This window comes from Bidens hawaiensis, unplaced genomic scaffold (assembly GCF_021521415.1).
Source record: "Bidens hawaiensis isolate Kalapana, Puna unplaced genomic scaffold, B.hawaiensis_p1.1 tig00032397_1, whole genome shotgun sequence".
NCBI lineage: Eukaryota > Viridiplantae > Streptophyta > Magnoliopsida > Asterales > Asteraceae > Bidens > Bidens hawaiensis.
The window spans coordinates 13,882-85,970 of NW_027495513.1; the positions used below are offsets into that span (position 1 = coordinate 13,882).

Genomic DNA, 72,089 nt, shown 5'->3' on the forward strand with positions numbered 1-72,089 from the left:
CGTTTTTGCTGGTAAAAAAAACCGAACAACCTAGTCAACTGGTTGATTGTCATCGCACCATCTTGCCTTTATTAGCCACAAAAACACCGTAACATCCATTGGTTGCTCATTGTAGCATGTGGCTTCGCGGAGGCACCAATGGCAAGGCATCACCACCATGTTGGGACAAGCTAGTCATGAGTTTTTTTATTTTTTGTTACGTGGATTCAGACCCAAGACCAATCATAAGAGTCACAATACGTCGATAAACGCACACAAGGTATAAAATTGAGAGCTCGATGGGAATCCCTCGTTTAAATGTAAGGAAAATCAGCTATGCATGATTTGACTATATATATATGTCATGCTTAGTGACCTTAGTCAGCTTTAACACAATATAGCAAACTCCATCAAGTTAAAGTTTTATCTTAAGGACAAAGGACAACTCAATATACCACTTGATTGCAAAGCAAACATGTGTGGCTAGTCAGCTCAAGCTCTAACAAGTAACAACTAAGAAAATAAAAAAGTTAAAAATTAACACAATAAATATGCAAATTTTACTAATAACATGCAATTGTTCTTGTGGCTCAATGGCATGGAGTGATGGTTAACAATTGCGATCTTTGAGGTGTCGGGTTTAAAACATGACTCAATGGGTTTTTTTCACAATAGCGGGTTTCCTCCTTGATAATGTTCCTGGATGAGTCATACCTGAAGCGTCAAAATCAGTATGGACGGCTGACATTTCGTCTCAGAAAGGCTTACTCGGTTATTGGGATAGTTCCAAATGTTGTTAAAGAAAAAAACTAATAAGACCATGTGAAGTGGTAACTATGCATGGGGTGTTTTGGGTGTGTGCAGTCGTTCATTAAAAAAAAAATACGGACGTGCGTGGTGTCTCAGTCAACAATAAAGAGTTTTGTAGAAAGTGATGTAGCGGTAAAAAGCCTACAAAATATCTACAACCATTACCGTTTCTTCCTTTTCTCTCACAACCTATTGTTGTGTACACAACGAACCTTGCCCAAAACGGGTTCAAAACGAGCAGGGGGACGGTGTGCCGGAATTTTGGCCCGTTTTCCACCTATACAACGGGACCACTACGGATGGTGATCTAACATGCATTATTGTAGCTATCTTTTGCCTATAAACATTGTTTATAGCAATTATCACTTGTACAAATTTGTCATTATCGAGCATTTAAACCTAGCCACATGAGTATTTTATTATGACGTTAAAATGAGGACAGGGAATTAATGGGGTTTGGCAAACAAACCTTTTTATGGTAAACTCTCATCATGTTTACACCAATTAGACCCGTTTTACTTTAAATAGAGTGTTGGTTTCTATCTATTTCGCTTGTTAAAAGAATGTGTATAGTCACTGCCAAATTAAAATTGCCACGTTCACAAACTATTAGGCCATTTGATATGGTTTAACTAGTAAGGACTATTAAAACATCACTTTATTACCACGTAGACAGTGACGCTTTAACTAGCTTACCCGTTACATTGTGGATTAACTAACTTTATCTGGTTAGTTATAAAGAAACAAAAAGTAAAAGTTTTAATTGGTTATTAGTGGGTGGACCTACCATATATCCTATTGAAATATTAATTTTCACATTATCTAATGCAATTCAATGTTTATTTATTTTTGGCATATAAATGGATTATGGACCGGAGGTTGGATCAGTGGAGCTGGTTAAATTATGGGCTCTGGAGCTGGTTAAAGTGTAGGCTTTGGACATCATCTAAGGAGTCTTGGACTTAATGGGCTTGTGGACTTCAAGACTGTTGATGTTGTTGAAAGGCCGTTCAACTGTTCAAGTTGTTCCGGAAATATAATCTATATCTACACTATAGAATTTTTTTTCAAAATAGGAAATTAAAGAAGGGTGAAATGATTTTTAGGAGAGAGAAATGGTTGTAATGGTTTATAAGAGATCCGTCATTTGAAATGGCAGATCTCAGATTATATATAGGTCATGTCAGTTTGTGTCGGGTGAGGTGGACAACTATTGGGTGTTCCGTCATTTGAAATGGCGGATGTGGTACTTTTATTGTGTGTTCCGCCATTTCAAATGGCGGATGTCACTTTTCTGATCCGCCACTTTGACTGATGATTCACATTTCCCAAAGTAGCTTGCCCCTATGTGTAAAAAAGACATCTGCCATTTGAAATGGCAAGTGTCGTCTTGACATCCGCCATTTTAATGCCCCATTTTTCTTTTTATATTTATTAATATATGTTTTTCACTTTTATTTTATTTTTTAAAAAGACATTATTTATAAAAATAATATAATTAATCATTAAAAAACAATTTGTATTACTAAAAGGACTAATCTGTTTTTATTTTTATTTTTTTTACTTTTATTTTTTAATTATTAATAATGAATTAGTATTATTAAAAAACTAATAATTAGTATTATTAGTTAACATTAAAAAGCTAATAAATATAAATAAAAGTAATTAGAGAACTACTTCAAATGTTTGGTTTCTTTCTTTTTTTTTTTTTTGGAACGACCAACTAAGTAACGCCAGGTACTCTGTACGCGGCCCCCAATGGCTAAAGGTAGCCCGAGCCGGCCACGAGTCCGGACGGACGGAGCCCCTAGCAGTCCACCTATTGAGGGATTCCCCAGATAAAACCCAACCCTCACGCCCGTCAAACGGCACGACAGCAAGGAGCCAGTAAAACCGGGTGAGATCAGGAGTCGAACCCTGACAAGCCAGGTTCATCCCTCATATCTCCCATATAAATTGGTGATAGTGAGGTTTGAACCTCCTACCTCTCACTATTATTAAAATTAATTAGTATTATTAATTATTAAAATTAATTAGTATTATTAATTTCCTATTTTGAAAAAAAGATTCATGAGTTACATGTTTGGTTTATTAGATTATACGAACTTTTGATTTGAGTAAGTAGAGGACTATTTCAAATGTTCAATTGTTGTGTTGTAGATCGAACCGTACGAGCCATTGCTTTATGGTAGTAACTCAATTTATATTTATTAGTTTACTAATTTTAATTAATAATACTAATTATTAGTTTTTTAATAATACTAATTAGTTATTAACAATTAAAAATTAAAAGTAAAAACAGATTAGTCCTTTTAACATACAAATTATTTTTTAATAATTAATTATATTATTTTTATAAATAATGTCATTTTAAAAAATAAATAAAAGTGAAAAACATATATTAATAAATATAAAAAGAAAAATGGAGCATTGTGCTTGTCAATCAATGGTAAAATCTGTTAGTATATGTACTGTTCATACTTGCCATTTGAAATGGCGGATGTCAAGACGATACTTGCCATTTGAAATGGCGGATGTCTTTTTTACACATAGGGGCAGGCTACTTTGGGAAACGTGAATCGTCAGTCAAAGCGGCGGATCAGAAAAGTGACATCCGCCATTTGAAATGACGGAACACACAATAAAAGTACCACATCCGCCATTTCAAATAACGGAACACCCAATAGTTGTCCACCTCACCCGACACAAACTGACATGACCTATATATAATCTGAGATCCGCCATTTCAAATGACGGATCTCCTATAAACCATTACAACAATTTCTCTCTCCTAAAAATCATTTCACCCTTCTTTAATTTCCTATTTTGAAAAAAAAAATTTATACTATATAATAAACACAGGTTTTTAAATGCTACATGTCAATATGTCATCACATTAGAATGGTTCTTACAAAAGTTTCCCTCCCTCTTCTCTTTCATATTAAACTAGATTTTATCCCCCGTATTATGCGGGTTGTTTTACATTATTTATTTTTAAAATGTATATTTGGATTTTAATTTTATTTATTGTAAGAAAATTAGTAATTCATATACTTGAGGTTTGATGATAAACAAAAAAATGATATGCTATAATCCGGTTTAAACTATCCGGCTTTGGTGATACCCATTACCCGTTTATTTTCTTTATTATAAAATTATTTCTTAATTATAAATAATATCTTTTTTTAAATAAAATAGGATATTAATTTTTAGTATATCCCTACTTTATAGGATTTTCATATCAAATATTTTATAAGATTAATTTTTAATATAATGAGATGTTATAACCTGTTTAAAAGCTATCTGGGTTTGGTGAGACATTTACCCGTGAATTTGGGTCAAATGCGTGAAAAGCCTTCATTTACAAATAAAACAATCTGATGGCTTGAGAGAATGGTTGTTTTACATTTTTCGTTTTTTAATATTTATTTTTTGGTTTTTTATTTTCTTTATTGTAAGAAAGTTAATAATATATTTAGAGTTTGATGATGAAAGGGTTTTATAAATAAATGAAATGTTATAGCCCGTTTAATAGCTATCTGGATTTGGTGACCCATGACCCGCTTATGTTTTTTAATATAAAATTGTTTATTAATTATAAATAATATATTTTTCTTTTTAAATTAGATATTAAATTTTAGTATATCCCTATTTTATAGGATTTTCATACAAAATAATTGGTAAGATTAATTTTAATTTAATTAGATGTTATAACCCGTTTAAGAGCTATCTGGTTTTGGTAAAACCCATACCCATGAATTTGGATTAAATCAATGAAAGGCCTCCATTTAAAAATTAAGCAACCTGGTGGCTTTCATAAAAGAGGGGGGCGACCACATCGCGACATGTAGGATTTTAGGGCTTTGTTTATATATATTATAGATATATTTCTTTCTTATTAATAGTTTTATATTTCATTTTTTTTTCTTTTTAATATATCGTTTTTTCTTGTAAAGGGGGTGTTTGGGATTGTTTATTTTCACCAACTTATTAACCTTTTGAAAAGGAATAAGGTGTTTGAGATTGCTTTTAATGTGAGAGGAAAAAGTTAATAAGTTACGCTTTTGTAATTTATTAACTTAATGAAAAGTTATAAGGAGGTAAAATAAGGAATCCCAAACACCCTCTTAATAATTATATCCTGATTTAAAAAATTTAATACCAACATAAATATATTATTTTGTTTTACATAAATATATTGCATTAGTTATTAATGTTAAGTTTTTATAAGTAATCAATTTTCCCATTGATTTTGAATAATTATTTCAAAAATTAAGGTTTTGAATGTTCAAGAAATGATATTATTGGATGAAAAGCAAACTTAATTAAAAATTTCAATAAACTTTAACTTATTAAATGTATATAACTATTTCCTAAATTACAAGTTTCTTCATTAAAATCCTTAAAAGATAAAAATTTCACTATTTATGTATTCTTAGTGTTTATGTTAATTTAATTGAGTGGGTTTCTCTAACCGATTAAAGAATCAAACATGGTTCAGGTCAAAACAGTCTATGATTAGAATGAGTTTCGGTCCGCGTGTTGGTTTAAAAGAGTATCATTTACAACTATTTTTATTTATTTGTTTATTTAATTAGCCCATCATTTATGTTTCATTTTCTTAAAAATCCACAGAAAAATATAAACACTAGACTACGTGTTTTAGTTTTCAAATGAATAAGACAAATTCTTACATTAGGAATACAAATGTTAGACTTAAGCATAATGTTAATTAGATGATAAATTGACTTTGCATATCCTTTTATTTTTGAAGATTTCAAAAATATAGATTTCTTTAATGAACGAGTAATAGTCGCACCACTATTGGTGGATGATGTGCTAAAAGTAGTTACTAATTTATTAACTAAATAATCGCTACTCTAGACACTAAGTAATAATTCTAGACTCTTAACTTAACTAAAACTACTAACCGGCAAGTGAACCGGTCGACTCTAGTACAGCTAAGTAAGTCCGGATATCGAACCCACGAGACTCTTTAAATTACGTTGACTAGCTAAATTAGACTCAACTATAGACACGACTATTTATTTCTTATTATTTATTAAAAAGAGGGGTTTTACTAAAAAACTAATTTAAAACTAATATTAAATTATTCACTAAGACTTAAAGACGACTAAACTTAGGACTTGGATTTAATTCAGATGATGATGAGATAACTACCTAGGCTAGAATCCCAAAGTTTCAGTTATCACTTAATCGAAATATGTTTGTTATGGAACCGGGATCATAACATATTCATTTAAGAGAAAACTCGAACAGGACCCTTGACCCTTCTCAAGAAGACACCTGTGGATTTCTATTAAGCTCTTAAAAACACTAACTTTAATATTAAACTTCCTTACGGTTATCTAATTAATTATGAACTAGTACCTTTATACGAAATCCTACCTTACAGCGCGGAAATCAAAAGCAATCTAATAAATTCATTCGACATTAATAGACAAAGCTGAAAAATCAAACATAGACGGACTCCTTACGAAAAACTAAATCTAGCAATCTTAATCAACCAAGACCTATCAAATAACCTATCACCTTACAGCTTTTTAGGTTAGCAGCACACTTTTATTTATTTGATTAATAATATTGTTTCTATGATCTTATTATAGATCAATCGCAAACTAGTCAAGAATACACAGTAAATGACCTAACAGAATCCTATGACAGATCACTAAAGACTCTATGAAACAATAAAATTCACCAAATAAAACCAAGCACACATATGCATCAAATAAATAATATTAGATTCTTTACTGATTCATGAACCCATAACGAAAAGCAAGTCCCAAATAAAATAAAACGTCAATTAAAGGTTCATCATAAGCCTAGGCAGTCTAAGGGTTTAGCCAACAACCATATTCAAGAACAAAAGAAAATAAATAAGTTCAAACAATAAATTCATGACGAAAATAATATATTCAAACCGAATAATAGTATTGTTTGGATGAGTAGGTGTTGAACCCCAACGTTTTTTTGCTCAAACCAATACGGGCTTTCTTCTCCTCTCCTTCTGTCCTTATTCTGTCCGTAGGGTTCTTCTCCTCTCCAAATCAGCAACAAAGATTGAAGCTGCTGGCGTCTTCTTTTCTGTGCGTGACCCTTTCTTTTTATATTCCCACTTTGCGTTGACCTAGCCCACTAGCCCTCCGATTTAATAATTCTCTTTTGGGTGGCACGTTTGGTAATGCCCAGCCCATGATGTTGTATTTATCTTAGTTCAGCCCAGTCTTTTAATTGCCACAGCCTCCTATAATCATGTTGATGTATATTGAATTAATTCATTTAATATTCAAAAGATGATATATTGGTGCATACTAATAAATAAGCAGCCAACCAGATTTAATCATCGTAACATGAACATCATTCCATATAATTTTCAATGTATTCAAGAATTACTTTAGAGTTCGTACAATGTAACTATCAAACCAAACTTTGATTAATTTATTTTGTTAAACATGTTTTTTATCTTTTTAGCTTGCTATCTCTTAAAATCCTTAAAAAATCATATGTGAACCAATTAATAATAACATTCAATAAAAACTTGGCTCAAAAGTATCCAAAATAGTAGGGAATACTTATATAATAATATGTATATTTTAGACCACATCAGTGGACGGTGTTTAGCAGTAAATATAAATAAAAGCTAACGCCGATCACTGTTGGTTTGTTTTTAGACAACCCGTTTTAACTTATAGTTAGTTATGTGTTGCATTATCTAGAGTTATAAGCAAAAACAAAATGAAACTACTAATTCATGATATAGTGGGTAAAGTTACAATTACAATTATAAATATTGTATATGAAAAAACATTTAGAGATTTATGTATTTTCAACAACTTCTAACTTTCATATTGTGTAATATGTAATTAGTATATCATATATTATATCTTTATATTTGTTCAACATGTTTTTTGTATTTCATATTGTCTTATTATTTAAAAAAAATATTTATTTTAACCCGTGTTTCACACGGGTACCTAACCTAGTTATATAAATACATAGTACAAATATTATTTTTTCTGAAACACTCGTTATTCTTTCTTCACAAAAGCTGTAAAAGAATTTGTTAAGTCTAGGGTTTGTTCTTGTTCTCATTGTTCAATTTACAGTAGCCTGTTAGATCTAGAAGTGTTCTTTATACAAATCATCGAGTTGTTAGTTTGTGAAAGTGATTCATGTAATTGAATTCTTCCGCTATAATTGATTGATATTTTTGAGAAATAAAACTTTATGGTTGTCTGATAATCATGTTGACATACCCGTCATGCCCGTTACCATGTTGTTGCCTCCTCCATAGCTGACGTTAATATGTTTTCACATCACCATAACGCAAGGCGTTATACTTCCATAACGAGCATCCTTAAAAATCCGATACTTACCTGATCCCAATCGCTACTAGTTGTCTTGTATAAACAGATAATGATTACCCTCCTTTTCTGTTTAAATATTATTATACTAGTTTAGGTCCTGTGTTACACACGGTAGCTTATGCTAAATTTTATAAACTCGGTAACAAATATTATAATTGTTTTATGTTACCGTAATGTTTTTTGTTATGTCACTTTTGCTATAAGTTTCCAGGATTAACGCAATATCATATATATTCACGTCATGCGATTTATGACAACTCCAATCAAACGTAAATATATATGCATATCGGTCAAATCAAAACTTACAAAACCATTAATTCATGAAGGTGGCTTAAGACAACCATAAGAATATGTTTTTTATTCGTTTGCCATTGACCATAAATTAATGGTCGTGGTTAAATATAAAATATGATTCAAATGTGGTTTTTAAATTATGAAATAATCCATCATTTATATCATATTAATTAAATAACCTTGTATCTATGTCTATATCTATATTACATTATAATACATATAGGCACCTTTTCAACTTCTTCATTCTCAAGACACCGTAAAATTAAATGTACATTAATGCTCCGGCAAAGACCTAATGCATGGTACCAATCTTACTCCGGCGACATCAATTTCACTTCGGTTACGTAATGTAATAAGACGATCCAAGCAATCAATTCCATTCTTTAGACGTGTCAAGATGAATGAGAACCACCAGTGTCACTTTATAAGCCTACCTTCCGTTTCAATCCCTACACCTTTTAGATCGCAACCCCTGTTTCACCTCCCAATTGTCGTTCATTTGACCTCTAATCGCTTTCTTCTACAACCGCTATTATCCAAGTATTCAATTTCGCATCAAATTTACGTTCCAAATTACCAAATTGTATCAATTGTATACATGATTTCATGGTTCGTAATTTCAGCAATTAATTGTAATGTTTTTTTTTTTAATTTTTTAGCGACTTAATTTGGATTACGGTGGTAAATTACTAACTTGATAACTGAATTCATTCATTTGCTATGATTATGATGCGGGGCTTTAGCCTAGAGAGCGTAGGCGGGTAAAGGTTGACAAATTGTGGTAATGAGGCCATGGATGGAGAAACAAATGTAATATAAATATTAATTGCTTTCACTTTAAATGTATATGTAAGTTCATTTTTTTTTAAGTTTTTATTTTTTTTTTGTCAGGGTCATCACTACATGCCCGAGACTAAATTACTATGTCTTTATGAGGAACAAAGTGTTAACAAGTTAAGGACTTCTATAAACAAGATATCGGTTTATTTGCCACTTTTTGTTTCATTTGATTAGATTTATTCGATACATTTTTCCGCTTAAACCGATTATAATTTGGTTATTCAATTAAACTGGGCACAAAGATTTGTGGAACCAGCCACCGAACAGAACTGAATTCACAATATGGATACGATTATAAATATCAGATAACTGAATTTACGATTTGGTTCGTTTTTTTTTAAGTTCGATTTTCGCATTTTTCTGGGTTTTTTTTTGCACAACTCTACATTTAACTCGCGACCTCAGCTCGATAATTAATATATAACACAATATATTATTTTTACTTATTACCAATTTTATATACAATAATAATGTACCACAACGAACCAAGCCCCTAACGACCCCCGTTGCGACCCTGAATATCTATGATCTTATATAAATTTTAGTCAAACCCAAGTTCACCCGCCGTTAGGTGGACTCTATACCAGGACTTTTTAGTCATCTAATCTCTTGCCATTTTAAATAAAACTCAAATCGACGTACCACAAACCAAATTCCCATTGTATCCCCGTTGCAACACGCGACCGTCTTAAAAAGGTATCGATTTAACTCAAGGTCAAAACATGTTATAGCCAGTATAGATGGTTGAAATGGGTTGTTTTTTTTAAAAGTACCATAATAAACCGTTATATTTTCTTATAATTCTAAGCATTTGTTTATATATTTATCTTAGAAACCTTTCATAGTTTACTTTTTTTTAACTTTCACTTCTTTAGTAGTGGAATTGGCTGCAATTGCTGACATTTTGATGGTTAAAACAAGTTAAATAATCAATAGTGGTAAAAAGTTTCGGAATAACATAAATATCAAGGAATGCATTATTTGAATATTAATTAAATTAGTTCATATTTATAAATATTTAGATTTCTGTTGTTTTCATTAGAATTTATTTATAATATTTGTTAATAGTAATACTTAGTTAAGTGTATGTTGTTGTTATTGGTTAAAATTATTATTAATAGTATTTTGATTATTTACAACTTATGATATTTCTATTATTGTTTTCATTGTAAACAATAGTATTAGTATAATTAATATAACTATTTTAAATATTATTATTATTATTGTTATTTGATTAAGTATGTCACGCTTATGACACACTAATGCTATTAACTCGAAAACTTTAATTTAAATAAAACTATAAAATAAATAAATAAGAAAACTAACAGATTACTCTACAGTATATCGCAATATGATTGACATAAACGAATAACGTCTTGCAAATTGTCTTGTGTTGACCTTAAACACTTCTCACTCTCTTTGTCTCATTTTTCTTGTTTTTACTAAACCTCCACCAAGATCTCTTGCATTGACCTATAGCGAACTACGATACAGTCATGAATCGTACCGGTGTCATCGAATTTCTATAGCATCTCCACCCAAACTAGATCATACCGGCTGAATACGTGTTGTGTCCCCGCCGCAACGCGCAGACACACCTACTAGTAGTCATATATGGTCTATTGTCGTAGTTGAAATAATTAATCCTCCAAAATTAAGAGGCTCATTACTTTAATCAGTCTCCATGACTATTACCGAACATTACGAGCCTTATACACTAAAATATATAAGCCAAGTGACATGCCAAATAATTTTTTGAATATGCTATTGCTGTTGTTAATGTAAATTGATAAGTTTTGAACTAATAAGTAAATTATAATTTATAAATTTCCTTATATGTGATTATCTTGGAACTTGTGAGTGTCATATATGAGCATTGTTTTTCAAATTTTATTGTAGTTTCATTAATTATTTAAGAAAATCATCAACATACTTTTATCATTTTCATTCTCTTTGTTTTCTCATAAATGTTATCATATTTAACAAAAACTTATAAACCCAATAACACAAACACAAATTCCAGAAATCCTTTAATTAAATCATCAAACTCTTACATTCGAGGCAAAACATCGACTAAAACACAATTCAAAATTCAAGATTATTCAACTTATGATATGTGTTATGATTTTGTGTGATTGGGCCACGCCGAACTACTTTAGCACCAACACCTCAAATGTGAAAAGGCGTTGTCTCTTCTACTGCTATTTATTTCACGAACGTTGCCCCGCCTTTTGGCGACTGTATTTGTTCTTTTACAACACCACCACTTAGCCACCTTATCATTTCATTTTCAAAATTTTTAACAAAAAAATCCCTAAATATTTAGATTTTACCTTTGGTAGCATAGAGAACCGCTCGGGATGGTTTTTGAGCGGTACCAATGCATTCAGGGTGGTGTTCTCGACTGTCCCAAGGGCCAAGGCCAGGCTAAACCCACCCCGCACCTACTCACCTAGAGGTGCACAAATCGGTTTAAAACTCAAAACCGGTTTGGGTTAAAACCGGTTCGGTTTGGTCAATAAATGTCAAAACCGGTTTATGATCGGTTTCGGTTCGGGTTGAAACATGTTTCTTACCATGGTACGATCGGTTTCGGTTCAGGTTTTAACCGGTTTTTGCCGGTTTCGGTTCGGTTAACCAGTTTGGAACCAGTTTTGGTGGAGAAAGTAACAAACCGGTTCCAAACCTACGGTTTCAATCAGTTCCAAACCGGTTTCTACATAATCTGTTTCAAATCGGTTTGGTTTCGGTTTAGTTTTCGGGTCGGTTCGGTTAACCGGATAATTTGCCACCGCTGTACTCACCTACTCAAAAATGGTAAGCTTTGGGCTTGTTTGAACAAAGAACTCCACTAGAGTTTTCTTTAACTGTTATCTTTAATAATATTTAAATTATTTGAATACTAAACCGATCATTTATACACCAAAATATCCCCTTTTTGTTACACATCAAGTTGGTAGTTTGGCTGTTTGCTTTAGAAACAAAAGCTGCCAAATTTGAAATCAACTCGATACTGCTAAAAGCGAGCCCAATAACACTACCAAACACTCCCAATCACTCAAATCAAATTCAAACTATTCAAGTAACAGACACTCCACAATCCCATCAATTATTATTCCACTCCAATTCCAATTTCTCATCCTCTTCCTTTGCAATCAAAATTATACAAAAATGGGCGCCTGTGTTTCATCGCATCACAAATCCTCTGCAACGAAGGTACACGTGTCATCTGGATCCAATCGTAAGGCTGATGATCATGTTATGATTCATCTTTCGCCTGTTAAAGAGAAACTTGCGATCATCGGTGGTAATGTTCCTGTTAAGCCTCAGCTGCCTCCTCTCCAATCAACCGATAATAATATTATCGATTTTGGTATCGTTTTTGTTCGTAAACCTTAGATTGTTAGTGACGTGTTTATTGTGCTTTAAAGTTTTCAGTAAATGGATTTAGGGTTTATTTGTTTGATTTACGGTGTAGAAATGATATTGCTCTTTTGATCTGCCTGTAAACGAACCGAACGTTTAGTGAAGCGTTGGACTGGAAGTTCTTTTGTGTTCGCATAATTAATAAACGAACGAGCGTGAACATTTTTTTTGTTCATTTGGATAAACGAACGAACATGAACAATTTTTATTTTTTTTTCATAAATGAACGAAAATGAACACCAAGTTTTGTTCGTTCATGAACGTTTGTTTATGTCAGTTTATTTATGTTCGCTCGTTTATGTTCATTTAAATGTGTAATTTTAAAAAAACAAATAACTATGTGTGTTTGTTAGACATGTAAGTTTATGGCAATGAAGGATTTGAGCTAGGCCTCGTGAGGTTGTTAGTTTGGATCCCAAGCCCACCCGGGTTTTCGTCCCACTGTGTGTTACGTCAGAGAGTTTTGATGTTTGCTTCGTATTTGCAGGTAGTAAAGAGGAGACGTTTTTCGATTCCCAAGCATGGTTAGAATCCGACTGTGAATCTGATTTCATGAGTGTTAATGGAGGTATGATCAATTTCAATACTTTATTATATGTACTTTAATTTAATTTAATTTAATTTAATTTTAAGCATCTATTGTTGTTATTTGGTGTTTGAATTGAATTAATTAATGTATTTTCAGAATTTACACCATCCAGAGGCAATACACCGCTGCACCATAGCTTCCCCGCCAATAAAGAGCGGTGCACTCGCCTTTGATGGCCATAAGCTTTCTATGATCGTGTCTCAATCTTCTCCAAGTCTGATAAAGAAGTCAAAGAGACTTTCTGAACTTTTCAGTGAGAGTCGAAGAGATAACAGTAGTTGTGATGAGGGCAATGGTGAACACTTGGATAAAAAAAAGGCGGTGGTTCATTGTGATGTGTTAAAGCCGAAGAGGGAGAGGTGGGCGGAGACTGTGCGGGTTCATGGGTGCTTACTGAGGGTGCTTTCTCGCGGTAGATCTGTGACTCGTCAACAGATGGAAGTAAGAACGAAATAAGCCTGAGCAGTGACACTCACCGTGATGCTTGGTTATGAACCAGTTCTCGAACTTTAATCGAGAATGTATAGAAATGAATGTTGCATCGCGGATAATATCTAAGGATTATGTAAAAGCCAACTATGCTATGGTTATTTTCTAAAGTTTAAATATAATCATGCATATTTAAGTGGTAGCTATGTGTGTAGATTCGGCTAGAACCAAACTTGACTGTGAACTTAGAACACCGTCTCAAGCTAGAAGTTTGGTTACGATAACTCATTGTTCCAAGATGTTGAACTGAACTGAAAATTGTAATTTTTTGAAATATATGAAACATAAAACAGAACCTAACCAAGCATTGATGATCCTAATCCCGGGTTGCTTTAGCTTTTCTATTATGCTGCAATAAGAGGATTTAAAAGTGTGTTGAAAAAAATTATGTGATGTTGAACAGTTAGAATAGGATCCTTAGCAAATGACCAAAAGCTTAAAATATACTGTATAGAGCATATAACATGGTTAATTGAACGAACCCAGATTAACATTAAAGATCATTAACAAATTTATGTTCAAGCATTACAGTATGAACCATTTATGGGTATATAAGCACCATATAACATAATCTAAAACGAACCTAACATGGATGATCCGACACTTACGGTCTTGGTTTGGTTCCTTGGTTATGCGATTCTGGGTCACCTTTTAATTTTTGAAAGTGATTTGTGATGGTGAATGGGCTGAATATGATTTTTGGCAAATAACCAAATGTTACATTCATCACCAAATATTACAATATGGATGTGCTTTTATTGTATACAGTTGATACATTACTTTCATATTCATGTGAGAAAAGGAGAGCTTTAATAATAATGCTTTTATTGTATACAGTTAACACATGCCCACAATCTCCCAAATTAATCAGAAAGATATAAATTTTCTAACTATAAATGTAATAATAGTGCATCTTATAATTTGTTATAATTGATAGAGGATTTTTTTTTGTCATGATCAAGCGAGCAACATGCTAACATACAATAGATACAAATCAATAATTTAACACATATTTAGGAAATTTTACAAACTAAAAGTTTCAATAATGAGCGAAGAAATGTGATTGTTGTTTATATAGATTATATAGGCTATAGCTCAACGATTCAACACTTTCATCCTCTTATATTTTAAACATTCATATAGAGTTCTTCATATTTGTTTATAGCTCTAATTTCATCTAGTGTTCAAATTGTATGATTCATTACACCGATGAATCGTGTATTTGGTTTGGAAATATGTTCCTTCATCGATTATCATCACATCATACATGCATGCATACATCATAATATTTACTCACATACATTTATTACATAACAAACAACAAAAATAGCCACATACATCGGTTCCAAACTGGTTTACAATGTTGTTGAGATCAGACTGAACCGGCTGGTCGGTCCAATGACAGGTCCAATTATATGCCGTTCGCTCGGTTCCCAGAACCGGTTGGTCTGAACTGATTCACCGGTGTGATTGGAAAACCGGACCGGGTGAACTGGCTTTCTATAAAAAAAATATTTTTTGGAAAAAACTTTTTTTCAACATTTTTTAAGCAAAAGCCGTTCGGCTGGTTGAACCGGTGAACTGGTTGCCCGACCGATTCGCTATCCGATCCGGGTATGAAAACATTGTTGGTTTCTAGTTTCTACAAATCAATCCTAACTTGGCAAACCAGCTTCTATTAATAAAATCGGTTTTAAATTGGTTTGGTTTGGTTAATCGATTTTTTTCCCACCTCTGATTGCCATATTATTATATAATATAAACTAGAACTTTGGTGCCGCAAGTGGCCGTTGGGTCACTTGACGGCACCGTATTGTTCGATAAATTTTGTTTTTTAATTCGACTATCATAATAAATGTAATGGGAACCGACCAAACGTCAATTTTTTTTTAGTTCTGGTATCATAACAAACCTGAAAGAAACCGACCGAGTTTGCACAGACTGACGGCCTTATTTAAAGCCTATGACCAACAACACTACGGTTTTACCAATGCTCAAGTTTACCCACCGACCCCCCCTCAAAATAAATAAATAAATATTTAAAATTGCTCGTTGGTCAACCTCAATTTTTATATATATCATATTTTAGTTCCAGTATCATAATGTACGTAATCAAAACCGACTGAATTCATATCATGTTACCGCCTCAATGCTCGAGACCACAACGCTTGGGTTTTACCGCCTGGATTCAATAACCAAATAAAATCGTATTAAATATTTGTTTTCTTATATGTTAATTTGACAAATTATTTTTTTTGGGTTTTAACGCAGCCAATACTGATCGAATTCGTATCAACTCATCGTCGTAACGCTCGGTTTTACCAACACCCATGTTTCAACACTGGAGTTTTGTCAGCTGCCTGGCGCGATACGCCTGATAGAAAAAACTAGTTCTATTCCAATTTCCAAGTTCTATATCTACACCAACTCCAAGTTGCATTCTTCACGTGCCTAAAAGTATAATAATAATAATAATAATAATAATAATAATAATAATAATAATAATATTTGTTCTGTCTTTTAATCCCGGCGTTGGATTCACATGTGTTCATTGGGCAGATCACCGTTTATTGGCGATCAAAGACGGTAAACAACGCACAAAACCCTCACTCACTTCCCTTTTATTTACCTATATATATATTCTCCGTCAACTCTAATTAACGCCGTCTGCTCCAATTAAAAGATTTTCCGTCACCGATGCCGGAGCAAACAAACTCCATTGATTACGTCATGGAGGCTGCCTCCGGTCCTCATTTCTCCGGCTTGCATCTGGATACTCGACCTACGTCATCCTCTCCACTTGCTGACGCCATCAAACAGCCGTTCGTCATTGGTATGTGCATTATTATTTGCCTTCAATTAATTAGGCAAACGATTGTTGCAATTTAATGCGTATTGTTTAGGTGTTTCTGGTGGTACTGCTTCCGGTAAGACGACGGTTTGTGACATGATTATTCAACAGCTTCATGATCATCGTGTTGTTCTTGTCAATCAGGTCTGTTAACTGATACTTGTATATATTTTATTATTGACTAAATATTTTGGAACACCTATATCAAATTGCACTTATTTGATGAGAAATGTATTACACTTCTGTTATGCATGTCATGTTCCAATTAAGTTGTAATTGTATGCTAGAAAACATTAATAATATATGAAAGGTTAGGCGTTAGTGTGATTAATTAGGTGTACATATTTTGTGCAAATATTGTGTTAGCTATGCAGTTAATGTGGAAAAATATCAGATATCGGTCCAGGACGATATTTGAGATAACCGTTATCGCGGCGGTGGGATATTGGTAATTTTAATACCATGCAGAATTTTTATATATAGCAATTTAACAATAACAATTCACTAATTCAGTATACTCTCCTACCATTAACAAATTAACCTTTTGCAACTTACAAAACACCAACAACTGTAGCAAGTACGAACTGATTAAAACTTAAAACACAAACATTAAACACTAAAAATTGACAATTAAGATTTAGAAAACTGATATCGGGGAGAATCGGTGATAGGTCAAATATTGGTCTGTCGCCGATATTATCGGTACCGATATTTTGATCGATATTTTGACCGATATTCTGCTACAGACCCGATGGCGCTATAGCACCGATGTTGACTGCATAGTGTGTTAGGACTCCTGAAAAATATTTGGAAACTTGCATTGCATGTCTTGATGCCGACACATGTTAGTCTTGCTAGATGCAAGATATCTAGGGTTTAGGTATTTTGATGAAGTTTTGCATAGAGTTCTTTTGAAAGTTTTTATTTTCTGCCTGTTATGCAGGATTCATTTTATCATGGGTTGACTGCTGAAGAATCTGAATGCGTCCACGAGTATAATTTTGATCACCCTGGTAATGTTCTTATTAATACAGATTGCCATTTTTTATTTTGTCAGTTGTCATCAATAATGCTGCCTCATGTTGTAAAATAAAAATTTTTGTTGGTGCAGATGCTTTTGACACAGAGCAAATGCTAGAGTGCATTGATAAGCTCAGACAAGGAAACTCGGTTCATCTTCCGATATATGACTTCAAAAACCACAGGAGATGTTCTGAATCCTTTCGCAAGGTACTCGCTTCTAAACTTACCGTCTTGGTTGGAGTGCAGATGTTAAGTTGGCTGAATTACTTCATGCCTTCATCTGACATGAAACATATTTTATAGGTCACTCCTCACTGCTGACTATTATTTTATAAGTATTTGGTTAGTTTTTGTACCCTCTTGTGTTATTTTTTACTTTTTGGAGTGAATGAGGGCTGTGAAACACATCTTAGTTATATAGCTGGGCAATTTCTTTATTTTTGACTTCCAATGTAGAGAGATATTTCTTATTTTATAGAGGTTACCAGGGTTATATTTACTTCTTGTTGGAGAATGAGAAAACTGAAAGAAAATGAAGCCAAACTTCTTGACATCATGAAAAGTGATCCACTGCAAGGAGTTAATGGACCAATGTCCCGCACAAGGAAAAAGAGGATACAAGAGGCTGATACGTTTCCGATAGTTCAGGACGGTTATGGCAAATAACTGTTTGTATCCATATTAAATTAGAGTTTGCATTCATTTGGAGATGTCGATGTTTATGTTATTAAAAATTAGGGTTTGTTAACCTTGTAATCTGGAGACCACCCATCTCGAATCGGGTCACTATCCATTTCAATTTCAGTAATAAAGTTCTTAATTTCGGTTTCTATCATTTGAGGCTTTAACGAATTTCATCAAGTCTACCCATTTGAAGGCAGTCCATGAACACAATCCCAACTGGATAAATCACCTTGTGTTGCTGGGCTGAATTTTTGCTTATTGGGTTAAGTGGTGAATCAGGCCATTTGATTAAAATCTTAAAGTTTTTAATAAGTATGTGTCTAGACTTCTTTTTGTATATAGGCGGTTTTTGCAAGTGCTGTAAAAAAATTATAATACGCTTTGATACATTTTAGTACGTGCTTTCTTGGACGATTATATCTTTCCTTCGGGATGGAACTAATTCTTCTTGCAAGATTACTTATGGTGTTTGAATTTGTCATTTGTAATGTTGCAAGACTTGAATTAGATATGTCCCAAAGGAAAGGAATAATCATCCAAAAATGAGCGAATCAAAATGTTTTAGAATCTTAAATCTCATTTTTTTTTCAGTTCTTGTAAAACCCTCTAATATATAGAATTTTAGACTCATACAATCATACGTATAAACTTTACAACTTTTAGTCAAAATAAATACAAGCTGAAAGTCTTTCAATCAAGCTAGTTAAGGACTTTAGGATTTTCCATAGTAAAGTTTCTTTTGAATAATTTAAATATTTGTTTTATTCTTTGATTTTAAAATGGGCTTTGTAGACATAATCCTCCAGTTAATTTAACTCCAAAAATTCAGCCCAACATCATTTTATCTAACTGGGCTTCTTGTTGTAGACTTCTTTTATTTGTGTTCGCTTTCTCTTAAATCTTCTTGTTTTCTCTATTAAATATCCAGCATTTGCTGTAAATATTGTCACAAAACATGCAATATATTTCTTTATCTTGTTGCTTGTTAGATTCACATCGGTATTGTGTTTAATGTTCTCAATTGTTCTTTAAGAAATGCATTAAATGGTTTTAAATTCTTTTGAAGTTATTGACTTCTGAATCTTAGTATGCGTCTTCTTCTTATAAATGGTGTGGTGAGGTGGGCTGGGTAGGCGGAAGACAGAGGATTTGGGAGTGGTAATTCTGAATGCTACTGTATAGATGTGCAAGTGTCAATTTTACCAATTTACTAATTGAAGACTGCCTTTTTAACTTCTTTTTTGTGTGTTTGTTCAGGTTAATGCATCTGATGTAATTATTTTAGAGGGAATACTGGTATTTCATGATCAAAGAGTGCGTGACTTGATGAATATGAAGATATTTGTAGACACAGGTGTTTATTCTTTAGCTTTCTTTCTTTTATCCCTTATTGCTATCGATGTTTTAGCGCACATTATTCTTTAGTCTTTGTGTATAACTGAAGTCTTCCTGTATTTCATAAAAATGTTGCAGTAAGTATCTTTTGATCTCGTGTTTCTAGTTTATGAGTTTTTAGCCTGATTCAGGTATCATGTAGTCATGTAAAAGAATGATGCTTGTTTTGATCTATCTGTCCGTATTTCACCCCCTTGGAAAAAAATGATGCTTGTTTTGTTCCCATCTATCTGTCCGTATTTCACCCCCTTGGAAAAAAATGATGCTTGTTTTGTTCCCGTGTTTCTAGTTTCTGAGTCTTAACTCTTAAGCCTGATTCAAGTATCAAGTAGTCATGTAAAAATGATGCTTTTTTTTTTATCTCTGTCCATATTTCACCCCCTCATGTGGTCTTTATGAAAAAACTACCATCTTGTTGACCTAATTACTATACCAAATTATAATTAACATATACATTTTATCCTGATTAGTGAATTCATATCCATTGCCCTAACAAACATGTCTAACTTTTTTTGTTTGGTGAAAAAAAATTATACTAGATGCCGATGTTAGGCTTGCTCGTAGAATAAGGCGAGACACAGTTGAGAGGGGCAGGGATGTAAATTCTGTGCTTGAGCAGGTAAATTTCTCTACTTTCAACAATCCTCAAATGTGTTTGTTTGAAGTTTTCTTAAGGTTTATTGGTCATCTAGTTCTTATCAACACCCAACAAGAATATAATTTTTAAAAGCCAAAAGCCATAAATAATTAAATACTCAATTCATCTAAAGCTTTACAGTGTGTCTGTGGTATATAACTGCTAAGTTCACATGAACGGATAGCTTCCTTTTTTATTCTTTTTACTTAGAAGATACTCAATAGTCAATAGGACCATTGATAATAATATTCATCAAAATTATTTTCTGGGATATGATATTCTAGAAGTGGGTATTTGGAGGTTTAAAATAAGCATTGATAATAATATTCATCAAAATTATTTTCTGGGAAAAAAAAGCAATTTTTATTTTACTTTTAAATTCGATGCACATTTTCATTTTGGTAGGTTTTACTAAGTCCTACTTTTACTCATTTACTATTGGTTTATTAAGGGGAACATAGGCATGTCTTCAAGTCACTTCTATTAATACACAACATTTTTTCAGAAATCGATTGATGTCATGACATTCTACTGATTCTCACATTGGTTTTGTAAACAATATGAAGTTCTATGATGAATGACATTTGACTTCTTATCTGTGCAGTATGCAAAGTTTGTTAAACCTGCTTTTGATGATTTTGTTCTTCCTTCGAAAAAGTATGCTGATGTCATCATCCCACGTGGAGGCGATAATCATGTGGCAATAGACTTGATAGTGCAACACATACGCACAAAGCTTGGTCAGCATGATCTTTGCAAAATATACCCCAACATATATGTAATTCAGTCAACATTCCAGGTATTCTCTTTTGCCAGATTCTTATACTCATTAATGATGCATGCAGTACTTATGGGTAAACAACATTATTCTGATGATTTAAGTTTGTATAAATATGACATGTACGCTGACTAAGATCTTTGTTACAGATTCGAGGCATGCACACTTTAATTCGAGATAAAGATATATCAAAACATGATTTTGTATTTTATTCAGATCGGCTAATTCGATTGGTACATCACTTTCTACCCTTTATAAAATTCTTAGAAATTAATACTTGAATTCTGGAAATCTGAAATTTTTATATTTATTAATTAAATGTTAATAACTATGAATGATCCCAGGTTGTGGAGCATGGCCTTGGTCACTTACCATTTACGGAGATGCAGGTAGTCACTCCAACAGGTACGATTTACTTTTTTTTTCATGAAATTGCTGGAAATTACTGGATGCATGTTGTCATGCATTGCCTGTTAATGATATTATGTGTGAGTAACTGTTAGAAGTTCAGTAAAAGATAGATTCGTATGATAAGGAAAAAAGTAAATTTTCACTTGTAAAGCTTTTCAAATGTAAAAATTTGTGAGTGACAGGTTATTGTTGCAGGATCTGTATATAGTGGAGTTGACTTTTGCAAAAAACTGTGTGGCGTCTCAATTGTTCGAAGGTGAGTAATTTTCAAGCATCTAAGATGTGTTATCATGAGTGCTTCTCATATATAAATGTTCATGCTTTTTATTATCATAAAGGACATGCTTTATTATTTCATCTGATTGATCTTTGTGTACTTCATGGCAACTTGGGTGGGTTGAGCAGGTTGGGTAACAAGTCAAAACAGTGTCAGGTTGAAATGGGCAGGGTCAGGTGGATAGGTCAAACATTTTTTTGTCCATTTTTATAAATAGTTAAGTTATTACTCCAGAAACCCTGTTATTAAATTATCAAATAATATGGGGTTGGAAATCAAAACTTAGCATGTGGGATACAAGCTACATGAGTTCAAGTTATATGTGCAGTGAATATTGTAATAATGAACTATTCGTCACAGTATGATTATTATTTCTCAAATTTAAGTGATGCGTGTGTCTTGGTTGTTGGCTTGATTGTCTATGCAATTCAGTAACATATGAAATTTTTATATTTATAGTGGTGAAAGTATGGAGAATGCATTGCGTGCATGTTGTAAGGGCATAAAAATTGGGAAAATTCTTATCCACCGTGACGGTGACAATGGGAAACAGGTAAATTCCTCTCTTGTTTTATTGGTTGATAGATCCACCTTTTAATTTTGGTTTTACATTGCGCGTGATCATATTATATTAGTATTAACTTACAAACAAATATATATCTTCCATAATATGTGCAGCTTATCTATGAAAAGCTCCCAAGAGACATTTCAGAAAGGCACGTGCTTCTCCTTGACCCAGTTCTTGCTACAGGTTGGTAGATATATGTTCAATACATCATTGCAGTACTTACATGTCCCTAAATTATTGCAACAGTTGACCAAGAGGACAGTTTTATAATAATAATAAGCAGTTTGATGAGTGATTATCGTTTTGATCACAAACTGAATTACTGTTATCTGTGATTTGGCTTACAGGTAATTCAGCTAACCAGGCAATTGAGCTACTGATACAGAAAGGAGTGCCAGAATCACACATAATATTCCTCAACCTTATCTCGGTGAGTTTATACAATTTGGGTCGCTCATGGTCATAATACTACAAACCTATAAGTATATATTTTAAAGTTTTTCGCATAAGCATTTTTTGCATATGTGGCACCAAGCCATGCCGCATCAGCAGCTTAGAAGTAAAATCGGTTAAAATGAGGTTTGCTGCTAGTATCGTGTCCGTTATCTTTTATATTACATGGGCTTTGTCTTTTGTAATAATAGCCTTTTAACTTTTTTTTTATTAAGATAATTTTCTGAGGTTCTATCTTCTACGCATCAAACTACACTTTGACCATTTTCCCGTTTAGTGTGACCCGCTTTAGATAACTCATAACTGGAATTGACCTATCTACAAGTATACGGGTCAAAATTACCACCCGCATATGCATGACCAATCTTTATACTGATTACATTCATGTGATTTTGCTTAGGCCCCAGAAGGAATCCACTGTGTTTCAAAACGGTTTCCTTCAGTGAAGATAGTAACATCAGAGATTGATGTCGCTTTGAATGAAGAGTATCGCGTTATACCTGGTCTTGGGGAATTTGGTGACCGTTACTTTGGGACTGATGACTGATAACTTTCGATTATTAATGACAGTGTAACCTACTGCCATGAAGCTGTTTTTTTCAAAGACCATAACATCCTTCTAGCATCGCATGTGATGGAAAAAAAAATGTCATTTGTTACCATTTAAGATGTTTAAACTTGTGTGTTTTGGTGGCATTAAGTAAATATTGAAGCCACTGGATAATCATTTTGATTTAGTACTTTAGCTCCTACACAATCTTCTAGAACTAATGACAATGTTAAAAAAATATTCAATACGTTATCGGATAGAGTATTTCAATGTAAGTTTTTTGGGGTGTTTATGATATGGATGTTAATAATCTTTTTGCATGTTTTATAGTTTTATACTAAGTACATGCTACTTATTCTATTTCGAGCTTATGATCTGTCTAGTGTGAAAAGTGTTAAAATGAGTTTTGAGAAGATGTCTTGGAAGCAGCCCCGGAGTTGATTTTGCCTTTTGAGTTTCATGAAATCGCGAAGCCACCCATTAATTAATGGTAATAGAACTCTCTAATTATCACAAGGAATGGGTTAATTGGGAAGTGGGTTTTGGAGGACGAAGAGAAAGAGGGGAGATTTGTTGATGGTGATGAGAGGATATCATATTTAAATGTGAGGCTATTCATACATATCAATATCAAAATAACATTAAGTAAAGTAGGGATAGGGCATGCATCAGCTCATGTGCTGATTAAATGGCAAAATTTTTAAAAATAACTCGACCTAACCATATTAAGTTGTTGCAAAATTTCAATGAGCTATCAGTCCTATATAAATATAATTAAATTTAACTTTAAGAAAGTTCGGTTGTCTGCGCATATTATGCGCTCTTGTCAAGAGCACTTTTCTCTCACAAGCGTCCATTAATTGTGTGTTGGTCAAAATACTTCATTTCTTCACTTTTGTATAAAATCGACCAGCCATTTTAGACAAAATAAAAATAAAAATAAAATAAACAGATTGTTAGATGAGTTCTATTTTCAAGAAAGACACGTTAGACCCATTATTCAAATGTAGCAATTAAAATGGTTTGGTGAAATGATTTACATAACATTTGAACACTAGAAATAGCTATACACATTTACCAACAAAGACAAGAATGCAAAATTGTAAAAAGTGATATAGAACTCAAGACTGATCTAATCTAACATAACCCAGACAAGATGAACAAGATCTATAACAGATGTCGAGTGTAATGACGATTTAAGGCTTTGATGTGAGAGAATGCTGTGTTGATTTATTCAAGTCAAAAACAAGATATTATAGCATCTTCTCTCACTAGCTAGTTTTCATTTCAACCCTCTCACTAATAAATAGTTCACTTTTAGTCCCAGAAAACGCCTATTCGTTACACATTAACAAGCTCACGTTCAGTCCTTGACTCCTTGCTATCCAACCCAACATGAAATCCAACTTTCCGTTCTAATGGTCCAACATTTATTTTAGACAAATATCGTTTTTAACCTCATTTAGATACAAATACACTTTGAAGAAACGTGGATCTACTCACTGGTAGCAAATCTACTTTCCTCGGGTGTGATTAAACTATTTCACCGATGGTTCTTCTGGATCCGAGTTCTTCCACCTACAAAATGAACAGCGCCGTTACTTACCCCTCAGAAAGGGACAGAGGGGTCCTCTTTGGGGTAACCCTCCGGCGTGAGAATCAGTATCTTTTGGAGAAGATAATAATGTTGTATGTAAGTGAATCTCAAGAGTATTGCTGAATCGCTGAATACCCTTGATGATGTGACTGTGTGTCTTTCTGTAACTGACTGTGAGTGAGTATGATTCAATATGATTGAATGTGATATCACTGCTTGTAACTGTCAATGATTGATTGTGAATGAATGTGTCATCAAAGTGGAGTTGATGCTGTATTTATAGTGCTAGGGTTTCCATTGGTTGGGCTCAGCCTCGTTGGCCTCCTCCAACCGCACTGCGCCATGTGTCCTCTGGGACACCTGGCGCTTTCTCGTTGGTTGTAATCATGTGGTAGCACATGTGTCATGCTGAGTTGTCGACCTTTCATTTGGCAGCTGTCAACATCAGCATATTCTTACTCCATAAAAAGATGCCTTCTAGAAGATTGTCTGACGTGCACAATCAAGGTTGCCCTAACCCTGATTTGGATAAGGACGAGGTTGATTATGTGCACGTGTGATATGCGCCCATCCTGAGGATGCGCGAAGTCTTCTTTTTATTCTCACGCGCAGATATTTCATGCGCAGGTGTGATATGCACGAGCGTGTGATATGCGCCGCGCGCTGGTGCGCCACGCGCATATGTGACGCGCGAGCATATGTGATGTGCAAGAGCATGCGATATGCGCCGCGCGCATATGTGATGCGCGAGCATATGATGCCTGAGCATGTTTTGTATGCGCCATGCGCCTGGGTTTTGGCTTTGTGCCTTCATAATGTCTTTATCTTGCGGGTTGACCCGCCTTGATTGGTGTTGAGGCGGGTACATACCTCTTCAAGCCCCCCCAGTCTAATGTGTGTCTTATCTCGCGCGAGCGCGGTAAGATAGATATTAGACTCACTGAATTGTCCTTTTGTAGGGGGTTTTGTCGTTTTCTTGGTTGTTTCCATCGTCGCGCGAAGTTCTATCCATTTGGTTGAAAACGAAAGGTCCAAACACGTGGTTGGTTGGTGATGACGTGCGCCGTAAACGTGTCAGACTTTTCGTGTGCTCGAGGTGCTACAGTTGCCTTTCACGTCCCCTCACAGCTGTCTTGAACACGTGTCGCACTCGCATTGGTTTGTACCTGCGAGTGAGGGCGCGTGTCTGTTCCGTGGCAGGTCGGTTACATCTTTTTGTCCCCTCACACAGCTGTTAGGGACACGTGTCGCGCCTTCCTTGGGCTGCCCCTGCGAGTGGGGGCGCGTGGAATCCGATCAGCTGCCACTTTTCTCTCTCCTGGTCCTATAAAAGCAGGCCCTTAGGAAATTTTTATCTTCATCTTCATTGTTTCTAAAATTCAAATTTCTGCTTTCAAATTCTGATTTGAGTGTTTACATCGATTGGAATCCTCGATTATCGGCTATTATAGTTGTATGTCTGATAGTTCATACTCGTCTAGCCCTTCAATCACCTCCGTTGCCTCTCGAAGACGCCGTGTGAAATCTGTGGTGATGTCGACATTGAAGCAAAAAGGAAAGGGGAAGAAGGTTGTTGAAACCACATCGGAGGAAGTCGGGAGGACCAAGGCCACCAAAAGGTGGAATGAAATCCCCTGCAAATTGAAGCAGGCCGATCTCGACAACCTCATCGCCTCTCAGGGGTTTCCCACCCTGTTTGGCTGCATGTTGCCTAGGTCCGGGCAAACGGCGGCGGACCCGCCTGCCGGCTATATATCCCTATATAGCCACTTTTTCACCCACTGCAACCTTCGTCTCCCGATGACAAGGTTTGTGGGTGCACTGTTGAAGTTCTATGGGATTCACATATCCCAAGTCCATCCGTTTGGACTCGTGCGCGTGACTCACTTTGAGTTCATGTGCAAATCCCAGCGCGAGGAACCCACTCCTCGGCGCTTTCAATATTTTTATAAGGCCAAGATCCAAGACAATTGGATCTCTTTTATTCCTCGCAGTCAGAAGGTGAAGTGCTCCACTGTTTCATTCAAGAGCCTTCATGACTGGTCTGAGAGGTTTTTTTACATTAAGGCCGGTGTGATCCCCATCCGTATGACCATGCGCTCTATCACTTCTGCGCCTGCGGATGAGGATGTCCTCAAGAACCCAACTGGCGCATGGGTTAAAAAGCTGACCGCCGAACCATCCCCCGCGAAGAAAATTTGCGAGGAGGCGCTGGTTGGGGTCGGGATGAGCAGGCTCTGGGCCGACAGCGCGCTTGAGCCCGTTATCCAAGTCGACGGGTTGTGTAAGTGTTTTTGTTATTATTTTTTTTGTTTTTTGTTGTTGCGCGAACATCGTTCTTTTGCTGATATCATTTAACTTGTCTTTGCGCAGTCACCAAGGATTACATCCTTGCCGCTTATGATGAACATGTGGAGGGCGGCTCCGTCGAACTTGGCGTTGGGGAGGTTGGTTTCCCGGATCGCTTCGATGACATGTTCATCCCAGTGGATCTGGATTTTGACTTTGACGGTGACGCGCCTGGTAAGCCTTCGCAATCCTGCTCATTCCTTTAGAATACCCAAGTTTATTAACAGTTCTGTCGGTTGTTTTTGTAGATGCGCTTGAAAACTACGAGCTAGAGCTCGCGGAAGAGGAGGAGGAGGAAGAGGAGGTGCCTCTACTAAAGCGCAAAGCTAAGGGGAAATCTGGCGCAGGGGCCAGTAAGAAACAGAAGAAAGAGGACACCCCTGTCGCTCATCCCCATGCTCAAACGAAAAGACCTAAGGAAACCACAAAGGTTTCTTTAAGTTCTCTGCCTGTGAGAGTGGGCAGACCTCCTGTCCACTTGAGGTATGGTGCCGTCGCCTCCTCCGTTCGCGCTGCTGAAGAGAGAAGCCGCGCCGCGCCTGCAACAGGTATACTTTGCTTATCTTCATCTGACTGAGTTATTATTAAACCGTTGGTTATTTGAATGATTGCAGAGCCGGCGACGGTAACAGATCAGCCGCAGGCGCCACAAGGTGCTACGGCTGCGCCGGGGACTCCATCGAAGTCCCCTGTTCTACCCTCTGAAAAGGGTAGGATGAATTTTATGGCGATGTTCGACGCGCGAACAGAGTTGCGCCAAGGTAAGTGTTGCACATTTGTCTTCTGAATTTTTCCTTTTGGACTTAGTCATAAACCCTTCCTTGTTTATTTGTTCATAGGAGTTGTAGCTGGTACAACAGTTGCTGATGATACTCCTGGCGCAGCTGCCGGCGCCGCTGGTTCTGGTCCTGCTCCTGCTAGTGCTGAGTCTCCCCTTGTTGGGATAACCAAGGAGCAGGAAACGGTGTTGCGCGCCGAACTGGCGGCGTCGAGACCTCCTTCGCCTCCTCCTGCACGTAGCCCTCCCCGCGAGGCTGGTTTGGAGCCTTCCAGGTCGCAGCAGAAGAGGCCTGTTGAAGGAGACGAGGAGGACGAGGGGGTTCAAGGTGAAGACTCCTTAGGAGATCGCGCCAGCCCTGCGATGCCGCAAGTGTTCGCAGCGCAGACCTCTGGTGGGGCTGGCGCTGACTTTCCTGCTTCATCCCCGCAGGTATGTATTGATTTGTTGGTCCGCTGCGCGTATCTCCCTATAAGTATGTTTTATGACTTAGAACTTTTCTTACATTTTTGCAGGAAGGTGACCACGTTTACCGCCCGAGATGGAATATTAATGAAGAAAGTTCCTTTCAATCCATGGGCGTATGCGAGGACTTCTGGGCTCATGCCGTGCCTCCTACTGAAAGGAGGTATCAAGAGGAGCGCACTCGCGCGGACTTGCTGAACGACCATGTTTTCGCTGGGTCGGCTTTTTTCGCTGCTTCCCAAGAGCTTCGTCGTGATTATATTAAAGTACGCGACGCTCTTGTGGAAGCCCAGCGAGAGGCTAAGGTGGCCGCCTGGAACCTGTCTGATGCTCGCGCGCGAGCTGAGAAACTCCAGGCGGAGCTCAGTGAAAACCGAGCAAGTGCCAACACCGCATACATCAAGCGCGGGCATGAGCTCCAGGCTGCGCGGGAGAAGCAGCAGTTGGCGGAGGCCGAAGTTGCCAAGTACGCGCGCAGAGTGCGTGTCTTGGAACAGCAGGCCGAGGCGCGTGACCAAGCTATCATCAAGAGTATTACTGAGAAATCATCGTTGGAGAGCGAGGTTGCGCGCCTGAAAAGGGATTTGGCGGCCGCGCAGGCCGATAGAGATGAGGCCTTGGCCACGGCGGCGTCCAGCCAGGAAGCACTTGGTGCTGCGCAGGCGGAGAAAGAAAAAATTTTGGCAGCAGCAGCGTCTGACAAGGAGGAACTAAAAAAGGCTAAGGAAACTGTTGAGTTATTAAACTCTCAGGTTCCTGCCCTCGAGACGTCTGTTGCTGGCCTCGCGCAGGATCGCCAATGGCTGGTGTCACAGGGCATGGCTCGCTGCGCTTTGGCGATGAAATATTCCGCCGAGTTTCAAGCCCTTGTGATGGACTGCAATGCCGCCGCGCGTTTGGTGGGCCGAGCTGAAGGGTTTACGGATGGGTATGAATATGGCATGTTGAGGAAGAACCCATCCGAGTACCCTTACAAGTTCGATGCGGCCTGCGCGGACATGGCCGCGGTGGGGGAAAAGTATATGAATACTCCCATCCCCATCCTTATGCAGGTACCTTGATCTTAATGAGTTTTACTTTACTAACATTTCTAAGTGTTTGTACTCATTACTTTTCTAATGATTTACAGATAGCTGCGCTTGCTGACCAGCCCGACCTCGGCGCACTAAAGAAGTTGCTTGATGATTGCGAGAGGGCTGGTGGCGATGATGGTGGCGCGGGGGATGTTGCCCCTGCCAGCGGCTCTGGCGCGGCGAAAGAATCTGCTCGTGACACCGTTGTGATCGAAGACTCCAATGAGGAGGAAGAACTTGACTATGGTCAGTTCGGAGATGAAGAGCAGACCGCGCCAGATGCTGCGCGAGATGATGAGGATGATGAAGCGGCTGACGTCGACGTGGAGACTTGAGAAGCCCTTCATCAAATTTTGTATATTTATCTTTTATACTTGTAGTTTGTAACTCATCATACTTGTAAATTTCGATCCAATGAAATGAAACTTGTTATCTCCTTTTCGTATCTTGCGCATTTCCATTCATCTCTTCATGTTTGGTTGTATAGATATAAGATATGCTTGAACGTTAAAATAAGAACAAGGTTGTAAGGAAATTATTCACTTAACCTCTGTTCTATTTTGTTTGTGGCTCTCGCAGTATCTTGCTCATGCTGACATGCACGCTAATTTTTCGTTATTTCTTTTTCGCGCGTTGGTGTCACGCGGTATGGAAGTATGAGTTTAGCCATTACATGTCAGCTTGTGTTACTCAGATATCCACTATGGTTCCGCGCGCGGCGTCGACCTGAGACCTTAACATGATATGGCATGTACTTTGCCTTAGTTTTGTTTAAGGATTTTTATGATCAGGCTGCGCGGGGTGTAAGATGGATGTATGTGAGTGTTTTGAGCTAAGGCTCTTTGTTTTGGGCTAAGGCCCTGACGATTTTAGAGTTAAGACTCATTAACGTGTTTGAGCTAAGGCTCGTAATTTTGGGCTAAGGCCCTGACGTTTTAGAGTTAAGACTCTTTAACGCGTTTGAGCTAAGGCTCGCGCATGTATGTTTTACTTCGCTTTATTTTGTTTTGAAGTCAATATAATGTTGTCATATTGTTCCAATTTAATAAAGGAAGTGTGAAACATGTATGCAAAGGTAATAGAACCAATATTGAAAGATAGCGCGAATCAGCATTCATGATGGCTTAAAAGCCTTGATTACAAATTTGAACTTTTTACATGAAGCATTTTCTAAGTTGTGCCGCGTTCCACGCGCGCGGTATCTTTTTTCCGCTCAAATCTTTTAAAGCGTACGCGCCTTTCCCCAGATCTTCTGAAATTTGATAAGGTCCCTCCCAATTGGGGGACATTTTTCCTGGGGGTATTGCGCGACTAGCTTCATTGTTTCGAAGGACAAAATCATTTTTCTTGAAGTGGCACTCTTTAACGCGCTGATTATAATACTTTTCCAGCTTTTTCTTGTATCTGGCCTCAGTAATGATAGCCGCTTCTCTGCGCCCTTCAAGCAAGTTAAGGTCCAATCTTCTTTCGCGGTCGTTATCAGTTTTGCTCATCATGAGTACCCTATGGGATGGGCATCCAATTTCCGCTGGGATCATAGCCTCTGTCCCATAGGTTAGGCTGAACGGGGATTCGCCATTGCTAGTTTTGCTTAATGTCCTGTGCGCCCACAAGACATTAGGTAACTCTTCGAGCCAAGAATGGGATTCTCCCTCCAATCTTTTCTTCAGCCCATTTAGCAAACTTTGATTCGCGCGCTCCACTTGGCCATTCCCCTGAGGGTGGTAGACGGACGTGAAGATTTGGTTGATGTGCAATTCTTTGAGCCAGCTTGACATCTTCCTGTCAGTGAATTGTTTGCCATTGTCGCTCACAATTTCCATAGGAAGGCCAAAACGGCAAATGATGTGGCTCCAGATAAATTGCTTCATCGCCTCCGCTGTGATTTTTGCTAGTGGCTTGGCTTCAACCCATTTTGTGAAATAGTCTATCGCCACTACCAAAAATTTCACTCGCCCTTGCGTTTGCGGCAGGGGCCCCACAATATCAATGGCCCATTTGTGGAAAGGCCATGCGGAGGTGACTGGAATCAAGTTGTTCTTTGGACGCATGGTGTTTGGCGCGTGGCTCTGACATGCCTTGCATTTTTGGATTTCTTTTAGCGCATCCAAGTACATGCCTGGCCAATAGTAGCCTGAGCTCATCGCCTTGGCAACCACCATGCGCGGACCAGCGTGAATTCCACAGATTCCTTCATGAATCTCCCTAATCACATAGCTTGCTTCTTCCGCATCCAGGCATTTCATGAGCGGTCCAAGATAAGAGCGCCGATACACTGTACCATCAAGTAGTTCATAGTTCTGCGCCTTGTGTCTTATCTTTCTCGCCTGTGCGCGATCATCCGGTAACTTCCCCTCTTTCAGGAATTCCATTATTGGAGTTATCCAGGATGAAGGAGTTGTATGAATTACCAGGACCGATTGCGTTTGCACTGACGGGCTGCTCATTATTTCCACCCTGACATCTTTGCCAAAGTGATCAAAATTAGTTGATGCCATTTTACTCAACGCGTCTGCGGACTTGTTTTCGCTTCGCGAGATGTGTATGATTCTGAAGAAGTCAAACTGCTCAACGAGCTTTTTTGCCTGCTCTAGATACAGAGGCATTGTGTTCTCCTTGGCGTCATATAGGCCGTTGACCTGAGCAGCTACCAAGTAAGAATCAACATGCGCCTCTAGTCTTTTAACCCCAAACTTGCGCGCGATGCGCAGACCAGCCAGCAGGGCTTCATACTCAGCCTCATTGTTGGTACTCTTGAAGTCCAACCTGATAGCATAAGTATATTCATGATTATCAGGGTCCACCAGTTTGAGACCTGCGCCAGACCCTTCGCTGTTGGAGGCTCCATCAGTGAATAGCCTCCAAACATCTTCTTCATCATTTGGTCGCGGAGGGTCTACCTCGCGCTGAGCTTCTTCAATCTTTCCCTCTGGGATTTCCGTGATGAAATCCGCCAAAACTTGACCCTTTATTGCTGGACGGGGCTTATAAGTGATCGTGTGTTCACCTAATTCCAGCGCCCACTTTGTCAGCCTTCCGGAGAGCGCGGGACGTCGCAAGACTTGCTGGATGTTGTAACCAGTCAGTACTTCAATAGGATGACCATTGAAATATCTATGTAGCTTGCGCGACGCGTGTGTTAGTGACAAAACTAATTTTTCCATGATGGAATAGCGCGTCTCAGGGTCTGTGAGCACTCGACTCACATAGTATATTGGCGTTTGGATCCCCTTGCGATCCACCAATAATACTGCGCCAATGGCGCGATCTCCAGCTGACAAGTACAATGTAAGGGTTTCGCCAGGAAGTGGGGCTGTGAGCGCGGGCAGCTTTATGAGACATTCTTTTATCTCATTGAAAGCTTGCTCAGCCTCAGGCGTCCACTTGAATTGGCTCTTCTTCAAACAGTTCCTCAAGGTGTTAACGAATGGAGTAGATTTGCTGGCGTGGTTCGCTAGGAACCTGTTGATTGACACCAATCTACCATTCAGCTTCTGAACCTCTTTCATGGTGGATGGTGAAGGCATGTCAAGGATGGCTTCCACCTTCTCAGGATTCACCTTGAAACCCTCCTTAGTGACCATTACACCAAGAAATTTCCCCTCTTCCGCGCCAAAAGTACATTTGCTCGGGTTGAGCTTCATGTTAACTTCCGTTAGGCGCTGAAGAGTTTCCTCGATGTCGTTGAGCATTTGTCTCTCCTCCCTGCTCTTGATCACCAAATCATCGACGTAGACTTCTAGATTTCTTCCGATTTGTTCACTGAAAACCGAATCCATAAGTCTCTGATAGGTTGCGCCCGCATTCTTTAAACCAAAGGGCATTTTTGTGTAACAAAAAACACCCTTGTCGGTTCTGAAGGCCGTCTTGTCTTCATCCTGTGGTGCCATTTGAATCTGGTGATAGCCTTTGTAGGCATCCAGGAAACATTTGAGCTTGAAAGGCGCCACGGAGTCCACCTTTGCGTCGATGTTTGGTAGTGGGTAACAGTCTTTCGGACATGCTTTGTTGAGGTCCTTGAAGTCAATACACATCCTCCATGACCCGTTGCTTTTCTTTACCATCACAGGATTGGCTACCCACGTCTGGTATCGGATCGGGCGGATAATGTTTGCGCGCAACAAGTCCTCAACTTGCTCATTCATGGCCTTCGCCTTTTCATCCCCCATGATTCTCTTCTTCTGAGCAATTGGCTCCACCGACTTGAACGTGTTAAGAGAGTGTTGCGCCAAGTCTCGCGGGACCCCAGTCATATCGGAGTGTTGCCACGCGAAGACCGACATGTATTTTGTGAGCAACCTTTTCACTCTCAATCTCGTGTCGTCTGAAATGGTAGCGCCAATTGTGACCGTTTGGTCGGGGAATTTTGGGTTTAAAATCCACTTCTCTGGCGCATTGTCCGCCGTTGGAAGTTTCATTCTCCCTTCCCGCGGCGTGGTTGTCACTGCGCACAAATGATCGCGGTAAACAAATGCTACGCCTGTTGGTGTAGGGATCCCCAAAGCGCCGTGCGCTGGCGATGGTACAGCATTAAATTGGGCAATTGTTCCCCTACCCAGGATCATATTGTGGCATGACGTGGTGGGCAAGACCAAGAAGTTAACAGCTTCGGCTCGCTTGTGCTCATCATCCCCCATAGTTAGTTCAAATTGAATCTGGCCTAGGGGATGTATGATTTCATTTGAGACACCACAGATTGGTGCGTTCACAATTTCGAGCCGAGCTTGGTCTGCCGGGTCTAACTTTCTGAAACACTGCTCATACATAATGTCAGATTCGCTTCCAGTGTCCACCAGGACCTTTGACACTTCGTAATGAGCAATGTGTGTGGTAATAACGAGAGGACTGCTTATTGAAGGGCCTCCCCTGATTCTTGGGAAGATGACTTGCTGCTCGCGCCAATCTCCGTGAATTTGCGCGCTTCTCTTTCTTGACGTCTGCCCTTGTCGTCCCCCCTCAGCCACACAGATTCTTTTGTACTTCTTGCTGGCAGAGGCTCCCTCCGGTTGCTCATCTTCTATTCTTTGGTTTTTCACCAAGTGAGCCAGCCTGCCAGACTTTACATCCTTCTCGATCGCATCCTTTAAATGATGGCATGCGTCGGTGTTGTGGCCCGGGGACCTGTGAAATTCACAATATTTACCACTGTTTTGCGGCCCCTTGTAGTGTAGTTGCTTGGGAGGCTTGAATTGGACATTCTCAGTACTTAACACCTGTGAAGGTGTTTTAGTGAGAGGAGTCCATATTCTTGGCAGAGGTCTGCTAGGATCTCTGCCGCCCTCCCTCTTGTCACCCTCCCCGTGTTTACGAGCATCCTTTTGGGGCTGGGGTGAGCTTGGTTGCGCTTGTTTTTCCGCGGAAGAAAAACTTGTTGGCTGCAACCTGGACCATACAGAGTTCTGTTTGGCCCTCTTCTCTTTGCTGCGCGGTGATTCAGCCTGATGCGCTCTTTCTCTTGCCCTATCTTGGGCAATCTGTTTCTCATTTCTCGCGAAAACTCGCGATGCCTCCATTAACTTGGCCCACGTGGTGGGCATACCATCTTTGCTTACGAGAGCTCGTCGTAACTGATCACTGCGCGCGCCTTGTATAAAGGCCACGCGCAGGAGCTGCTCAGTTATGCCCCCGATTGCCAGGGACTCCTGATTGAAACGAGTGATGTAATCTTCAATCGTTTCATCATTCCTGCGGATGCAGTGCATGATGTCATCAGGATCGCGCGTGTGCCTGCGCTGCTGTACGAAGTGGGCCTGGAACTTTTCTAATAGTTCCTCGAACCCATCAATTTGCCCTGTCGGCAAGCTCTCGAACCATACTCGCGCTGCGCCCGTGAGGCAGCGGGCAAACATATGACACCACGTTGGCATCGTCCAGCTCTCTAGGTTTCCCGTGTTATAGAAACCTTGCAAAAAGTCATCTGGATCTGTCGTGCCATCATATTTCCCCAGACCACTTGGCATCTTGGTCTTATGCTGGATGGGAGCCTGCGCGATGCGCGCAGTAAACTTTGAGTGTTTTACCAGGATGGCTGGTCTGTAGGGTGTGGTTACGTCCACTTGCCCTCTGACCGGTGGGCTGTATGGCATGTGCAGATCCGGATCTGCTCTGGCTCCTGGCGCCATGTTCACAGGCGCGCGGAGCTGCGAGCCTCCTGCATGAGTATCCCTTGTCTTTCTCATGCTATGCACCTCTTCATCACTGAACTCTGTGTGTGCAGTGTGAACAGAATGCCCTTCTTCCGGCGCGCGCGGCCTTTTTGTGGGCTGCTTCTCCATCGCTTGCCTTTGTGTTTGGTCGGCTAGCTTCTTCTGTTTGATCATTTCAGTGTACTTTTCCATCAGACGCCGTTGCTCATTTATGAGCCATTCATTCGGATCGTCTGCTTCATCTTCTGGACCCATTGGTCCCTTCAGCTTCGCGCCGGCCATATTTTGTAACGTGCGATCGTCTGGAGGAGTTTCAGTCTGGCCGTGAGGGGTTGTGACGAAGGGACGGTTGCTGGTGGTACGCGTAGAATCACGCGGAACCCTCAGAACCTGCTGTCCGTCGTTAACACCCTCACGTTCAATATCCTCCAGAGCTTGATCAACGTTACGAACTCCAGAAACCATGGTGATTGAATTTTTTAGATCTGGATGAGATCTGATTGCCGTTTGTAACAGTGGATGGCGCCAATGAAGAAACGTGGATCTACTCACTGGTAGCAAATCTACTTTCCTCGGGTGTGATTAAACTATTTCACCGATGGTTCTTCTGGATCCGAGTTCTTCCACCTACAAAATGAACAGCGCCGTTACTTACCCCTCAGAAAGGGACAGAGGGGTCCTCTTTGGGGTAACCCTCCGGCGTGAGAATCAGTATCTTTTGGAGAAGATAATAATGTTGTATGTAAGTGAATCTCAAGAGTATTGCTGAATCGCTGAATACCCTTGATGATGTGACTGTGTGTCTTTCTGTAACTGACTGTGAGTGAGTATGATTCAATATGATTGAATGTGATATCACTGCTTGTAACTGTCAATGATTGATTGTGAATGAATGTGTCATCAAAGTGGAGTTGATGCTGTATTTATAGTGCTAGGGTTTCCATTGGTTGGGCTCAGCCTCGTTGGCCTCCTCCAACCGCACTGCGCCATGTGTCCTCTGGGACACCTGGCGCTTTCTCGTTGGTTGTAATCATGTGGTAGCACATGTGTCATGCTGAGTTGTCGACCTTTCATTTGGCAGCTGTCAACATCAGCATATTCTTACTCCATAAAAAGATGCCTTCTAGAAGATTGTCTGACGTGCACAATCAAGGTTGCCCTAACCCTGATTTGGATAAGGACGAGGTTGATTATGTGCACGTGTGATATGCGCCCATCCTGAGGATGCGCGAAGTCTTCTTTTTATTCTCACGCGCAGATATTTCATGCGCAGGTGTGATATGCACGAGCGTGTGATATGCGCCGCGCGCTGGTGCGCCACGCGCATATGTGACGCGCGAGCATATGTGATGTGCAAGAGCATGCGATATGCGCCGCGCGCATATGTGATGCGCGAGCATATGATGCCTGAGCATGTTTTGTATGCGCCATGCGCCTGGGTTTTGGCTTTGTGCCTTCATAATGTCTTTATCTTGCGGGTTGACCCGCCTTGATTGGTGTTGAGGCGGGTACATACCTCTTCACACTTAATTACTATAACAAAAGGTTATACGATAAATCATTGCAATACAAACATTTCCGAACCTTTTCTTTTTAGTTAACTACACTTTTTTTTCTTTTCTTTTAAGTTAATTAAATGAACCTTTTATTAGACTTTTAAAAAAAGCGATCTTTATACACCATCTTCATGGTGACTGACTGTAAAAGTCGTATAAGCCACATATGGCTACAACTATATAGCCCTATACGAGCTTAGGTCTTTAACAACTCAGGTGACGAAAAGTGGTGTGTAAAGATCATGCGCAAAAAAAAAAGAAAAGAAAAGTTAATATAATTGCATGTGATAGTGATACATCTATTTATCCGTTCATCCCGCGCCACCGGAAGGCATATTCCGGCCAAAAATGTCCGTCTTCGTTCTCTCGCCTCCGCCGTCTATCTCCGTCTCATTCTCAACCCACCGCTCAACCACCACCTGCTGTTCATCTCTCCAAACTTTACCTTTACCACAACCACAACCACAACCACAACCACAACCGTCATTATCCCAACCGTTACCGTCAAATTCGTTGCTTACAAACCCTAAAACTTCTCCTGTCTCATCCTCCTCCTCGGCATGCTCACTCAGTTGTCCTCACTTTGACTCGTAATTAAGTCAACTATTAGTTTAGTTTTTAAATTCAGTTCAATATTATTTCTGCATATTATACGTAGTGAATTGTGGTTGAATTTTACTTTACAGGTGTTCGGGGTGTACTCACGAGGATAATCTCCACCGTCCGGTTGTGTTACAGGAGGCTACTACCTTCTTTAAGAAGCTCGGTGTCTCTGATTTCACTTTCGATACGTGTAGAATGGTACATCTTATTCAAATAGTTACTTTTAAATTTTAGAAATCTATAAGAACTTTTGACACTGGATAGGGTTTGAATATGTGAATCCATGTAGAGTGGCTATTTCAAAGGATATTTTATATTTATTGCTTTTAAATTGTAATGATACAACAAAGATTTGCATTGCCCTTTGTAACACCCTAGGAGACTCCTACATTGACTGTAGACATGAGAGATTCTCAGTTCATAAGGAATGCCTTGCCGCTTAAATCACCAACACGTTTTTGGTGGGAGCAGGATGGGTGACCTCCTGGGAAGTCTCCACCCTCCACCGGAGCTAGGGGTGTTCTTCGGGTTCGTTTTTTGGGTTTCGGGTTTTTCGGGTCGGGCTATCCAGGTTTCAAAGTTTTAAATCTTGACCCAAAACCCAACCCAAATCTCTCACGGGTTTTTCGGGTTCGGGTAATTCAGGTTCGGGTTTTCTCGGGTTGGGTTAATCAGGTTTCTGAGTATCCTAGAAAACAAAACAAAAAAATTTTAAAAACTGCAATGCTAAAATTAAAACAACATATAATCAAACAATAAACCAACATAATGTGATAAAACAATTCAAAAGAAGAGTAAAACGAACTCGAACCATAATTGTTTTCAATCGGACGGATTTGGTTGTTCGATTACAGTTGCTATTAGTAATAGACGGAAAACATAATTTAGCGATAAACAATTGATCCATTAGTTGGAATGATAACAGTCGATTAGGGCCAGATTCTGATAACTGTAATGGCTAAGACTAAGCCTATTATACCTAAAACTATATTTAATTTCAAAACTAAAAGTTTATTCGGGTTTTTCGGGTTGACCTGAAACTTATAAATCAAACCCGAGAACCAACTGGAATTACTTCGGTTCGGGTTCGGGTTAGTCTTTTCTCGGGTTCGGGTTTTTCGGGACGGGTTATTTCGGGTTCGGGTATGGGTTTTCTTGGGTTGGGTTTCGGGTAAAAGTGACAGCCCTAACCAGAGCAACCAGAAAGAAATCCATAAATTCTTGGATGGGCATATTGGTGGTACGAGGGGCGGATGTTACATAAATACTCTTAGATCTATGTCTAAACAGAAGAATTAAAAGAATTTAGAGTTCAAATTTTAAATTAGCAATTTGTCTTCTTTCTAAGGACTAGGATTAGTTAATTTTTTGTTAACAGGGAGTATACTATAAATAAAGTTCATGTAGAAACTAACTTGTATTCAATTGCAGTGGGGATGGAGGTGCCGTGCGAAACTTGCCATACGCGGGTCATCAGCTGATCCTCTGATTGGGCTCTATGAAGAGGGCACACACAATGTGGTTGATATTCCAGATTGCAAAGGTCTGAATCTGCACATCCTGACTTATCAGTTTACTATTTGAATTCTTTATGAGCTAATTGTGAAGTTTTTCACTTTCTGTCTATGCAGCCCATCATCCAAACATAAATGCTGCAGTGGAGCTTCTAAGAAAAGGTATAAAGATTCTGAACATTGATCCTTATGATGAAGATGAACGGACTGGTTATTTGAGATATGTTCAGGTACAGCATTTTCTTAATCTAAAGGAAACTTAATTATTACTTGGGAGTTAGTGGCATGTCTCTATGCTAATTGGTTATATGCAGATGGCTGTCACTACATACAACACATCTCTTCCTGCTTCTGAAAGATATAGAAATGGTTAGTTATAAGTGCTGTTTGGTATTTTAATTTCTGTGTGAGGCTTATGTTGGACTATTTAAAAGTTAAAACTAGCTTGATTCTTAAATTGCAATGTTCTTTTTTTCAATTTACAGGTAGAGTACAAGTTTCTTTAGTTTGGAATTCACGGAGCGACATCGGCTAGTTCAGAAAAGTTAAACAACTTAGCTACAGTAAGGGTTTCAAACTTCTCTCCATAGAATATTGTGACGCTTTTCTATTCTTTGTGAACTAAAAATTCAAATAAAGTTAATGGTTTCCAGTTTGACAATAATTGATGTCCATTTGTTTTACAACTTGACCCTGCTATGCGTACTAAGTTTGATTAATGTTCTTTTTGTGCTTTGCCTTGTAGTTTTTGTGGAGAAATGGGGGGCCAAACAGTAAAGCTCATTTAATTCATTCTGTGTGGGCAAACTTTCAAACATCAACTAACAATGTGAGTGCCCTATGGAAATTTATTAATCATTCTCAAGGTCTATTTTGCAACCTTAAGTTTATTGATTTGGAATTGAGGGTAGTGAATTATCCCAACCCTTGCACGTTGAGGATCAACTAATTAAACTAACTTTTTTTTCTGTTGATGCAGGTAATTTTTGGAAATCGATGGAGACATGTATTAGGAGAAAGAGATTTCTGGGAGCATGTTGGAGGCATTGATGTTTATTTGCCTCCATCAAGCTTCGGTCAAGCAAATACAAGAGTAAAACCTTATCCAGCACAAATTTGTTAATTGTTTGTTCATTCAGTGTGTAATGTTACTTGTTATACTTCAGGCCTTTGACTCATTGCTTCAGAAACTACATAAATATGTCCCTATTGGTTCATCGGTTACTGACCTATATGCTGGAGCTGGAGTCATTGGATTATCACTAGCTTCCACAAGAAAATGCAGGAAAGAAATGTTTATACGTTGTTCTGATTAGTTTCAAGTGTTTATAAACTTATTTCATTAACTAAGCATACTTTTCTCAAATATTGATATTTTCAGATCAGTTAGATGCGTTGAGATTAATAAAGAATCTAAGCTTGCTTTTGAGAAGACAATTGACCGGTTACCAAGCTCCCTTGACAGCAGCATTAGCTGGCATCATGCTGACACTTCAATCGTGAGTACTAGCATCTTCAACTCTGCATTCTTATTATTTGTTTAGTTTATTTTAAAGTTTTATAGAAGCAACATTCTGATTTACATACATCTCTCAGGAACCACTTTCTTGGCTTGTGGGGTCAGATATTCTTGTGGTGGATCCTCCTAGAAAGGGGCTTGACCCGTCTTTGATTGGTGCTTTACGGGACATTAAATCAGCGGAACGCAAAGCCATGACACTTGAAAGGTAGAAACAGTTTTGAATTCAGTTGACTTTTTAGTCAAAGTTATGATATGAAGTGAAGAATCTGAAACTGTTGTGTGGTTTCAATTTTGTGACTGTAGCCCCACCTTCAAGGCGAAAGATGAAAAAAGACCTTGGATATTACGAGCAAGAGAAGATTCTATTCAGATTCCTGGTAGAACTACACAAGAAGAAAATCGGTCATTACCTCAAACACTTATATATATAAGCTGTGGATGGGAAAGCTTCAAAGAGGTACTTCTAGTTATCATTCTTTATTCTTTTCTGATAATAATTAGTGTCAGATATCTTTACAAAACTACATGTTTTAATTGTTTTTACTTTTTACAGAACTGCATGGCTTTACTGTCAAGTAAGGCCTGGCATTTGAGTAAAACCCATGGTTTCAATTTCTTCCCTGGTACCCAGAGGTACATCTCTTTGTACAATATGCTGATTAAATTTCAAAAATCTGGTTGTAGTTTTGTAAGTTTCACATATATAAATTGTTCAATGCAGCATTGAAATTTTGGCTGTATTTAAACGAGGACCTGGAGCAAGTGTCAAGAAAAAGAAATCCGGAAAGAAGAAGAAGACTAAACTCTCTCAAGGACAATCATAAGATATAAGCTTTTTTGTGTACCACTGGCTAAACAATGTAATCCTAAGTATAATAATGAAAAGTATTTAGTTAGACATTCCTTATAACCTAGTGTCTTGTCAGGTATGATAATTTGAGTCGCGCTTACAATCTTAAGTCTTTTTTGTAGTAGATTTGTGTTGTCTTTGCATGGCTTTTATCCCCATTTTTGTTGTACCTTTGCCTTAGATCACACTTTGTTTGCTTTAGCCTCACTTTTGTTGTACCTTTTGTGTTAGATCTAAGTGTCTTCGTGTATCGAGTTCTAAGAGGGTTTGCATTTTTCTTTGTTTATGGGTATCTGTTACTAATATATAGTTATTATACAACTGTATGTTTTCTATTAGTCATTACTTTTATTATTATAATTTTATGCCTGCTTATTGGTTTTGCTCCCCTAGCCGCTCTTTATATTACACGGTTGACTACACATTACATGCCAAAAGCAGTTTTTTTAGAGTTGGGGGTCCCAATGAAAGCAGCATCTTTATCTTTTAGGATAGAAGAAAGGTTTGTCATCGCCCCACCCTCCCCATACCTTATGAGTAGCTTTTGCTATAAGCGAGATCTTGCTAGGTACATGACAAGTATTCAATTGGACATGTGGCATGAGCTTACATACGCTTGTCATTGTGTCACTGTTCTCTTAATCATGTTTTTGGTCATTTTTACATATCAGCCTCCTCCATGTCTTGTATTGACAAATTTTGACCTATGTTTACATGGCCTGGGCCATTTAGTCGATCGCCAAGAGCTCATTCAGGCTTTCTATAATCAAGTGTCATCAAAACAAATAAGTTAGTAAGGATTGGTGGCATATTATCTACAACAAACAGGGGCACTTTCTAGTACCAGATAACAAGGGGCATATGTTAAGTATTTTCTCATAAACAGGGGTGATACACTAAATCAAACAATGCGTCCATGAGTATTAATTTCTAAACAACAAATATATGCCGAACATCATAACACAAGGGAAGGCTTGCAGGATCAAAAGCGTTCTTTCAGGCAAAACCCTGACTCAGTTTAGAGGGCTGTCTTCAGGCATTTCCCAGTTATCATTATCGTCGTCCCTCTTCTTGTTCACAGCTTCTGTCTTATCCTCATTAGGGTTCCTGAACGGGCCACGCCTGTAATATCCATTAAAACCCAACTTTCATTAGACTTCATGTTTCCCAAGAGAACAAAAATTATATAATCGTTACAACAGCTGTATTATGTATAGTATAAAGAACATGGTAGCACGGTGATAACAAGTTAACAATCAACCATCTATTCATATCTGTCTGTTTTTTCTTTTATTATAATACAAAGCATTTGATACTTATATTAAAGCTCTTCCTGTTTTGAAATCAATGTATTAACACAAATATGAGTGTCTAAATTATCAGCAGATTGGCTTGTTGCATGTCCCACATGTCTATAGATTTTGATCTTTACAGTTTATCAAATCAAACCTACGAATCCAATCTGACTATTCCAACACCTGAGGCCAAAATCTGCCTTGTTTTGGAGTTTTTGCCCTAGGTTGTAAACGAACCAAACAAACACAAACAGAGCATGTTTGTGTTCATTCGTTTAACTTTAACTAAACAAACAATCCAACACGAACAATTAAACAAACAGGGTTTTCTAGTTCATGTTCGTTGGTTAAGAAAATGAACTTGTTAATGCATGTTTGTTAACAGTATAAACGAAATGATTCACGAAAGTAACTGAACATACATAACTGAACATAGATGAACAAACAAAATTGAGCTAAAACTAGTTAAAGTAATGAGAAGAACAACGTATTGGCCTAAAAGCCTATTAATACTAGACTAAGCTGTAATAGGCCAAAAAAATTTAAATGAGTATATCAACGAATGAACTTAAACAAAGGCATATTAACAAAGATACACAAGCGCAAACAAATAAACACAAAAAAATTTAAATAACCGACCGTAAACAAACATTCACAAACATAAATAAACGAACAGGACATGTTTTCATGTTTGTTCGCTTAACTAAATGACAAAGTTCTTTGTTCATGCTCATTCGTTTATTAAACAAACAAACAAACAGAAACAAACTTCTCAGTTCACACCAAACGGTTCACACTCTGTTCACTGATCGTTCGGTTCGTTTACATACCTATAATTTATCCTAATCAAATAGGCTGCTGCATAGTGCATACTGTCATCTACTTCAACTAATTACCATTACACTAACATCTAATCGAAACTAAACACCACAATTACATCAAACCTAGAGCGATACAACCGAATTACCTTCGCCGATTACGCTTGGCAGCCTCGCGATGCTTGCGCTTCTTCTCTTCCTGTTTATTCTCAAAATACCTTCTCCGCTTACACTCCTGAATAACTCCAGCCTTCATAACCTCCCTCCTGAACCGTCCCAACAGCTTCTCCTCCGGTTCATTATCCTCCACAATCACCTGCACGTTATAAGCCGATCTGAAATACAAAGTGTTGGCGTACGCAAGCGACGGACACACCACGGACATCAAATCAGCAGAAGATGAATTGGAAGAAGAGGTGGCGATTGGAGTGAAGGCGTCTTTGTGTTTTGATGATGAGTCAGTGGAGACTGAGAGGTGTGACGGTGGTAGTTTGGACGGCGGCGGTGGTGGTGACTTGAACGGAGTGAATATGGATAAGAAGTTGGCTAAAGCTGAGGACGCCATTACAATTTACAGCACAATACAGGCTTCGGATGAATGTGTCTGGCTAGCTCTCTTATATCAAGATTAGGATGACAATACAGTTATCCAATTGGATAGATAAAACTGAGTTGACTCGGTTAGCTCCGAATTGAGTTGACTCGGGTTGCATTGTCTTATTATGGGCTGGAACAAAGTGGTCCGTGTTCGTTGTCAGCTTTGGGCTTATCTGGTAGAGTTAGCCCATTAGGCCATTTAATGCGTACAAGTCTACAAGATGAATCATGAATGAACCAAAAATGTGGATAAACATTCTCAAAACTATAGGTGCACAAACCGAGTATTTTGTAGGAACCGGAACCAGGTATGATCAGCAAAAAGTCAAAACCGGGTCAGGTAGGAACCAGTTCCGGTATTTGACAGGGATTTTCGAGTTTTTTTTGGGTTTTAAGTAGGGGCGGGTAGGGTTTTGACCGAGTAAAGATGGAACCGGTTCTGGCAGATCCGGGTCGGGTCAAGTTTCGAGTAGGGATGGCAACGATTGGTAACCCCATGCTCATACCTGTTTGTAAAATCATGTCCCATACTCGGCTCATTACTCGTCGAGTATCGAGCATACCCGAAGGTATCGAGTATACCCGTTGGGACTTTCAAGTACATTTTTTTTATCATTATAATTATTTTATAGCTTTTATTCATACAAAAATTATTACAAATTTAAATATAATACACTTCATATATATAATCGTGACAATTAAATAAATAATATCTTATATATATGTTTCACAACCTACGAAATACAAAGAATTTTTCGGGTATATGGTTCAGGTAAATGAGTATGTGTTTTCGGGTAATCGGGCCGGGTATCATCTAATCCCATACCCGGCCCGTACCTGCGAAAAAATTTAAATCCTAATCCCATACCCGGCTCATACCCATCGGGTTTGGGGTATACCCGCCGGGCCCAGACTTTTTTGCCATCCCTAGTTCCGAGGAGAAACCCAATACCAGGTTGTACCCGCGGGGTCGGGTACGGGTACGAACCGGTTCCGGGTCGGGTCTGAAACCAGGTATTTTGTGCACCTCTACTCACTCAAAACAAACGAATAGCAAAATATGTGATCTTGATTAATTTTAACATGAACACCCGAAAATGTCATTTTAATATTAGTGACTTATGATCAAAGTTTTGTTGTTAATCAATGAATTCATGTGTTATACATGTTAATTGAAGCCTTCATGCTTAAACCGAACCAGAATCTCAAGCTAAAAGTTTTCTAAAGTTGCATAATCGACCTACAACAAAAAGAAGCTAAATATGTATACTGCATATGATGAGTGGCATCCTCGAACTCCAGCTGATATAGCAACGATCAAGCCTTGACATGTGACAACTATTAGACTTCACAAATTAACAGCTACTACAATATATGAAGACGACATGAGTGATTATAGAAGATTAAATGATACAAGTAGTGACAGGAATCATATAATGAAATGATGATAAAATTCCGGAATCAAGGTGTGAAAATGCTTTTTAACTTATATAAAAATGATGTTGAACCGGATCATGAAAGGATTATAAGTTAAAAAACGAGTCGTAACTTAAAACAAATGAAATAATAGTTCTATAATATTTTACACATGTTCCTTACATAGGTCGAAGCATACTCCAAGTGCCTTGATTTATGTGTTTTGTATTTCTTTATGGACAATAAATTTGATTGGCTATATTTTAATTAGAGACAAAGAAACATTTTTAATATTGATAGGTATTAGTTAGCGATCAATCTTATCAGATAAATTATTAAATTATAAAACGATTCATTTTGGAGGGATGTGGACAAATACATTATACATGGCTCCTTTTGTTGTATGATTATAATATGGATTCAATATAAATATAACATTTTTCCTATTTTTAGGGACTGTTTGTTATTCTTTTAACAGTCATTAAGAGGCTACCTCTTAATAACTCATAACTTCTAACATAGTAATTGTAACACCCCGGCTTTAAGCGGAATACGCATGGGTGTAATGTACAGATCATTCATAAGCTCGTAACGCTATTAAAACGACATTAATTATAATTAATTCATTTCATATCATCAAAAGCGCACACATTGTTCATAAATAAAAGAAAAACAATAACACTTCATCGGGAAAATGAACAAGTTCTTTATTTCAATATCCAAAGGCATACTAATGATCTTCGTCCTTAGCACACCATCGATTCAACCTGTAACACGTTGAAAATAATATATTTTGTCAACAATTAAGTTGGTGAGTTTTCATAAGTTTTTGCATACATATATATATATATAAAGAAAACTCGCGATTCAACAATCGTCAGGCAATAAGTATTCAAGCGTAAAGTAAATGAAATCAAATAGTGTCGTCCTCCCGTTCATTTAGCCAAAGCCGTTGAATTCGGGGAAATGAGAACCTCCTTACGTAAACAACCGAAGTCGTAACGTTAGACGGCGCGGGTACGTCCCGTCGGACCCTCCCACTATATGTATGCGTTTGCGTTTGCGTAACTTCCACCATAAAAACAATAAACACATTGCAAGCAAGTTCACGTATAATCATAAACAATATGCACGAATAATATTAACATGTACGATATAAGTGAATCGGTTTGTAAACAATCACATAACAAACGAAAGAAAACTTGTGACGTGCTACCCTCAAAATATTATAAAACGTTAAAATGGGGTTATAAAGAACTCACTTGAAATGAGAAATACGATATTGAGAAGACGGTAAAGATTGGAGTAAGCTAATTGGTCCCGTGAGAATTCCCGACAAGTTGTTCTAATTATTAAAGCGTAATGAAATAATTACTTAAACGAACTAAATGAACAAGACACATAGAGAGGGGTTTGCAACGGATTTGGGGTCATTAATGTATTAGTTATATTTTATAGAATATTGATAATTATGAAATCAAATTTTATTAATTTTAATTATTAGAAAAAAATGAAAGGTTATATTTGTCCCGAAATTAGGAATTAACATCCGTAGCAAAAAGATGCGGACACTTAGTCTTCATTTGGTCTTCACGTTCCCAAGTGAATTCCGCACCACGCTTAGATTCCCAAGGAACATTGACCAAAGGGATTCGGCTACGCTTGGTTTCTTTATCTATTCGATCTATTATTTCCACCGGTTTCTCAACGAAGTGCATTGTCTTATCGATGTGCACTTCGTCGAGAGGGATATGAAGGTTCTCATCGGCTAAACACTTTCGAAGGTTTGAAACATGAAACACGGGATGAATGCCTTGAAGTTCTTGCGGAAGCTCGAGGCGATAAGCTACGTCTTCGATTCGTTCAAGAATCTTAAATGGACCAACAAAACAAGGTGCTAGTTTACCCTTCATACCGAAACAGACCACTCCTTTCCAAGGTGAAACTTTGAGAAGGACAAGGTCACCAACTTCGAATTCCAAGGGTCGTCGTCGCTTATCAGCGTAAGACTTTTGGCGACTTCTAGTAGCGAGCAGGTTATTACGGATTTGAGCAATTTTGTCGGTGGTCTCTTGTACCATTTCGGGTCCGGTGAGCTGGGATTCACCGATCTCGTTCCAACAAATAAGAGAACGACATTTGCGGCCGTAGATTGCTTCAGATGGAGCCATTTTGATGCTTGAGTGGTAACTATTGTTGTAAGAAAACTCAATCAACGGAAGATGAGTATCCCAATTACCACCAAAGTCAAGTACACAAGTTCTTAGCATATCCTCGAGGGTTTGAATGGTTCGTTCCGATTGACCATCCGTTTGAGGATGATAAGCGGTGTTAAGATCTAGGCGGGTTCCCAAAGCGGTTTGAAGCGATTTCCAAAAGTGAGACACAAAGCGACCATCACGATCAGAGATGATACTCAAAGGTATACCATGGCGACAAACAATCTCGTTGACATAGATTTAAGCAAGCTGATTGATTGGAAGTTTTTCTCGAATGGGAATGAAATGGGCTGATTTGGTTAACCGATCGACGATTACCCAAATGCTATCATGCTGCCCTTTTGTGGTTGGAAGTTTTGTGATGAAGTCCATCGTAATGTTCTCCCACTTCCAAACCGGAATCACAGGTTGCACAAGCAAACCAGAAGGCTTTTAATGCTCGGCTTTTACTTTAGCACATGTTAGACATTTCCCGGCGTAGATAGCGATATCCTTCTTCATGCCGGGCCACCAGAATGTAGTTCGAAGGTCAAAGTACATTTTATTTGCACCAGGTGGACAGAATATCGTGACTTGTGAGCTTCGTCCATGATAACTGTGCGAGGATTGTCACGATCCGGGACCCAAATACGATTAAGAAAGTAAAGCAAACCATCACGTTTGGTTTCAAGTTGGAGTTCAGCACCACACTACATCTCTTTGTACATATTGCCTTCGGTGACCGAGATGTGTTGGGCTTCAAAGATACGTAGCTGAAGATCGGTTGGAATAACAACGCTTTTAAGAAGAATGCTCTTAACATGGGTTTTGCGACTAAGGGCATCAGCCACTACGTTTGCTTTACCAGGATGGTAACGTATCTCGCAATCGTAGTCGCTAAGGAGTTCGGCCCATCGTCGTTGTCTCATATTTAAATCCTTTTGGTCAAAAATGTGTTGGAGGCACTTGTGGTCGGTGAATACCACACATTTCGTTCCGTACAAATAGTGTCTCCATATTTTCAACGCGAATACAACAGCACCAAGCTCAAGGTCGTGTGTCGTATAATTCTTCTCGTGAACCTTAAGTTGTCATGACGCATAAGCGATAACCTTGCCTCATTGCATGAAAACGCAACAGAGACCTTGATTTGAGGCATCACAATAGACAACAAAATCCTCGTTTCCTTCGGGAAGGGCTAGGATAGGAGCGTCGCAAAGCATACGCTTTAAGGTTTGGAAGGCTTCATCTTACTTAGCCCCCCACTCATAAGGTTTACCCTTATGAGTTAAGGCGGTGAGAGGGAAAGCAATTTTGGAAAAGTTCAAAATGAAACGGCGGTAATAACCGGCAAGACCAAGAAAGGATCGAACTTCCGTAGGTGAAGTCGGAGTCTTCCAGTTTTTAATAGCTTCGATTTTAACGGGATCGACATGAATGCCTTTTTCATTAACGACGTGACCAAGGAATTGGACTTCGTTTAACCAAAACTCGCACTTAGAAAACTTGGCAAAGAGTTGCTCTTTCTTCAATAATTCGAGGATATCTTCCAGATGCTTTTCATGCTCAACTTTAGATTTCTAGTAAATGAGAATATCGTCAATGAACACAATTACGAATTTATCAAGATAAGGCTTGCACACGCTGTTCATGAGGTCCATAAATACCGCAGGTGCATTGGTCAAGCCAAACGGCATAACCATAAACTCGTAATGACCGTAGCGAGTTCGAAAGGCGGTTTTTGGTATATCATCATCATGAACGCGCAATTGGTGATAACCCGAACGAAGATCGATTTTTGAAAAACAAGATGCGCCTTGAAGTTGATCGAAAAGGTCGTCAATTCTAGGCAAAGGGTAACGGTTCTTGATTGTGAGTTTTTTGAGTTCACGATAGTCGATACATATTCGAAAAGAACCATCCTTCTTTTTAACGAAAAGAACAGGTACGCCCCAAGGTGACGAACTTGGGCGAATGAAACCCTTGCTGGAGAGTTCTTGGAGTTGACTCGCCAATTCTTGCATTTCCGAAGGTGCGAGACAATAGGGAGCTTTGGCGACAGGATTCGCACCAGGCACAAGATCAATGCGAAACTCCACTTCACGAGTAGGAGGTAAACCAGAAACGTCGTCAGGGAAAACTTCGGGAAATTCACAAACCACTGGGATGTCTTTTATTGCCTTCTTTTCTGATTTCTTTTCCATAACGTTGGCAAGGAAAGCCACGTACTTTTTACGTAAGTATTTTTGGGCTTGGGTACACGACATAAGTTTGAGCCATTTGGAAGGCTTCTCACCGAAAATACGCAACATTCGATCGTCTTCAAGAGGAATCCGAATATACTTTTCAAAACACACGATTTCGTCACGGTGTTGAGCTAACCAATCCATGCCTACTATGATATTGAAACTCCCGAGTTACATAGGAATGAGGTCGATGGAGAAATCATAGTCATTGAGATTTAGGATGCAACCACGAATCACCGAATCAATAGAGATAGTTTTACCGTTTTCGACTTCAACCGTAAAGGAATTTTCGAGCTTAGAACGAGACGAAGAAAGCATAGGCTCAAAATCAAACGACACAAAACTCATATCGGCACCGGTATCAAATAAAATGGATGCATAGACGTTATTAATCAAGAACGTACCGTTCACCACATCGTTGTTATGCTGAGCTTGATTTGCATTGATCACAAATGCCCTCCCACGAGCATTGGGGACGGCTGGTGTAGCTTGAGAAGTTGAGGCTTGGTTAGCTTGAACCGGTTGAACAGCTTGATTTTCCATGATCTGTGGTATCGGGTGTTGATAAGCCTGGACCTGATAGGCTTGAGCAGAATACATAGGCTGAGCAACCACTTGGGCCTGATATGCGAGTCGAGGACACGCGTTGCTGAAATGACCAGGATCTCCACAATTAAAGCAGGCTCGAGGGGTGCGGTAAGCTTGAGAGATATGTTGAGCTTGGATTAAGACACGGTTTTGATTGAATGTGTGGGGAGTACGGGGTGGTTTGGTGAGGGTTGGTTGGGTACGCATGAATTCGAAACATGCGCCTAGCAGGTGTCCATAACGACCATAATGGGTGCATTGGCGGCAAGGGATGCCGGGTTGATGGTGTCGTTGGCAGATTTGGCAAAATGGGTGTGGACCATGGTAAGGCTTCTTTGGAGGGGGAATTTGAAAGTTTTGGGTTTGGGTTTGTGGGTATTGGGGTTGTGGTGGGTTTGGTTGGGTTAAGGCATAGTTTTGCTTTCACTTCTTGGAGTTGTTGTTGTTGTTGCGGTTTGGCTTGGGTGTGGCTTCGGTCTTGACCTCTTTGGAAGGTTCGGCCTCGGGTTTCTCAACAGCCTTCTTGCTGATTTTGAGGGTTCCTGCCTTGACATGGTTATCAGACAAGGATGCAACAAGAACAATAGCCTCGCGAAGAGTCTTAGGAGCACTACTTTGAACTAAATCTTGGATTTGCCTTGGCAGACCCCGAATATACTTGATAATCCCACGAGAGAGAGGAGTGACAAGGTGTGCCACCAGGATGCTAAGTTCGTTGAAGCGAGCGGTGTAGGTAGCATTATCACCACTCTCTTGTTTGAGGTTCCAAAATTCCACTTCTAGATTCATAAGTTCATTGGATGGACAGAATTCAGCAGTCATGATTTCCTTAAGGCCATGGCTACATCGGCACCACGGGTGAGTTTTTCTTGCACCCACCAATTTAGGGCTCTTTTCTCGAAGACACTTGAAGCAAAGCGTGTCTCCTTGTCATCGGGACATTCGATATGGAGGAAAGTACTCTCCATACTTTGGTACCATTGTAGTAGGGCAGTGGCACCTTCCGAGCCATCGAACTTATCAGGTTTCGCATCGGTGAAATTCTTATAGCGAAAAGAGTTGGAGTTTGAACCCGAAGCAGCTGCGTTTGTATTGGTGGCAATGGTTTGGTGCATTTGAGCCACCATCTGCGGGAGCACAGCAGCCATTTGTTTGGCGATCTGGGCTGTCATCTTGCCGCTGGAAGGACGACGGTTAAGGTGACGAGAGGCCATTCTGTGAACAAGCGTTATAAGAATCGTGAGTCTCGGAATTGTGTATGATGTAAGAGTTCTTGTTAATGTTTGTTAAATATGAAAACTTATAAAAAAAATAATAAAATAAGCGTTGTGTGGAACTTAGAGTTTACATGAACCACCATGGACTCTTATGTTCCAGCACAAAAATCAAAATTTGAAATTAAATCAAACCAAAAGCTGGGTATTCGTGTATCACCACAACTTGACAGACTTTCGGTTAAAACACATTGTAAAACATGGAGGGTCGGAGTCATACGTCGTATAAACCACCACGACTTGTGTGACATCCTAAAGAGTGCAACCATATCCTTATCACAAAGAGGACATAATCACGTTTGTAAACATAAAGCTGTGATTCGTATGGCGTTTGTGTGGTATGCTTTGGCTTAGGGTTTCACGCCATTCCCGAACTCTCCAGGTAAGCAACCAGGTCCCGAGGTTGATTGGGATGTATGCGCATTGCTTATCCTTAGGTTTCATGAACCTTGGTGTTAAGAGTTCGGAAAACAAGCACGTCCCCCCTACAGTTACTACATACCCGCCACGTAAAACCGTCTTTATGCAGAAAAATATCGAAAAACCGAAATAAAATTGATTGAAAAAAACATTTTGAAAATATTTGTTTTAGACCTATCCCTTGGAGTTTGTGAGTGAACATGTGTACAAGAGACGCTATGAAATGTTATAAATTCGAGCGTATGAATGAAACTTTAATATAAGTAGGGGCACATAGCACTGTCACACCCCGACTAGCACAATGCGGAAGCGTAAAACGGGAATGTAACAGACACCTCTAGTATCAACACATTGTTTATAAAGAAACATTACAAACTAATTTACAATATATTACGTTTCTTTGTTCTATCATTGTTTTACAGTCTAGGTGGTACAAACAAAACTAATTCGTTAACTAAACGTTCTTACTACTAACACCCTTGCTTCTATTCACATAGCATCGACCACAAACTTCAGGCAAGTAACAGATCACCAAATTACTCCGATTTAGGTACACCTGAAAAGCAGTTTAAAACGGGTCAACTACTAGAGTTGGTGAGTTTCACGAGTTTCAAGAAAACAGTAATGAGTATTCACAAGTTAACACTTGTAATCATGAAATAAGTATGTATGTATGAATGTAAATGATGTAATTATGCTAAGCTACAGTGAAGCCTTGACTGTATGTGCTGCGTGCATCCATTTCCCACGCTCAATCTACCACTGTGGCTCCCCTTCCGCCCACAACATGCCCCGGTAACTATGTCTAACACTACATAGCCTGTTTGTATAAATATGGTCATGTGCAAACGGCGCTATGTGACACGGCAACCAGGCCGACTCCGTTTGGGTTTGTCAAGCCAATAGTACTATTCACAAGCCACCGGCTCGAAGTTAATCACTGTGATCGTGGGGACTTTCGTGTGTTAGCACTTAGATAATTCACATCAGTACATGTTTAAGGTATGTATATGTAATCAAACATGCTTTTCACCCCAAAAGTTCGTAAAACAGTTTAAAAGTGGGGTCATGAGACTCACGGTTTAGTAGATATTCAGTACTGTATCAACTCGTGGTTTGTTCAGTCCGCTATCAGTAGTTCCTATAATCAATATTATTATAATATTAATATTTTAATATTATTATCATCTCAATACTAAACTGGGCTGTATAACTAATCTGGGTGTAGCTGGAACGCCCAGAAAGTGGCAATAGGCTTAGGTTGTGATGTTGTTCAATGTCTAATACTTAAAACCGAACTTGGCTCAGACTCCCGTTTTCCCAGCTGGGCCAAGTTGCTCGTTTACGAGTTCAGAAAGCAGTTATGGGAAAATAAGCTTGGGTAATGTATTGGTTAATAACATGATTAAGTTATAAAGAAAGATCACATATTGGGGTCCCGGATTAGCCACGGGGCCCGTTTCCAAACATTCAGTTTGATTTGAGAAGAAACGCGCACAATCCACCTGGATTGTCCAGGTTTCTCATAGAAAAGTTAATTTTCACTTAATTAGTCCAAACATATGATTTTTGATCACTCTTGGTGTTTTGATTTTCCTGCAGGTTCATTAGTCGCGAACTTGCCGGTTGTTATAAAAACTGAATTTGTTTAATATTCATATTAGCATATTTAATTAACTGTTAATCATTAAATTATAAAAATTTAACCACTTATCAATTAAATTATGTAGATTTTTATAAAAATATTTTTGGAATTTATTTACTGATTTATTAATTTATAAAAATTCATTTTATCAGCTATATTTCGCCTGAAAATCGTCCGTTTACCCCAAAAAATTTCCAAAAATTCCACAAAAATTCCTGAATACTCAAATCATGTCTCAAAACAACCTGTTTCAATTCCAGAATGTAAAAAGCTCGTGCAATATTCTTTTCGGCCCAAATTCAGCTGTAAAAATTCACACGAACGCATATAAACAAAACACCTTTAAAATTCTTCAAATGATCCCAAAATTCATATGTGATCAAAATACATCAAATATGAGTTCTCATAAAAATTTCAAAATTTTTGAAGTATTTTAGCTATTTTTCCCAATTTAACGGCCCGATTCGGTAATAAATTCGCCAAATATTCTCGGATGGCCGAAAAATTACCAAATTTGAACAGGGACCTAATTACATGATCACTGATGTCCCTACAAAGTTTCAAGTCCTAAAAACTTGCACATCATAACCGTAATCTAAACAGCCTGCATACGCGTATTTCGGCATTACCTTTGCGGTTTTGGTGTGTTTCCGCCTTCCTAATCAACTTTTCCAACTCTTGAGCTCTTACTTATGCTAAATACAAGTCCTATAACACACACCAAACAATAGTTCATAAAAATCACAGCCCTTGAATTAGGGTTTCGGCTAGGGCACAAAAACGAACTATTTAACCGTAAAAATGCCTTTTCAACCCCTTAATCCGTGTTTTTGGCCAAAAAATTTATGTTTCTGGTTTGAAACTGTTATTAACATCAAAGTATATTTTTGGATGATTTTTGAGAGTTTTACACCGTTAACTATGATTTTTACTAGCCAAGACATGTTTTTATGCTATTAAACGAGTATAAACGAATCAAAATCGAGTTTTTATGAAATCATACCTAGGGTTTCTTTGAAGTTCTGTGCTGAAGAAGGAAATAATCCAGAGTTTCTGTTGTAAAATATCTCATATCTTATTTATATAAAAAAATATATATATAAACATGGGGGGCTTTTTCCATATTGGCGGCCGGCCCAACATTTGGGCTCTTAATGGGCTAATTTGGCCCATTTAAATAAGTATTCCAGCCCAAAAACAAAAATCCCATATCAAATTTAGTTCGGGTTCGGTTTTTTGTGCGAAAAACTTATCGGGTGCGTTAAATAGTGCGAAATCACTCGTTTTTCGGCTAGTTTTGTGTAAAATCATAAAAACATAGTAAACGTTTGTAAAAATCAAAAATATTTTCACGGATTGCTTAAAACATTTCAAACAAGTGTTTGGTAAGTCTTTTTCGGCTTAACGGATGATACAATGCTTGGTTTGTGACTATCTTTCGCGTTTAAATCTATAGCGGGTAGTTAAACGAGCATGTTTTCGTTTAACTTGTTTGCTATCGAACTAAGGCCATATAAATAATGTTTTGGCTCATATTAAACGTATATCACTTATAGATGGCCCCCCGGGATATCTGGGTCATAACCAGACCCGTACGGTTAATCGTTCGTTTGTTATGCAAAACGTGCGTATTTGCTTAAACGGTAAATACGAGCTGAGGTGTACCTCGTTTTGGCTCAAATATCACAAGCACATAGAGAATTTATGCAGTTTTGGGCCCTAAAATAAACTATAACTATACCAGGCCGATACGTCTAGAAACCTATCTTATAGTTACGGTTCTGATACCAAATCTGTAACACCCCGGCTTTAAGCGGAATACGCCTGGGTGAAACGTACATATCATTCATAAGCTCGTAACGCTATTAAAGCGACATTAATTATAATTAATTCATTTCATATCATCAAAAGCGCACACATTGTTCATAAATAAACGAAAAACAATAACACTTCATTGGGAAAATAAACAAGTTCTTTATTTCAATATCCTAAGGCATACTAATGATCTTCGTCCTTAGCACACCATCGATTCAACCTGTAACACGTTGAAAATAATATATTTTGTCAACAATTAATTTGGTGAGTTTCATAAGTTTTTGCGTATATATATATATATAGAAAACTAGCGATTCGACAATCGTCATGCAATAAGTATTCAAGCGTAAAGTAAATGAAATCAAATAGTGCCGTCCTCCCGTTCATTTAGTCGAAGCCGTTGAATTCGGGGAAATGAGAACCACCATACGTAAACAACCGAAGTCGTAACGTTAGACGGCGCGGGTACGTCCCGTCGGACAGTCCCACTATGTGTATGCGTTTGCGTTTACGTTTACGTAACGTCCACCATAAAAACAATAAACACATTGCAAGCAAGTTCACGTATAATCATAAACAATATGCACGAATAATATTAACATGTACGATATAAGTGAATCGGTTTGTAAACAATCACATAACAAACTAAAGAAAACTTGTGACGTGCTACCCCCAAAATATTATAAAATGTTAAAATGGGGTTATGAAGAACTCACTTGAAATGAGAAATACGATATTGAGAAGACGGTAAAGATTGGAGTAAGCTAATTGGTCCCGCGAGAATTCCCGACAAGTTGTCCTAATTATTAAAGCGTAATGAAATAATTACTTAAACGAACTAAATGAACAAGACACATAGAGAGGGGTTTGCAACGGATTTGGGGTCGTTAATGTATTAGTTATATTTTATAGAATATTGATAATTATGAAATCAAATTTTATTAATTTTAATTATTAGAAAAAAATGAAAGGTTATATTTGTTTATTAAAGACAAACATTTAAAATATAATTACCGACTTATCTAGAAATCATTTTATTTGATAGTTTAACGAGACTCTATTTAGAAAGATAAGTAACACCTTTATTATTATTGTTGTTGTTGTTGTTGTTGTTGTTATTATTTAAGGTATAAAAATGTATATGAAATATGATTATATATATTTACATGTGTTTGAAATTTATTTTAGAATTTTTGTGGAGGTTCGATTCGTTTAACGAGTGTTAAAAAAATACGGATTTAATATAAGTATAATTTTTATTTTAATAAAAACAAACAATTAATAATACAAAAAAATAAATAAATAAACCAAAAACGGACCAGGGGAGGGTCGAACCTGCGCCCCTAGCCGGGTCAAGTGTTTAACAGATATGCACTGGCCATATGAGCCAGCTTCAAATTCGTTAATATGCCCAGAAAATAATTCATATAACCCGTTATGTAAACCAAACCCCCAACCTTATGAACCCTAGAAATTTCAATTGGATCTTACACCCTCTGTTAATCAAAATTGACAGAGGGGTTTTGTAGAGAATGAAATCGAGACCCATATGCATATTACAATTACCTAGAATGATTAAGAATTGTATGCGAATGACGAGTTAGGGTTTCGGTTCAAATATGAAATCAAACATGGTCCAAAACTGTTGCAACGATGCAATTAAGATAGGGCTTTGTTTCGAGATGATGAGGCGATTGTGTGGTGTTCGTCAATTGAATTTTAGACTTGTATTTATAGGATAACAAAGTTGAAACAGGTTCGCGACCTTAGTTCACGCGAAATTGATTGATTTACTTAATTATATGGTCGTTACTCGTTAATTAAGGCTTGCGGTGATCACGGTTTTATTTACTTAGCATGTTATTTGGCTTAGTTGAAGCAAAACCGACCGGGGGGGGGGGGGGGGGGGGGCTGCGAGATCGACGGAGGAGATGGGGAGAAGAAGAAGGAATATTATTATTTACACATAGTCCCCTAACATTATGTTGTAGGGCAAATATGGTATGGGTTATAGTGTAGGGTTAAAAGTGGCATTACTCGATTCTTTAATGCTTTAATAATATAATACGGACGAAATGAAAGACATAATAAATACGTTGACGTCTTCAATAATTATGGTGATTCGATTACAAGCGAGTAATAAAACAAATACATTTATTGAAACGAAAATGACGAATGTCACAGTAATTATCTTTTTCAATTGGGAGAGATGGCTGAGTGGACGAAAGCGGCGGAATGCTAATCCGTTGTACGAGTTATTCGTACCGAGGGTTCGAATCCTTCTCTTTACCTTTTAATAACTCATAACCTCTTAACCATTGAGACTTAAAGTTATCTCTTAACCATTAAGATATTATGAGCCATTAAGAGGTAGACTCTTAATAACTGTTAAAAATCTACCAAATAGCCCCCAAAAGTAAAAACAAATTAAATAAAATTAATAATATAAAAAATATGATTTATTTTTTGAACCATATAAACGCTATTTAGGGGTGGTTTGGCAGTTTCTTAATGAGGGTTAGGTTATAATAGGAAGTATAGTTTTTGTAGGAAGGATAAGAAGTAATATTGGCCATTGATTTTGAACAGGAGGGTTGAAATTAGTTTAGGGGGAAATCAAGTGTGGATATAAGGGGAAGGGTATAAAAGGAATAACACATTTGTTGTCTTTCTCTCTTCACATGCAAGACACATGCCAAATTCCCTCACCATTTTAAAACGTCCATAAATTTTTTTTACTACGTTTTTATTGAAAAACAAATTCACCATAATAACGAGTGTCTTTTTATCTTTAATATGAGTACTATATTGTAATATAAAAATTAAAAAAAAATTAGTGGGTTTTTTACAAATTGTGTGTTACAAAATTGTATTATACAATAGTATTTTTCATTGTGTCATACAATTGTGTTTTTTATTGTGTTTTTATCATTGTGTTTTTTTTTTCATAGTGTTTTTTCTATTATGTTTTTTACATTGTGTTTTTCATAGTGTTTCCATTGTGTTTTTTCGGACTTTTCCGGCGAGGTGGTGGCGGTGGGTGACGGGTGTGGTGGCGGTGGAGTGGTGGTGGATGTAGGAGATGAATGAAGATGTAAGTGGGTTTTATGTAAGTGGGTTTTTGAAATTAAGTTAAGCGGGTTTTGAGATTAAAGTAAGTGGGTTTTGATATAAAAGTGTTAAGACAAAAATACCTTCCTTCCTAGCCTTCTTAGGAAAATCAAACTTTTTATTTGAATATAACCCTTCTTAATGATTCTATAAAGAAGCTACATCTAAAACGATGAGCATCAATGTGTATTTGGTTTTAAACATGTTGAATGGAGCCTCTGAATCAATCAATTCTCTTAATGGCTCAGAACGTCTCGATTTTGAGCTGAAGCCAAACCTTCTAAAACAAAGACATGAATTCGGTCATCTCCAACGTTTGTAAACGTGCCATAATCACTTTTTGAAAGTGAAGAAACACTAAGTGACCCGGTGCAGATTATAGATAATCTGGGGGTTAAGTAATGTTTCCCACGGGAATGAGGTCCAACAGAGACGGTTGTTCTTCAGGGGACCTGCAAAACAAACACCGTAAGCTCGTCACTGAGAAGGGGGGGGGTTCCTCCTTGTGACCACCCTCCGGCGTGAGAATCAGACTAGATTGCTCTGAATATAAGTGTATATTAAGAGATTGCTAGATAACAGGATAGCAGATGATCTTACCATTCCAAGATGTTGGAGTATTTATAGCCGAATGTAGGTTTCCTAGAAGGTACAGCCGGCTGAATAGTATTCCTGTTCTACCAACAGTGGACTATGCACAGGCCATACTGGTTGGTGGGTAGGTTACGGCCAACAGTAACAAAGTCGGCTGCACTATTCCACCAACTGTAGATTATGCACGTCCCACCTACTGTGGATTGTACGCAGGCCATGCTGGTTGGTGAATAGGTTACGGCCAACAGTAACACTATTCCACCAACTGTAGGCTGCGCATGCCCCACAGTAAGGGTTGGTGAGTAGGCAGCGGCTAATAGTGACAAACAGTACTAGAGGGTGCTCCTCCTCGCACTGTTGTCGGTGAGCTGTCACCCTGTGATTGGCTCCTGGGCTGTTCTGGTCAGATCGCCTGTCCTATCCATACCTTGGTAGGTATAGTACAAAAGATCTTTCAGAATCATACGGACTGGCTCATTTAGGCGGGATTGTTCCCGCCTTGCTCATTCCTTCATGTGACTACTGAAGTAGCTAGTGTCTTGTGCGTGTAGCCCTGCTGTCTGCGGGTAGCCTTCCCTGATGGCTTGTATCCGCAACTGCGGGAACAGGCGGGGTACTTCACCATTGGGAGGCTTTCCCTGCGTGTACAGCTTGCGTACTGCGCGTAAGGTTCTCTGAGCATGGTGGGTCCTGCGGGAGCAGATGGCCTTTGCGCAGACGTCCCTGTTCAAGGTGAGTCTTGCGGGACCAACTGGGCTCTGCTGGGACCTACCTCTTCAAGTACCCCCAGTCCAATGTTCTTCTCATGAATGTTTAATAAAGTGAGGTGAACATTTGGACTTTAAGCAAGGGGTTTTGAAAAGGGGTTTTTAGTTTTAAGGTTCTCCGTGGGGATTCTTCCCGCGGGTTTCCTAATGTCACTTGCAAAAATTCCCGATTTTTTTGCTTGATCTTTGGGTATGATGCGGGTAGGTATGTAACCTTCTCGCAAGTCAGGAGCGTTGAGTCTCACTTGTATATATTCTCCATGGGGTTCTGGTGGTTTTCAACATAGTGATCAATTATGTTAAGACCACCAATTCCATCACGGAGTTTCAAACAATATAATTCTCGACGTTCCCGTTATGCGGGGATGTTATTCCTCTATCCGCAAGCATTGCTCAGAAGATCCCTCTTGGTTTCAATTCTCTGCGGGGCGCTAGGTATGTGAAGGGTTTTGCCTTACACTACACGCGCTCGTCTTACGGTTACTTTACTTCCAAGGTACTGGGGTCCATTCCCTGCGGGTGCTAGGTATGTGAAGGCTTTTGCCTTAACACTGTACCCGCACCTGTCTTATAGTTACTTGGTTGCCCATGTATTCTTGGCTTCAATTCCCTGCGGGTGCTAGGTATGTGAAGGGTTTTGCCTTAACACTGTACCCGCACCCGGCTTATGGTTACTTGTTTGCCAAGTTATTCTTGGCTTCAATTCCCTGCGGGTGCTAGGTATGCGAAGGGTTTTGCCTTAACGCTGTACCCGCACCCGGCTCATGGTTACTTGTTTGCCAAGGTAAGGGGTATTTTCCCGCTTACTTTTTTGAATCTTTTTGAATTTTTTGAAATTCGAAGGGTTGGTGGAAAGATAAGAACAGTCCAAACCTCTGAAACGTCGTGCGACGGTTTCTTCTGACTGTGTCAGGACGTGCAGGAAGTTATGGTGACGTGACAGTACATGGTCATTCCAGACGCTTTTTCAGGCGCGTGGGCGCGATTTTTCGGGCGCGTGGCCGCAAAATTACTGGCACGCGTCCTTTTGACAGCTGTTGCCAGCTTGCTTTTTGCCACGCGTCATAGTTTCATTGCACCTTCGATTTCTCTCTCCTCCGCATTAAATTCACCGCATTAATTGCGATTAGTATATAAAGGGGGTGGAGGATCCTTTCCAATTCACACTTTCACATTTTCTCTTCATCTTTACAGCGATTTCCGGTGAATACTCCTCTATTCAGTCGAGCATTCCCTTGAAATCGTTTTCTTCTTCCTTCTGCAAGATGTCTTCAAATGATTTCGAGTCTACCACCGATGATAGGAGTACTGCTGGCGAGTGCCAGTGTGCTCTGCCCGGCGATCAGTACCGGTATGTTGTTAGGAAGTTCATGCTCGATTCTCTCGAGCCTGAGTTTCCTGAACCCCATCAGACCGTGTACGATGCCCCCAGAGGCAAGATCGGGGTTTATGCAGCATTCTTTGTCTATGGGAATCTTAGGTTCCCATTGACAAAGTTTGTTTACCGTGTCCTTGAGAGGCACGGTGTTCATCTGACCGAGTTGCACCCCATGGCGATCGCCAAGATTCGCCACTTCGAGTGGGTGTGCCGGATTTTAGGCATCGAGCCCCATGTGGACCGCCTGATGACCTTCTACACTTGGAGGTGCATCCAGGGGTGGTACACCCTAACAACCCGTATTAAGGGTTTAAAGATTTGCGCGACCGAGCGCAGTCTCCGATCGTGGAAGCGGGAGTTCTTCTACATATCCGCCCGTGCCGTCCCCCTTGCCATGAAGTTTAAAAATGGCCAAGCAATTCCGAGCCATCACGCCACCAACTACCAGGAGGCGGAATGGTTCTCGAAGATATCCCTGGTCCAATCTCCGGTTTACCGGTTTGCGGAGTCCGGGATGGTGATGTTGGGGATGAGCCGGGTGTGGAAGGAGGCGTCTCAGGTTCCCATCCTTCTCGAATACGGTTTGAACTCTATTCCTTATGGTATGTCTTGTCTTTTTTGCTGATACGAGTTTGTCTTCTAACTGTTTCTTTTCTTTCAGAGGGGAACGATTTGGAGTCGCTCCTGTACCCGCGGGAAGCTGACGGTCCCGCGCGGATGGGTACTCGTGCTCTAGACGAGGGCGAGTTGCCCATCCTGGAACAAACGGCGGATCGGTTTGTGGAGGTCTATCCGCTGGGCCACGAGATCCTGAGCCACCGGCGGCCAGGTAAGGCGATATTCTATCCTCAATCCCTCAATGCTGTACCCGCTGCCGGAATTCCTGACATCCCTTCTTCTGAGGAATCCGCGGATGGTCCTTCGCTATGCGGAAGAGGAAAGCTGCCGGCGGAAAGGGGAAGGAGAAGGTGGCCTCCACAGCCGATTCGGTGCTTCTATCTGACACCGAGTCAGATAGTGAAGAGGTGGCGGGGAACCCCGGTGGTGAGAAGACCACTGCTCAGGAGGCTACGACTGTTACCTCCGGAGAACCAACGACGACAACGGTGACCGGCATCAAAAGACCGGCTCCATCGGGCTCGTCCCCGCCCGTCCGTACGTTCAGGCTCAAGAAAACCCGTAAGTACAACTTCAGCTTTTATCTTCATAGCTTAATATTTCTAACACTTTTCTTCTTTACGCAGGCGTGGATGTTGACGCATTCCAGGGTGGAGCGCAGAAGAGTACCTCCCCGCCGATGACGGTAGGCTTGGTCAGCCTACCTGAGGTGTCGACCCAGGCGCCTGCGCCTGCTTCCGCTGGTCCAGTTGCTCATTCCTTTGAGCCGACTGTTCCAGCCGAGATGCCCGCCGAGATGACGTCACCGCCGGCCGTGAGTGCGATTTTTACAGCATCCTTCACGGAGCCGGCGGTTACTGTTGCTGCTGACTCCACGGCGGATACCATGCCTCCACCATCTACTGCGGCGGAAACCGTGCCGCTTCCGCCATCGGCCTCGACGGCCGAACCTTCAGGTACGCGCAGTGCTTCTCGCCAATCTTTGTCACCTTCCCATCTGCCCGACCTTTTGGATGGATTTCCCTTAGGTTCAGGTGATGGGTTCGGTGGCTATCGGCCCGTGATCGACCCTACAGGTGCGTAGGGCTCTTTTGGCCTTTATACATTTTTTTTTTTATATATCATCTTTTCCTAACTGCTTTGTTTCTTTTGCAGTGTCGGATTCCAATGAAGTGTATGTTCCAAGATGGAACATTTGCCGAGGAACAACCCTTCGCACACCTGTGGAGTGCGTGGACTGGGCTCGCCACGCTGCTCCCCATGGTGCGTTGGGGGAAGCCATGGTTAGCTACCAGGAGGGTAGGCTAACCAACGAGCTTCGGGTTCTCCTGGCCCGGATGCAGCCACGCGTCGAGCTGCTTTTTCGTGAAAACGACAAGTTGAAAGCAGCTCGCGTTAAAGAAGTATCTCAGGCGCGTGCTCTCCGGGAGGAGAACCAAAAACTAACCGCAGTGGCTGCGGAGAAGGATAAGGCCTTCAAGGCCCTCGAGGTTGAGGTTCAAGCGCGACTCGAGGCCCGCTCCAAGGCTGCCCAAGCTGTTAACGAACAGCTTCGGCTAGCTAAGGAGACTGCGAGGAACGCGACCGAGAGGGCCACCAAGGCTGAAGCTGTTGCTGAGCCTCTCCGCCTGGAGAATGAAGAACTTAAAGCCAAGTTAGAGGCTCTTCAACAGGCTCATGATGCCTTGGCTATGGAGGATGCGAAGAAGCTTCAAGAGATCCTGGACCAGAGGGGCGTGCTTGACCATACCGAGCGGAAGCTTAAGGGCGTCGAAGAGGCTGCCGCAAAGGAAGTGCTACTTGCCAACCTTAACAAAAGCGAAGCCGAACGCGCCTGCACCCAAGCTCAAGCCGCCCTTAAAGAAGCTCTGGTTGCCAAGGAATGGCTTCTTCGAGAAGCGTTGTCTCAGGTATGTTTAGCTTTACGTCTTCACGCTTTCCTTTGTACATAGAAAAGGTGTTTGACACTTGTATTTTCTTTGTAGGTTGTGCATCGGGTCTTTTCAGAGACGTCTTATGATGATGCTATGAGCGCAGCCCTCAACGCTTCTCATGAGGATGGGGAAAAGGCCGGCTTCCTGCTTGGTCTAGGGTTCGTTGAGAAAGGCATCCCGCCTTCCAACTTCCCTTTGTTTGATGTGGACACTGAAACTGCTTACGACCAAGCAGTGAATCAGTATGCCGCCTTCCCGCATCCGGTGGTGGAGAAGGTGAACGAAGTCGCTGCTGCTGATGATGGGCTTGCTGTCCTTAGAGCTTTCCTTGAACCGCCACACTCTGCTGATGGTGCGGGTTCAAGTGGAAGTGGTCCTGAAGCATGATCCAGAAGATCCCTTTCCACCACTAGCGTAGATATTTGCTTTTGTATTTCTTCTATATGCGGGTATACACCCAGCAATGTTTGTAGTATTCGAGTTTCGATGAAATAAAGAATGTGTTTGTCCTTTTCCTTGTTTATTTTACGCATGTTTACACTTAGCAATTTCTTTAGTATTTAGATAAGTTAACTTTTTGACGTGGTGAATTATAAGTTTATTTTGCTTCCTCTTTCATGATTGTGCGGGTAGGACCGTCACTTGCACTTAGTAGGATGGCTAAACTTATATTTAACCTGCGTGGAAGTTTACCTCATCTTTTCCTTTGAAATTTTCTACGTGTTCAGAATAAGTTAACCTTTGAACGTGGTAGATGATAGGTTGAAGTTTTGCTTCCTTGTTCGTGATTGTGCGGGTAAGACCGTCACTTGCACTTACAAGGATGGCTAAACTTTACTTACATCTGACCTGCGTGTAGGTGTTCCTTAGAACTTTTTAACATTTTTAGCGTTGTGTTTATGCGGGTTTTGCCGCCTTCCACACGCAACTACTTACTTCTTCACACATTGATGCGGTGAATACCGGCACATGGGAAGTTCGTAAGTTAAAGGTAAGGCTATCAACACATTGTGAAAGGAGAATCATTTCCATTAGAAGTGGCTCTTAGGCCTTTTCTTTACAAGTTTGGAATTGATCTACATATAACATTTGCGTAATTGAGCTCCATTCCATGTTCTTGGGATGGGAGTGCCATCGAGCCTTTCGAGCCGGTATGCGCCCTTTCCCATGACTTCTTTGATAATGTATGGCCCTTCCCAGACCGGGGCCAGCTTTCCTGGGCGTTCTTGGTTCGAAGCCTCGTTGTTACGCAGTATGTAGTCTCCTACATTGAAGTTGCAGAGTTTTACCCGCGTGTTGTAGTACTTCTGCATTTGTCGCTTGTAGTTCTCTTCACGCACTGCGGTTAAGTCTCTGCGTTCCTCGGTTAGCATAAGGTCTAACCGTCTTTCCGCATCATTGTCTTCTGGCTGAATCAAGACCCTTGGTGAGGGTAAACCAATTTCGACCGGGACCATGGCTTCAGTGCCATAAGTGAGACTGAACGGGGTTTCTCCCGTACTGGCCTTCTTCAGCGTTCTGTTTGCCCAAAGGACGTGCGGAAGCTCGTCCACCCAGCCGGATCTGTGTTCCAAGAGTCTTTTCTTTATGCCTTCGACGACGCTCTTATTTGCTCTTTCCACCTCACCATTACCTTGCGGGTGTGCCACTGAGGTAAAGGTGTGGGTGATTTGAAGTTCTTTCAGCCACTGTTGTAGCTTCTTGTCAGCAAAGTTGGTGCCATTATCGCTCACCAAATTCTGTGGAAGTCCAAAACGACAAATAATAAATTCCCAAATAAATTTTTTGATATGTTTCGCGGTTGTTTGGGCTAAGGGTTTTGCTTCTATCCACTTGGTGAAGTAGTCGATGGCTACCACTAGGAACTGAACATTTCCTGCTGCTGTGGGAAATGGGCCTGTCACATCGATGGCCCACTTCTGAAAAGGCCATGAAGAGGTGACTGGTACAAGTTCATTCTTCGGGCGGTGCGTGTTGGGTGCGTAGAGCTGGCAAGACCTACATTTTCTGATGTATGCCAGCGCATCCGTATGCATCCCCGGCCAAAAGTATCCCGCGTTGTTTAGCTTAGCTACAACAGCGCGTGGACCTGCGTGTACTCCACAGATGCCTTCGTGTACCTCCCTTAGGAGGTAGTCAGCATCTTGGTTGTCCACGCATCTTAAGAGTGGGCCAAGAAAGTTACGTCTGTAAAGGGTGTCATCGATGAGTTGATAATTCAATGCTTTACAGCGTAGTTTTCTTGCCTGTGTTTTTGACTCTGGTAGTGTTCCTGCTGCAAGGTAATTTATTATTGGTGTCATCCACGTTTCTGTACCGGTTTGGATGACACAAATTTCCTTGTGCGGGACTGATGGTGCTTCGAGGAGTTCAATGCGGATGTCCTTTCCCAAGTGGGTGAAGGCTAGTGATGCAAGCTTGCTTAACGCATCCGCAGATTTGTTTTCGCCGCGCTTGACGTGTATGACTTTACAATCATTAAAATCACGCATAAGGGTTTTTGCCTGGGAGAGGTACAGGGCCATTGTGTCGTTCACAGCCGTGTACGTCCCATTTATTTGGTTGGCCACCAGCATGGAATCCACGTGGGCTTCCAAGTTTTTCACTCCCATCTTACGCGCAATTCTCAATCCGGCCAAGAATGCTTCATATTCGGCTTCGTTATTCGTACTTGGAAAATCCAACCGAATAGCGTAAGTATATTCTTGGCCTGCTGGGTTGGATAATTTTAACCCTGCGCCTGAACCCTCGCTACTGGCTGCTCCATCAGTGTAGAGTCGCCAGACATCATTGATGTCCTGTGCTGGGGAGGGTTGAGCCTCCTCCTGGCACTCTTTCTCCCGCGAAGCGGGGACTTCTGCAATAAAATCGGCCAGGACCTGGCCTTTTATGGCTGGTCTTGGCTTGTACTTAATTGCATATTCTCCCAATTCAATTGCCCATTTGGCTAGACGTCCCGATAATTCGGGTTTGCCTAGAACGTTTGAGAGTTTGAAGTTGGTGAGAATGGTGATTGGGTGGCCCTGGAAATATCGTCTTAACCTGCGTGAAGCGTGTATAAGTGCTAAGACTAATTTTTCGAGGGCAGAGTACCGGGTTTCTACGTCTGTTAGTACACGGCTAACATAATAGATTGGCATCTGGATGCCTTTTCGTTCTACTAGCAGGACTGCCCCGGTTGCTCTATCTGTTGCGGAAAGGTATAGGATTAACTCCTCTCCCGCTTGTGGTGCTGTAAGTGTTGGGAGTTCGATCAGGCGTGACCGAATCTCCTGAAAAGCTGCTTCCGCTTCTGGTGTCCAGCGGAAGTGCGTTTTCTTTAAGCAGTTTCTCAATGTTGACACGAAAGGAAACGACTTATCCGCATGGTTTGCCAAAAAGCGATTAAGTGCGACTAGTCGTCCATTCAGTGTCTGAGCCTGTTTGATGGTGGTAGGTGATTCCATTTTAACAATGGCTTCGACCTTTTCAGGGTTCGCTCTGAAGCCATCTTTAGTAACAATGACTCCCAAGAACTTCCCTTCTTCCATCCCAAATGAACACTTGCTCGGGTTGAGCTTCATGTTTATCTTTCTGAGCGTGTTGAAAGTTTCTTCAATGTCTTTCAACATCGCTTCTGGCTCGGGGCTTTTGATGACCAAATCATCCATATAGACTTCTAAGTTTCTCCCGATTTGGGCATGAAACTCTTTGTCCATCAGTCGTTGGTACGTGGACCCTGCATTCTTAAGTCCGAATGGCATCATTTTATAACAAAATGTACCATCGGGCGTCCGAAATGCGGTTTTGTCCTGGTCATCTACGGCCATGTGGATTTGATGGTACCCCTTATACGCATCCAAGAAGCATTTAAGGCGAAATGGTGCCAACGAATCCACCTTAAGATCAATTTCTGGTAACGGATAACAATCTTTGGGGCATGCTTTGTTCAAATCTTTGAAATCTATGCACATGCGCCATTGTTTGTCATTCTTCGGTACCATTACGGGATTTGCAACCCATGTTTGATATCTACTAACGCGTACGATGCCTGCGTCAAGGAGTTCCTTGACTTGGGTTCTACACGCGTTAGTTTGTTCAGGCCCCATTACTCTGCGCTTTTGTACGACTGGCGTAACAGCCGGATCGCACTTGAGCTTATGCTCCGCCTTACTTCGGGGTACACCAGTCATGTCAGCTGGTGCCCACGCAAAGATGTCAGCGTTTTTCTGCAGTAAGCGTTTGAGTAGGGTGCGGGTGGGATCAACGATTGTTGGTCCAATGGTAACGGCCTGGTCGGGGTATTTGCCATTGAAGGCCCATTTTTCCGGTTCGGTGATGGTTGGTTTAGCCATTTTCGGTTTGGGTTTAGATGAGACAGATGCGATGCATACCTGGGGAATGCCAGTGATCATCGCTACACCCTCAGCTGTTGGCCATCCCATCATGTCGTGGACTGAAGATACCACGGCGTTGAATCTTGCCATCCCGTCTCTTCCGAATAGGATGTCGTACGTGTGGTGTGGCTTTCTCATCACGACAAAATCCACGTCTTCTGTGCGTGAATGATTCCCATCGGTAAGAGTAACGGGGAAAGATAGGATACCCAGGGGGGTTTCTGTACTGCCGTCAAACCCTTCCATTGAAGCGTAGACAGTTTCCAAGCGTTCTTTGTCTTCATCATCCAGCTTGTCAAAAAACTGCCTGTACATCACTGTCGACGAAGCGCCGTTGTCAGCAAGAGTGCGGGAAGTGATGTAATGCCCCGGCTGGCTTTTGATGACGATGGGGCCTTCTTTGCTGGGGCCTCCTGGCACTCGCGGGAAGCGCACCTCAGCTTCCTTCCACGCGCATGGTTCTGTCACTCGTCTTTTTCTTCCTCTGACCTTGCCATGAACCATGTTGATGCTGATGTCGACGGGCTTTCGTCCGTTACCTCTGTACCGGTTGTCATTCCTTCCTCCCTTCTTGATTGATGCCACGAGATGTGCAAGTCTTCCATCCTTGACAAATGTCTCAACAATATCCTTCAGGGTTGTGCACTCTTCAGTACCATGACCCTTTGTCCCGTGGAAATCACAGGATTTGCTTTGATCCGCATTAGGTTTCTGCCGGATCAATGGGGCTTTTGGCCATGGCAATTTTTCCGTGGCAAATATCTCCGTGACGCTCTTGGTGAGTGGCGTCCACCGGTGTTTTCGGTTTGAAGGGTGTGTGTTGTCCCTTCCGCCAACAAGAGGGCGGGAGCTGGATGAGGTGTCAAAGTTTACCCTTGACTGCCAAATACCTAGCCGCCTCTTTTTGTTCTGCCGGGCGATCCTTACGTTGTTCTCCCTTGTCCTCTGCGTGTAGAGGTGTGTACTCTGGGGAAGATCTCTTCCCAGCTGCTTCTCCGTCTCGGCAAAGCGCTTGGCTGCCGTCATGATGGCATCCCATGTGGATGGCATGCCGTCCTTACCCGTCAATGTGCGGATAAGCTCTGGGTACTCGGCGCCCTGGATGAAAGCGGCGCGAACAAGATCTTCACTTATGTTGCCCAGACTCAGCTTCTTGGAGTTGAAGCGGGTGATGAAGTCTAGTAAAGATTCATCCTCCTCTCTAACGCAGTTGAGGATCGTCCACTGCTCTTCAGTATACTTCCTCTGCTGGCTGAAGTGCTGGCTGAACTTGTTCTGAAAGTCCGCCCAGTCATTTATGTGGTGGACCGGTAAACGATCGAACCATGCCCTGTCTGCTCCGACCAGAGTCATCTGGAACATGTAACACCACGTGGGTTCCGTCCAGTTGCAGACGGTAGCCCCCGCAATGAACCTGTTCAAATGGTCGTCTGGGTCGGATAGACCATCATAAGTGCCAATGTTGGACATTTGTTTGGCACTTCTCGGGGCGATTGCTTCCGCAATATCCCTTGCAAATTTTGACTTTCCTGCATTCGTAGCAGTTGGTCTAAAGGTTTTGGAGAAGTCACGCGGGTTTCTCTCCGCATTTGTTGGCTTAAAGGCTTCCCCAAAATTCCTTTTTGGCTGGGAGTCCGTTTCCTTACGCTTCTCTTTCGCCTTATGGCGAGGGTTTGCGTCGGTATCGGACTCCTCCCTCTCGTCGTCTGAGTACTCGCCCTCGCTGTTCATAATGAGGTGTTGGCGAGTACTGCCGAATTCGTCAGCCTGTTGAACTGAGCGCAAGCGTTCGTCCAATTCGGCTTGGAACTCTTTTTGATGTGCTTCGGCCCACGCCTTCACTTGATCTAGTGTTTGGCGAGGGACCCTCGTTCGTTTTTCCAGCTGGGTATCGGTGAACCCCAGTGGAATATTTACTGCACTTGCCCCGGCTTGGGTGGTCGGGGTAGTGTTCGTAAGGATTGTATAACCGCCGGTGTTCCCCCCAGTTGCTGGGGTTGTTACCGGGGTTTCTTGGTCGGTTACTGGCCTTTGGACCGGAGTAACGTTAACCATTTCTTCAGAAAATTTTGAAAAAACTAAATTAGTTCTAGCTTTTATGCACGGATGGCGCCAATGAAGAAACATTAAGTGACCCGGTGCAGATTATAGATAATCTGGGGGTTAAGTAATGTTTCCCACGGGAATGAGGTCCAACAGAGACGGTTGTTCTTCAGGGGACCTGCAAAACAAACACCGTAAGCTCGTCACTGAGAAGGGGGGGTTCCTCCTTGTGACCACCCTCCGGCGTGAGAATCAGACTAGATTGCTCTGAATATAAGTGTATATTAAGAGATTGCTAGATAACAGGATAGCAGATGATCTTACCATTCCAAGATGTTGGAGTATTTATAGCCGAATGTAGGTTTCCTAGAAGGTACAGCCGGCTGAATAGTATTCCTGTTCTACCAACAGTGGACTATGCACAGGCCATACTGGTTGGTGGGTAGGTTACGGCCAACAGTAACAAAGTCGGCTGCACTATTCCACCAACTGTAGATTATGCACGTCCCACCTACTGTGGATTGTACGCAGGCCATGCTGGTTGGTGAATAGGTTACGGCCAACAGTAACACTATTCCACCAACTGTAGGCTGCGCATGCCCCACAGTAAGGGTTGGTGAGTAGGCAGCGGCTAATAGTGACAAACAGTACTAGAGGGTGCTCCTCCTCGCACTGTTGTCGGTGAGCTGTCACCCTGTGATTGGCTCCTGGGCTGTTCTGGTCAGATCGCCTGTCATATCCATACCTTGGTAGGTATAGTACAAAAGATCTTTCAGAATCATACGGACTGGCTCATTTAGGCGGGATTGTTCCCGCCTTGCTCATTCCTTCATGTGACTACTGAAGTAGCTAGTGTCTTGTGCGTGTAGCCCTGCTGTCCGCGGGTAGCCTTCCCTGATGGCTTGTATCCGCAACTGCGGGAACAGGCGGGGTACTTCACCATTGGGAGGCTTTCCCTGCGTGTACAGCTTGCGTACTGCGCGTAAGGTTCTCTGAGCATGGTGGGTCCTGCGGGAGCAGATGGCCTTTGCGCAGACGTCCCTGTTCAAGGTGAGTCTTGC

General features: G+C 40.1%; 2 protein-coding genes and 2 pseudogenes across 4 annotated transcripts; 3 read left to right on the forward strand and 1 right to left on the reverse strand.

The window, feature by feature from the left end:
• Positions 1–12,446: 12,446 nt before the first annotated feature.
• On the forward strand, positions 12,447–14,043 carry LOC143583430 (uncharacterized; annotated as a pseudogene). The gene is made up of 3 exons (XR_013144166.1): positions 12,447–12,684; positions 13,225–13,305; positions 13,423–14,043. The product of XR_013144166.1 is annotated as an uncharacterized LOC143583430 (transcript).
• A 2,341-nt stretch (positions 14,044–16,384) lies between these two features.
• On the forward strand, positions 16,385–23,637 carry LOC143583432 (uridine/cytidine kinase UKL1, chloroplastic-like). Its single transcript, XM_077065738.1, has 15 exons — positions 16,385–16,401; positions 16,499–16,648; positions 16,719–16,810; positions 17,610–17,679; positions 17,778–17,896; positions 19,631–19,727; positions 20,308–20,387; positions 21,010–21,204; positions 21,333–21,416; positions 21,528–21,588; positions 21,790–21,850; positions 22,331–22,424; positions 22,550–22,622; positions 22,787–22,869; positions 23,293–23,637. The coding sequence occupies exons 2-15, from the start codon at positions 16,513–16,515 to the stop codon at positions 23,437–23,439; spliced, it is 1,392 nt and encodes a 463-aa protein (XP_076921853.1). The 5' UTR covers positions 16,385–16,401; positions 16,499–16,512; the 3' UTR covers positions 23,440–23,637.
• A 14,102-nt stretch (positions 23,638–37,739) lies between these two features.
• On the forward strand, positions 37,740–41,904 carry LOC143583433 (uncharacterized; annotated as a pseudogene). The gene is made up of 14 exons (XR_013144167.1): positions 37,740–37,996; positions 38,093–38,207; positions 39,441–39,552; positions 39,641–39,753; positions 39,838–39,892; positions 40,009–40,086; positions 40,269–40,352; positions 40,503–40,616; positions 40,690–40,817; positions 40,905–41,022; positions 41,120–41,250; positions 41,349–41,502; positions 41,599–41,678; positions 41,767–41,904. The product of XR_013144167.1 is annotated as an uncharacterized LOC143583433 (transcript).
• Positions 41,905–42,829: 925 nt separating this feature from the next.
• LOC143583434 (small ribosomal subunit protein bS21c-like) lies at positions 42,830–44,607 on the reverse strand. Its single transcript, XM_077065739.1, has 2 exons — positions 44,158–44,607; positions 42,830–43,017 (listed from the first exon to the last, which is right to left on the reverse strand). The coding sequence occupies exons 1-2, from the start codon at positions 44,571–44,573 to the stop codon at positions 42,909–42,911; spliced, it is 525 nt and encodes a 174-aa protein (XP_076921854.1). The 5' UTR covers positions 44,574–44,607; the 3' UTR covers positions 42,830–42,908.
• Positions 44,608–72,089: the final 27,482 nt, after the last annotated feature.

Bases quoted from the DNA above. Each gene is read 5' to 3' on its own strand.
- LOC143583432 (XM_077065738.1), top strand. From the start codon at position 16,513: ATGCCGGAGCAAACAAACTCCATTGATTACGTCATGGAGGCTGCCTCC. The intron at 16,811-17,609 runs GTCTGTTAACTG...CCTGTTATGCAG, and splicing joins GTGTTGTTCTTGTCAATCAG to GATTCATTTTATCATGGGTT. The intron at 21,417-21,527 runs GTACATCACTTT...GAATGATCCCAG, and splicing joins CAGATCGGCTAATTCGATTG to GTTGTGGAGCATGGCCTTGG.
- LOC143583434 (XM_077065739.1), bottom strand. From the start codon at position 44,573: ATGGCGTCCTCAGCTTTAGCCAACTTCTTATCCATATTCACTCCGTTC. The intron at 43,018-44,157 runs GTAATTCGGTTG...TGGATATTACAG, and splicing joins GCCAAGCGTAATCGGCGAAG to GCGTGGCCCGTTCAGGAACC.